The sequence below is a fragment of the Dendrobates tinctorius genome, unplaced genomic scaffold, assembly GCF_039654945.1.
Source record: "Dendrobates tinctorius isolate UK_male_01 unplaced genomic scaffold, ASM3965494v1 ptg000157l, whole genome shotgun sequence".
Lineage (NCBI taxonomy): Eukaryota > Metazoa > Chordata > Amphibia > Anura > Dendrobatidae > Dendrobates > Dendrobates tinctorius.
In genome coordinates this window covers 6,842,372-6,914,460 of record NW_027361824.1, presented here as the reverse complement: position 1 = coordinate 6,914,460, position 72,089 = coordinate 6,842,372, and the positions used below count along the sequence as shown (strand labels likewise).

At 50.4% G+C, this 72,089-nt stretch overlaps 1 protein-coding gene across 1 annotated transcript; it reads left to right on the top strand.

The window, feature by feature from the left end:
- The first annotated feature begins 23,571 nt into the window (after positions 1 to 23,571).
- Positions 23,572 to 24,564, top strand: LOC141051441 (olfactory receptor 6N1-like). Its single transcript, XM_073548371.1, has one exon. It carries the CDS (start codon positions 23,572 to 23,574, stop codon positions 24,562 to 24,564), a length of 993 nt encoding a protein of 330 aa, XP_073404472.1.
- The last annotated feature ends 47,525 nt before the right edge of the window (positions 24,565 to 72,089 follow it).

Sequence of the window (72,089 nt, the reverse complement as noted above, 5' to 3'; positions counted from 1 at the left end):
ATTGAAGTCGATGCGTTAGCTGCCATCCATCCGACAACGGCTTCAATTTGTTCGTCCCGCAGCATTGGGGTATGGCGAGGTCCTACAAAGCTGCGCATAAAGGACTGTTGCCTGCTAAAACTGGGGGATGCTGAGTCACTGGTTCCCGCAGCAGGCACAGAATCCCCACATCCTCTCCCTGCTGAAACTCCACGCCCACGTGCCTTACTCCCTGCCTTCTTCATCTTGGTAGACTGATAAAGATAGGCAGAAAAGTACAAAGGGCTTAGTATGCTTATTCCTGAACAGCTGCTAACAGGTATAAGAAACACTAATTTTATTAAGTGTGTGGACTACACTTTAATATGAGCTAATGCGGCCTACACAGCTGTCAAGTGGAGTGTTTGGTGAACTTTATTTACGTGGTTTTTTTTTTTAAAAAAAAACAAAAAGGATTTGACCAAAGATGTGAAATCGATAGTATCACAAACTTTTTGGAGCTATTACAATGCAGGAAGGTAACCTACAATGCAATAGATGAGGCTCCAAAAAATAGGCTAATACTAATCTGGCTGCGGCTGCAGGGCACAAGCCAGAAATAAGGCTCCTCTATCTACTCCTGTATCGTGTTTGCAACCATCCAATGTAGATGGATACGGATGGAAGCACACTAATAGGAGAAAACATCAGGAAAAATGAGCTGCAATAAAACAAAAAAAGGACTATGTATGAAGCAGTGACGCACATTGAGCCGACTACAAACAGAGGTGGCTGCAGAACACGCTACAACGTGAGCTGCACTCACACACAGAGAGCTCACAGACAGCCGTGAACAGTGCAGAGAACTGGGCACTAGCACTGAAAGGCTGCAGAAAGGCTCCGCTGTCTACTCCTATATGTTTGCAACCAATGTAGATGGATACGGATGGATGCACACTAATAGGAGAATTAATGAAAAATGAGCAGCAATAAAACAAAAATAAATATGTATGAGGCAGTGACGCACGCTGAACGGTCTACAACCAGAGGTGGCTGCAGGACACACTACAGCGTGAGCTGCACTCACACAGACCTTGCAGACAGCTGTGAACAGTGCAGAGAACTGGGCACTAGCACTGAAAGGCTGCAGAAAGGCTCCGCTGTCTACTCCTATATGTTTGCAACCAATGTAGATGGATACGGATGGATGCACACTAATAGGAGAATTAATGAAAAATGAGCAGCAATAAAACAAAAATAAATATGTATGAGGCAGTGACGCACACTGAACGGTCTACAACCAGAGGTGGCTGCAGGACACACTACAGTGTGAGCTGCACTCACACAGACCTTGCAGACAGCTGTGAACAGCGCTGCAAGGCAAAAGAAAGCTACAGTGATTGATAATGTAGCCTGGGTAAAGCACAATATTATATAGCAAATCGCTATCTCTAACTGTCCCTCAGAGTCTTGAACAGCAGCCTGTCCCTAACTGAATTCACAGCAGAGTGAACCCTAAATGGCGGCGGCGGCTTTTATAGTGCATCATGACATAATTTCAGCAGCCAATCACAGACATGCCATTACTTAACATGCCTACATGCCTAACAGGATGTGCCCACACTTCTGAGGATTCCTCATTGGCTGAATCAAATCAAACTGGCTCATAGCATTATGGGAACATCCGATTCCGGTATTCGATATGCAAAAAGTATCGGAACTCAGTATCGGAATTCCGATACCGTGAATATCGGCCGATACCCAATATTTGCGGTATCGGAATGCTCAACACTAGTTGTGGCTCACGGCTGTCTGCCACCTAGGTGCATTAGCTCCAGGTCTAGCAAACAGGTATGAAGAGTGCATCTCAAAATGGTGAATTTTGTGAGTAGTCCTGCACAGATGTGCAGATCTGGATGCACATATACTTGTCTTAGGGGTTTAGAGATGTTTTAGGTTTGGTGCGCTGGAGGATGGTACTGCCTGTTAGAGGAGGTGCACAAAGCTGGATGTGACAGTGTGTTGGGAGTGCTTGATGGGAGAATAATGAATGGGGACATTGTGGGAACCCCTGGATTTCAGTGTACTGCTTTGGAGTGATTCTGTGGAAAAGCTTTGGTTATCATTATACTAGTAATGGGGGCTTTGGTTGACACTACTTTGAAGGGGCACAGGAGCAGGATGTTGCTCCTGACCCCCTCTCAGAGCTGAATGTGGCTCGTGACCCTCTCTCAGAGCTGAATGTGGCTCTCAAGGTCAGAAAGGTTGGGGACCACTGCTCTAACTGAAGGAGCCTCTGCATGATGTTGAAGAAATATATAGAAAGTATTTTGCCTACTATCAATTGTTGAAATCCTGTTTGAAGTGTAACAGACAGGGAAGGACAATGTCTGAGAGTGGACCCTCTGGGTCGCAGATCTGGAGCCCCTTGGTCGAGCACGCCAGGTGATGACCGACCCCTATATAGGGATCGTTAGGGGCAACACCGCAGAGGACAGAACCACGACAGCCGGTACCAGGAGGGACGGCTCGGGGACACGGAGCGACAGCGCGGCCAAGAATACTGGACAGAGCAGGGTTATAGGATGAGGAGGCGGCGGGCAGCCGCTACTAGTGGGGACACAGGAGGAGGCACAGGAGCCGAGGGAGTGCACACTAGGAGGACACAGATGGAAGTACAGAGACGGTTACATACGAAACCCAGGGAGCGGAGAGAGGGAGAGACAAGGAGGAGGCGAGACAGGACTGAGACCAGCAGAGGGACGGAAAGAGAACCTAAACTAGATCCCTAACATGACAGAGGGGGCCAGAACAGAGTGTAAGGCAACACACTATCCTCAGGCGTCCTCTCTACGGAGAGAACGCCTGAAATATCATGGAATCCGGAAGTGGGCGGTACGCACCGCCCTCAGCGCCGCCCACCGCTGACAGAAGAGAGAGCGCTGGCGCGCGCCCGCGACCTACGGAGAGGGCGCAGGGACGTCGGAGGACGAAGTGCAGGGTAAGAGATCGCGCTGCGGCGGGAGCGCCGGCGGGGGCGGCAACAGCCGGGGTCACCGGAACGGCGGCGCGGCCGGGCACGGCCGCGAGCGCCACAGTACCCCCCCTTTACATCCCCCCTTTCTGAGATTGGCCAGAAATTTTTTCAATATTAGGGGGCGTTGATGTTTTCTCGAGGCTCCCAGGACCTCTCCTCAGGGCCAAACCCTTTCCAATAAATAAGAAAGGGGGATCTCCCCCTGACCTTTTTCATGGCTAAAATGTCCCTTATTTCAAAGATGTCATCCGAACCAACAGGCGAAGGAGGGGCAATGGAGGCTGGTTGGAACCGATTCAGAACTACTGGTTTCAGGAGCGAGATATGAAAGGCGTTGGGGACCCGGAGTGAGGCCGGCAATTTCAGTATATAAGCCACCTCATTGAAGCGTTTTAGCACCTCGAAGGGGCCGATGTAACGAGGACTCAACTTATAGGAAGGAACTTTCAAGCGGATGTGCTTGGTCGAGAGCCAGACCTTGTCGCCAGGATGGTACGGAGGAAGGTCCCTTTCTCTCTTGTCCGCATGTTTCTTGATTCGAGCACTGGCATTCACGAGGGACTCTCTGGTCTCCCTCCAAATCTTAGAAAATTCTATGGCGAGAGCATCTGCTGCCGGAACTCCTGATGACGTGGTAAAGGGCAGTGGAACCCCCAGATTGCGACCAGAGACCACAAAGAACGGAGATTTGGTGGTCGACTCACTGGGGTGGTTGTTATGGGCGAATTCTGCCCAAGGTAGAAGTGAGACCCAGTTGTCCTGATGAGCTTTGGAAAAGTACGCAGATAGGTTGTCAGGCCCTGATTTATCCGTTCCACTTGCCCGTTGGTCTGTGGATGATAAGCGGAGGAGAAATCGGTGGATGTACCCATAAGTCGGCAGAGAGCCCTCCAAAAGCGAGACGTAAACTGAACCCCACGATCAGACACAATCCGTAGGGGGAGACCATGTAACCTGAAGATCTGGTGGATGAAGATCTCGGCCAACTTCGGGGCTGACGGCAATCCGGCCAGAGGGACAAAATGAGCCATCTTGGAGAAGCGGTCTGCTACGACTAAGATGGTGGTGCAACCGGCTGAGCGAGGCAAGTCAGTCACGAAATCCATAGCAATTTGTTGCCATGGGGCCTCCAGAACAGGCAACGGATGGAGAAGGCCAGAGGGAAGGGTCCTTGGGACCTTGTTCCGAGCACAGGTTGTGCAAGAAGCAACGTAATCCACCACGTCTTGGCGGAGGGTGGCCCACCAGTAATAACGGGCGAGGAGCGAGAGGGTCTTCTTGGTCCCGACGTGCCCAGCAACCTTGGAGGAGTGCCCCCAGCGTAACACCTCCAGACGCTTATTCCAAGGCACGAAGGTCTTGCCTGGTGGAGGAGCAGAAAAGTTCACAGGGGCCACCGTGATCATCGTGGTAGGCTCGATAATATATGATGGACCCTCGTCCTCCTCAGGCGACTGTAAGGACCTGGAGAGTGCATCCGCCTTGACGTTCTTATCGCCGGGCCGGAAGTGCAGCTTGAAATCAAACTGAGAAAAATACAAGGCCCAACTGGCCTGTCTGGAGTTGAGCCTCTGCGCGGACTGCAGATAGGCCAAATTTTTGTGGTCCGTGAAGATAGTAAAGGGATGCACCACCCCCTCGAGCAAGTACCGCCATTCTTCTAGAGCCATCTTAATGGCCAGCAATTCCCGGTCTCCAATGGAGTAGTTGCACTCTGCAGGTGAGAAGGATCTGGAAAAGAACCCGCAGGGCACCAGTTGACCTGAGGAGGCTTGCTGAGAGAGAACCGCCCCAGCTCCGGTGGAAGAGGCGTCAAAGAACAAAAAGGCCTACTGACCACCGGCCGATGTAAGACTGGCGCTGAGGCAAAGGAGCGTTTTAGCGCCAGAAAGGCGTCTTCAGCCTCAGGAGACCAGCTGTTTGGCTTAGTTCCTTTACGGGTCAGGGCCGTGAGGGGTTTGGTCACCGTGGAAAAATGCGGCACGAACTGTCGGTAATAATTCGCGAATCCAAGGAAACGCTGGATGGCCTTTATACCGACAGGACGGGGCCACTTGAGTACCGCAGAGAGTTTCTCGGGATCCATCTTTAGACCAGAGTCTGTGATAATATACCCCAAGAAGGGTAGCGAGGTCTGTTCGAAGAGACACTTTTCAATTTTGGCGTAGAGGTGATTCTCCCGGAGTCGGTGCAGGACCATGCGTACGCTTCTCCTATGAGAGGATAGATCAGGCGAAAAGATAAGAATATCATCTAGGTACACTACTACGCACGAATACAGGAGATCCCGAAGCACTTCATTACCGAACTCCTGGAACACGGCTGGAGCATTGCAGAGACCAAACGGCATGACCAAATACTCATAATGGCCGTCACGGGTATTGAAGGCTGTCTTCCACTCATCCCCTGCGCGGATCCGGATCAAATTGTAGGCTCCCCGTAGATCCAGTTTCGTGAAGATCCGAGCCCCTCTCAGCCGGTCGAACAATTCCGGAATCAGCGGGAGCGGGTATCGATTCTTAACCGTGATGTTGTTCAGGCCCCGGTAGTCGATACATGGTCTGAGGGATCCGTCCTTCTTCCGAACGAAGAAAAAGCCTGCGCCTGCTGGGGACGCGGATTTCTGAATAAACCCCTTGGCCAAGTTCTCCTGTATGTACTCAGTCATGGCTGTGGTCTCAGCTGGGGATAAGGGGTACGTTCTCCCTCTGGGCGGCGTGGCTCCGGGAATCAGGTTGATGGGGCAGTCATAGGCCCGATGCGGGGGCAGGGAATCGGCTTCTTTTTTACTAAAAACGTCGGCGTACGCGTAGTACGGTGCGGGAAGACCCGGAAGATTGGCTGGCTTAGGCAGGAAACGAGGATGATGGATGGGCCGCAAACACCGTGCGTGGCAGGAATGACCCCAGCGTAGGATCTCCCCTGAGCGCCAGTCGATGACTGGCTCGTGCAGCCGGAGCCAGGGTAATCCTAAGAGGACAGCGTGGGACAAATTAGGCAGGACATAGAAGGCAATTCTTTCAACATGAAGTGCTCCAATTTGTAGGTCTACTTCGGCCGTAACCATGGTGACGAGCTCGGGAAGAGGTTTTCCATCGACGGAGGTGATAACACGCGGATCTTTTAAGATGACCACCGGAATCCGGAGTTTATCCACCTCATCTTGCCGGATAAAATTACCCGCCGCACCCGAGTACACATACGCCTCCACAGATCTGCACTCCCGACCTGAAATAATTAAGGCTGAAAGGGTAAGGGGCAGAGAGGAATTATGATCACCTAGGGAGACCCCTCTTACCTGACCTAGGTGGAGGCGTTTCCCAGTCTCTCCGGACAGGTGCGCACAAAGTGATTGGCTCCACCACAGTACAGGCAGAGCCCGTTCGTCATCCTCTCCCTGCGACGCTGCTCAGTCAACCTAATCCGATCTACCTGCATAGGCTCGGGACTGGTACTAGTAGAGGGAGCTGAGGGGCGCGGAATGGGCGCTTGATATAGCCTGAAGGGTCTGCTCTCCCTAACCGATTCTCGAGCGCGCTCCAGGAACCGCAGGTCTATGCGCGTGGCCATAGATATGAGATCCTCCAGGGTGGTTGGGGTATCCCGACCGGCAAGTTCATCCTTAATTTTACTTGATAGGCCTCTCCAGAAAGCCCCCACAAGTGCTTCATTATTCCATCCAAGTTCAGACGACAGAGTCCGAAAGCGGATGGTGTACTGTCCCACCGTAAGAGACCCCTGGCGGAGGTTAAAGAGGGCCTCTGTAGTAGACGCTAAACTTTGCGAAACGTCTCCAGAAAGTTTTGGATACTAGACACGACAGGATCGTCCCTCTCCCATAGGGGATTCACCCAGGCCAGGGCTTCTCCCTCAAGATGGGAAACGATGAACGCCACCTTGGCGCGATCAGTGGGGTATAGTTGGGGCAATAGCTCAAAGTGCAGTCTGCACTGATTTAAAAATCCCCGACATAGTTTATGATCTCCGCCATACCGGGGAGGCTTTCCCAGTCGGGGGGGCGGAGACGAGGCTGCGTCCCTGGGTGGGGTAGCAGCGGCCGCGGCAGACTGCAAGGCAAGCAGTCGGTCGTCAACGGACGCCATAAAACCCAAAATGTGGGACTGGGCATCGCGCTGCTGCGCGAGCTCCTGCTGAAGGCTGACTAGGAAGGGGGCGTGCCCTGGGTCTGAGGTTTGCAGAGCAGACAACCGAGTGTCCATAGACTTCATGAAGGACATTATCCGGGTCTGATTTTCACGCAGGAACAGCAGTTCCTTCTGCGTAGCGGCCGCGGCACCGGCGGGGTCCATGGCCTGAGGATACTGTAAAGGACAGGGAAGGACAATGTCTGAGAGTGGACCCTCTGGGTCGCGGATCTGGAGCCCCTGAGTCGAGCACGCCAGGTGATGACTGACCCCTATACAGGGATCGTTAGGGGCAACACCGCAGAGGACAGAACCGCGACAACCGGTACCAGGAGGGATGGCTCGGGGACACGGAGCGACAGCGCGGCCAAGAATACTGGACAGAGCAGGGTTATAGGATGAGGAGGCGGCGGGCAGCCGCTACTAGTGGGGACACAGGAGGAGGCACAGGATCCGAGGGAGTGCACACTAGGAGGACACAGATGGAAGTACAGAGACGGTTACATACGAAACCCAGGGAGCGGAGAGAGGGAGAGACAAGAAGGAGGTGAGACAGGACTGAGACCAGCAGAGGGACGGAAAGAGGACCTAAACTAGATCCCTAACACGACAGAGGGGGCCAGAACAGAGTGTAAGGCAGCACACTATCCTCAGGCGTCCTCTCTACGGAGAGAACGCCTGAAATATCATGGAACCCGGAAGTGGGCGGTACGCACCGCCCTCAGTGCCGCCCACCGCTGACCGAAGAGAGAGCGCTGGCGCGCGCCCGCGGCCTAAGGAGAGGGCGCAGGGACGTCGGAGGACGAAGCGCAGGGTAAGAGATCGCGCTGCGGCGGGAGCGCCGGCGGGGGGCAGCAACAGCCGGGGCCACCGGAGCTGCGGCGCGGCCGGGTTCGGCCGCGAGCGCCACATGAAGATTTCCAATAAGGAAGTTTCAATCTTTTTAAAATGGATTTCGGTTTCACTGATTCTTCACGTATTTACAAGGTCCCAGTGTAGGAGGAGGAGTACCCGCTGTTTAACCGGGCCGAAACCAAGGGGACTATCACCAAGGTTCCTAGGGGAACTGTTTCCAGGGGACATAATTAGGAGAATTAGGAGGAGCACCAGAGAGAGTTCTAGAAGGGATAGGGGCGGAGCCAGTATATAAGGGGCTGAGGACACCAGCAGGAGGCAGATGACGGAGCAGGAGAGAAGGAGAAGGGAAGCTAATGGGCATCAGAGAGACGGAGCGAGAGCCAGATCCAAGAGAGGAGAGCAGCGTCTGTAGAGACTGAAGGGGGACTCACCGCAGACAGAAGGGAGACAGCACTGAGCCGTCCAGCAGAGAGACACCGTCCGGCCGCTGCTGCCCGCAGCCGTCGCCGCTTCACTCCAGCCCGCGTTTGCGGCCTGTCCACTGCCGCCCGCGGCCGACGCCGCCCGACTCCAACCCACGGCTGCAGCCTATCTGCTGCCCCCTGTGGCTGCCACCACCTGATTCCAGTCCGTGGTCACGGCCTGCCCGCTCCCGCCCGTGGCCATCACCCCTTCACTCAAGCCCGCGGCTGCGGCCTGTCTGCTTCAGCCCGTGGCCCCCGCGGCGCGGCTCCGGCCCACGGTCGCGGCCTGTTCGACACCATCTGCGGCAGCCACTGCCCGTTCCCAACTTGTGGCTGTGGCCCACACCGTCCGCTCCCCGGGCAATGCCGTACCACCTCCGACAGGAGGCGCAATGCAGAGGAACTCTTCAGGGGCCTCCTGTACCCCCACTTCGCCTGGGCGTGGGTACGCCCGAAGTCTCCACAGGATCCTCATCGACTGGGCCCAGCGGCTGATACGCCGAAGCATCATCGACTATCACTCTGCCAGAGGTCAGAGAGTATAAGTGACACATTGTAGTTTATACCAAGGATCCGTAGTCGGCCATATCGCGGCCCTATAGTGACCGGTCTTTGCAGGGTTAGTCGTGTTCGTGTTACCAGTGTATTCTTGTCTTGATCCCTGCGAGGATAACTATTGTTAGCTTGTTTGGTTGCTCGAGATAGCCCCTATAGGCATCTAACTATAAAAGTTACTTCTTAAGTTCATCCCGTCTCCCGTCTCGTCACTGCATCCCGCATACCTGCGATTACTACACCTGTACCATCAAACCACTTTTGGCATAAAAGGGAAAGCAGTAAACCTCCATATCACACACACGGGTACCATAGCAGGGTGTTTAATGACCGTAATTCCACGAAGTAAACCTGACCACGGAAGGTCCCTAGCACAGTTGCTAGTGGATTTGATCTATGTCAGTTCATTCACATGACGTAAAGGAGTCTTGCTGACTCAGACTGATGCATCCTTGTAGTGATCTTAAAGTTAACCCACTAGATCATTTTTCTGGAGGCCACAAAGACTATTGCTTTCTGAGAGAATTTTCAGGGGTACTTAAGGTTGATATGGCTAGAAATGAGTGAATAGATTCTAAGTAAATCGAATTAGTTCCAAATTTCACACTGCAATTTGGATTTACAAGAATCCAAATTTTTGAAATTCAGTTCTCTCAAATAAATGAAAATGACGAGACGCTGGCATTTTGCTGAATTACATTTAGGGCTAGGAAAGGATTTAAAAATATACTCACCTTGCCTTAGTCCTCACCTGTCCCTCAGCTCAGCTCCCCGGCCAATTTCTTACGCAGCTAGCTCTCTCTGCTTCGGTCTTCCATATTTACAATGCTTTTCATCCTATCTGATGTTCACGATGCCTCACACAATGTCATGACGTTGGAGACAATGTAATCCATGACGTCACATGAAGCCTAGTGAGTACCAGTCGCTAAAGAGCATTATGAATATGGAAGATGAAACCAAAGAGCTCTAGCAGCACAGAGGATCAGGTGCAGAGCCAAGAGAAGGCTGGGGCGCCTAATCATATTTTTTTAAAATCCACTTTTTAGAATTCTACTAGTGATGAAATAAATATTTTAACAGTGCCCCAACAGAGACCCAGGCTTGCTACTGCCAGTCCAGATAATCCAGTTAACAATTTCACCCACAGAGCATAGGGCACAGAACCCCTCTATAATCTTATAAAAAATTCAGCAGGTGACCCGGTGGAACACAAAGTGAAGGAATTGGAGTAACTCCCCCCCATCCAATCTCATACTACCCACAGGTGTGGTTGCAGACTACACACGATTATCGGAGAACCAGGGTTCTATTATGAAGAGGCAGTCTGATAAACATGAACCACATCCGAGGAAGGCAGCAGTCAAGCAAGTGACCAGTTGTATAGAAAAATTTTCAGGCCCTTATGGGCAGTTTGAGAATATAGTTTGTGCTTTATTACCACATATATACACAGATAACAAAAGAACCGACGTTTCGGCCTTTATGCTTTATTTAGATAACTGTGAACAAGGCCGAAAAGTCGGTTCTTATATTAGAGTCAAGGGTATGTATGTTGTAGTAAAGCACAAGCTATATTCTCAAATTGCCCATAAGTGCCTGACCGTTTTTCTATACAACTGGTGGTTTCCTTTTCCAGACGGGACCCATTTAGGATTCCAATTCCCTTCTCTGAGAGTCAGGCAAATGAATCACTTCTCAAATGAGTGAGCAGTTGATTTAGAGGGAAGAAATATCCATCCATGACAATTTAGAGGCTCTGTAATTGGAATGAGCAGTTAAATTCTTTAAAGGGAACCTGTCACCAGGTTTGACCAGCGCTGCTGGTGGTGTCCTGACGGAAGAGCACATGCGGCTGTCCCCTGAAAATGTAGACCGCCTAACTTTCATCAATATGAATAAGTCATGGATCTCCAATGACTTTTGCTCCCCAGTTGCAGACTGTACAGGCTAGGTGATGGTGTAGCTTTCAGTGTGCTGCATTGATCTCGCATTATTGCAGTCTGTGACGCCTTTTTCGTGGCTTCTGTGCCTGCTGTTGCTACTGCTGCTATTATTCACAAGTGCCTTGATGGTGAAACAATCAGAAGGTGTGTCCAACGCTGAAACTTTTACAATTTGCCTTTTTTTAAAAGCGCCTAATATTCCTCCTATCCCTCTATGCTTACCAAATTTTTGGTAAATGGAGACTCTTTTTCGGGACTCCTTGTTGTGGGTTGCTTGTAGTTGCAGGCGTCTCAAAGCACCATTATACTATTACTACTCTATGGAAATTGATGCCACTTTTCCTGGTGTCTGCCCCTAATTTGAGCTGTTTTAGGAGCTCTTTGACCTCCTTGAAGATGTTGGGTTGTTCGCTGATCTGTAACCAAACATTGAAAGGTTCGCTCATCTCTATTCCTCAGCTGGAAGTTTTGGCAGCTTTTTGGCTGCTCTAAGGTGCTGTCTATGAGTTTGTCTTTGCCTCCCTTTGAATGCAATGTGGTTCAGTTATGTTTGTTGAACTGTTCAGAGAACATTGGGAAGTTCACCGATCCTAGCAGAACCGAATCTTAAAAGGTTCGCTCATCTCTAGCCTTAACTACTATCTAAAGGGTATGGCCACTTCCAGGGTGTATGCACACAATGTCATTTAAATGTTTGCAACTTTCATGAGATTTTAGGGCAGAAGATGCTTCATGACAAGTTTGCATCTTTTGTGCTAAAGCTACATTTTTTGCCTCTTTTTAGTTATCTTTTTCAACTTTTTTTGGCCACTGATTTTTTTTGTCATACATAAAAATTAAAGCCCATAAAGACATCTCCATATTTGAGAAGAGCTTGCACTTCAACCTCCTTTAGAAATAGGACCTCACATTAAACATATGGGGAAAGAAGAGAGAAGATAATTAAAACAAGGGAAATGAGGAAATTAGAAAAATTTTAATTAAATTACTGTATATACTCGAGTATAAGCCGAGATTTTCAGCCCATTTTTTAAGGCTGAAATTGCCCCTCTCGGCTAATACTCGAGTCATATACCAGGGGGTTGGCGGGGGAGCGCGGGTGTCAGATAATACTCACCCCCTCCTGGCACAGTCTCTTCAGCCCCTGCTTCTCCCATGGTCTCCGGCACCGCAGCTCTTCCTTCCTTCAGCGGTCATGTGGTACCGCTCATTAAAGTCATGAATATGCGCATATTCATGACTTTAATGAGCGGTGCCATGTGACCACTGAACACTGGAAGAGCTGTGGTGCCGGAGACCATGGGATAAGCAGGGGCTGCAGAGATGCACCAGGAGGGGCTGAGCATGATGGGGAGGACGGGGGGAGCCATGCTATATTCACCTGTCCCCATTCCACCGCCACACGCAGCTCTGTCCTCCGCGTCCTCTGGCTGTGACGTTCAGGTCAGAGGGCGCGATGACGTAGTTAGTGGGTGCCCTCTGCCTGAACAGTTACTTACAGAGGACCCGGAATACAGAGCGGCGCATGGTGGTGGAACGGGGACAGGTGAATATCGCAGGTGCTGGGGCCTTGAGCCAGTGGCAACACCGGCACCTGGCCCCCAGTGACGACAGGTGAGTACGTCATTATTTTTTTATTCTCATCAGCAGCTTAAGGAGCCTATTCTATGGAGCATCTTATGGGGCCATATCCTTTATGGAGCATCTTTTGGGGCCATAACCTTTATGGAGCAGCATATGGGGCATATTCTATGGAGCATCTTATGGGGCCATAACCTTTATGAAGCAGCATATGGGGCATATTATTCTATGGAGCATCTTATGGGGCCATTATTAATCTTTGTGCAGCAATATATGGGGCATATTTTGTATGGAGAATCTTATGGAGCCATCCTTAACATTTGTGCAGCATTATATAGGGCGTATTTTGTATGGAGCATCTTATGGGGCTATCATGAACTGCATTGAGCATTATATGGGGCTCCTGATTCAATATGGATATTGAAAAATATTTAACCTACTGATATCTCAATTAATTTTACTTTTATTGGTATCTATTTTTATTTTTTAAATTTACCAGTAGCTGCTGCATTTTCCACCATAGTCTTATCCTCGAGTCAATAAGTTTTCCCAGTTTTTTGTTTCAAAATTAGGGGCCTTGGCTTATACTCGGGTCGACTTAGGCCGGTTTCACATTAGCGCATTTTCAGCGCGCGCACGGCCGGGGGTAGCTCCGCCCCCGAGCCGGCTCTCTGCCCGGCGTGCCCGCCCCTTGCTTGTAGCGCCGCCTACTAGCGGACAGCGGTGCCTGCGATCGGCGCACCCTATCTTTAGCATAGGGTGCGCAGATCGTGCGCAGGCCGTGCGCTAGTTGCGCTTTGACCTGCGCTGCGCACTTTTGACGGTGCGCCGTGCGCGCCAAAATCCGAAAAGTTTGATTTTGGCGCGCACGGCGCACCGTCAAAAGTGCGCAGCACAGGTCAAAGCGCAACTAGCGCACGGCCTGCGCACGATCTGCGCACCCTATGCTAAAGATAGGGTGCGCCGATCGCAGGCGCCGCTGTCCGCTAGTAGGCGGCGCTACAAGCAAGGGGCGGGCACGCCGGGCAGAGAGCCGGCTCGGGGGCGGAGCTACCCCCGGCCGTGCGCGCGCTGAAAATGCGCTAATGTGAAACCAGCCTTATACTCGAGTATATACGGTATATAAATGTTATAAATTATACAAACTAAACTAGTGAGCGGCTTCCAAGAGGAATGGTCAGGTTACTTAACTTAACCTCTTTGTGTCTGAACATGCAGCTGCGGCAACAGAAACTAAATCTCCGAGCACTTCCAAATATTCGGAGATCACCCAAGCATGCTCGGGGAAACCCGAGCAACGAGTATACTCGCTCATCACTAGTACCGATCTTCTCTCACAGTGCACCTCTTTGGTCAGTTCCTGGGACATAGTGTCAATTCGGTTTGCAAGAGACACCAGGTCATCTAGGGAGGTGGGTATCTCCCGGCCAGCCAGTTCATCCTTGATTCATCCGGAGAGGCCTTCCCAGAAGGTTGCCACCAGAACCTCATTGTTCCAAGCAAGTTCCAAAGACAAGATACGAAAACAGACTGCATACTGGCCCACGGAGGGATTACCTTGGTGTAAGAAGATGCAGCAGAAGACCTTACGAAAGGCTTCCAAGAAGGACTGTAAGTTTCACTGTAATGGATCCCCTCTTTCCTACAGAGGATTGAGTCATGCTAGGGCCTCACATGATAGATGTGACATGATGAAGGCCACTTTGGCTCAGTCCGAGGTGAACTAATGAGCCAGGAGTTCGAAGTACAGCATGCACTGGTTAACGAACCCCTAACACAGGGTGGGATTTCCGCTAAAGCGTGTAGGAGCCGACAGATGATGTCAACCACCTGGTGCATAACTGGCTGCCTGGTGGGTCATCAGGGTGGTAACTGCCGCCTGAGAGGGTGTGGAAGCAGCCTGTACTGCCAGTGTATCAAGATGGGTATTCACAGTCCGTAGATAGAATAGGATCTTGTCCTGCTGATTCTTCTGGCGGGAGACCTCCTTATATAGGTCCGAGATGGAAGACGCCTGGGAGCAAGTGGACTCCATGGCCTGTGCAAACTATAATGGGCTGGGAGGTGGAAACCCTGCAGCAAAGCCCAAGGAAGATCTGGAGGGGCATGATGAGGCGCCTCACCCAATCTGACCTTGGACACGCAGCAGCTAACAACACTGAGATATGAAGAGAGACAAGAGAGGTGGTCCAGGTGCTACTCCATGACTGACCTTGGGTGTGTAAGGCTAGTTTCACACTAGCATTTATTCTACGCAGCGCACGGCGCCGCTAAGCCCCGCCCCTTGCCGGCTTCCTGCCCGCCCCATCCGGTCATCGCTGCCTACTATCGCACATGGACGCATGCGATCTGCGCACCCTATCTTTAGCTTCTAAACAGGTTAAGGGTCTGCTCGGTCTAAAATCTCTCTCCCCCTGCAACCGTAGGTGCGGCCCCAGCAGTTCTCAGGCTCCCCCGTCCAAGCCGGTTGATAAATTGTTTGTTCCGGTTCAGTTCTCCAGGAGTTCCATGATTCGGCTCTGATTGGAGATCCTGGGATTTCGGCTACTTGGGGGGCCATCACGAGGGTTTTTTGGTGGTCCTCGCTTACATCTGATATAAAGAAGTTTGTGTTTGCCTGTGAAGTTTGTGCCCGCGCTTAAAGCTCTCTTAACCCTCCGTCAGGCGCAATAGATCTGACAGGCACACAGTAATTAGTTTCACTTCTCTCTCCTTGCCCACTTATCAGAAAACCCCACCCCTCCTAGTTATCTCCTGACTCTACAGGCTCTGTGAAACCTGATATCACAGTGACTCAGCAGACCTTCTAGTGAGCAGATATCAACACTTTGGCTTCTCAGGCACATTGCGCCTGATTTCAACACAAATTGAAAGGTTAGTATTTTCTTTTTTTATTCATCACGATTGTGTATTTAGCTTGTTTTATGAAGGATTAATGCTAAGTTAGTGCACATAAGTACTGTTTTCTTAGACAAAAGGAGGGTGGCTTCTAAGGCACATTGCGCCCTAACACATACTCTTTCTCTCTTGCTTCAGATTTTCTGCTGCAATGGCCAGAAAACAGTATGATTCATCTAAACCCCTTCATTTAGAAGAAATGAAGATTTTTTTGTTAGAAGATGATGAGGAAGAACCAGCAGTAACTGAGGATTTAGAGGAATCTAGTGACATTTCATCTGAAGATGAGGTAGCAGAATGTAACACTGATTCTGGAACAGAGCAGGATGGTGATGACACTGATACAGAGGAAACAGACACAGATCTAGCTTATTATTTGGGCAAAGATAAAAATACAAAGTGGAACAAAAAGGCACCCAAGAACAAACAGCGCAGAGAATCCCACAATATTATTACACACCTTCCTGGAGTTATTGGAAGTGCTAGAAAAGCTAAAACTGCAGTGGAATGTTGGAGTAATCTAATTACAGATAGCATGTTGGAAACTATTGTTCGGTTCACTAACCAGTATATTGACACAATCAAAGAGCAATTCTCCAGAGAGAGGGACATCAAAAACACTGATGTGATTGAACTCAAGGCATTTATTGGCTTGTTATACCTAGCTGGTGCTTTCAGAGCAAATAGGCAAAGTTTGGAGGAGCTGTGGGGGACAGACGGTGATGGCATCGAAAAATTCAGCCTTGTGATGAATCTGAAACGATTCAAAGTCCTGATCCGTTGCCTCCGTTTCGATGATCGAAGTACCCGGACAGAACGAAAAGGTTATGACCGGCTTGCACCAATTCGGGACATATTTCAACAATTTATTATGAATTGTCAAAAAAGCTATTGCCCGGGGCAAAACCTCACTATTGATGAGATGCTTCCAGGTTTCCGTGGAAGATGTGGTTTTCGGCAATATATACCATCAAAGCCAAACAAATATGGAATTAAAATTTTTGCCATGGTTGATGCAAGTATGATGTACACTATGAACATGGAAGTTTATTGTGGAAGACAGCCACCAGGTCCTTTCAATGTGAGCAACAAGCCTAGTGATGTGGTAAAGAGAATTGCTGAGCCAATGTTTGGATCTGGTCGAAATATCACTGCTGACAACTGGTTTACTGACTTTGATCTGATTGATTTTTTAAAAACGAAAAAGCTGTCATATGTGGGAACTGTTAGAAAAAACAAAAGGCAGTTGCCGCCAGATTTTCTATATACAAAAGGCAAACAACAGTATAGCACTATGTTTGGGTTCAGTAATGGAAAGATTTTAGTTTCTTACATCCCACGCGAGAGGAAAAATGTGATTTTGGTCTCTTCATTACATAATGATTACACCATTGATCCAGAGTCTGGGGAGCTAAGGAAACCAGAAATCATAACTTTTTATAATTTGACCAAAAGCGGCGTTGACACTGCTGACCAAATGTGTGGCAATTTCAATGTAAGTCGAAATACCAAACGCTGGCCGATGGTAATCTTCTTTACAATGCTGAATGTGGGTGGCATCAACTCACAAGTAATTTACCTCGGTAATGAACTTAAACAAATGCGCAGAAGAATGTACCTAAAACAATTGGCTAATGAACTGGTGAGTGGAGAGCTAAGCCTAAGAAGTACAAAGACGGTTGGAATGCCCCTTGCCCTGCAACACGGTTGAAGAGATATCGTCCCAAGGACGTTCCAGAACAAACACCGACTCTACCACCTTCTAAAAGACGCAGTTGTACTACCTGCTCATTTGTATCTGGTTTCAGAAGGCTTTCTAAATATGACTGCAAAATATGTAAAGAATCAATCTGCCTTTCCCATGCAACTTTCGTCTGCCAGCCTTGCTTTTCTAAGTGTACCTGTGCTGCTTCTGCTGCAATTGAAACCACTGAAGATGAGTAGAAAATAATTAAGTAATATCTAAGTGCAATATCCTTTAAGTTTTTTTCCATAATTTTATATTTAAGCAATAGTTAAGTAAAGATAACTGGAGCCTATTTGGCGGTACTACCGAAAAGTGGTACTTTTAGTTTTAATAAGTTTATGGTTAATAAATGTTTTTTTTTGCATCTGATTTAGTGTAATCTCTTTTAATACATTCCTATGAAGGTCACTGACTACTTCTATAGTCCTGAAATTGAAATATGTAGCTACTATAGGTGGTTTTCTGACCTGTGCTTGTCAGGCACATTGCGCATGAACTGAGGAGAATCTATATTGCGCCTGACGGAGGGTTAACCAGCCGGCCGGGGAATTGGTGCCTTTGCCAGTTCCTGATAGACCATGGACACATTTGTCCATGGATTTCATCACCAATCTTCCTCCTTCCAAGGGTAATACTATCATTTTGGTGGTGGTGGACAGGTTTTCTAAGCAGGCACACTTTGTACCCTTGGGGGAGTTGCCCTCTGCGGAGACCTTATCCAGGTTGTTTGTTCAGCATGTGGTCTAATTGAAGGTTTGCCCTTGAGTGTGGTGTCTGACCGTGGAGTGCAGTTTGTGTCCAGGTTTTGGAGGGCATTTTGTAAAAGGTTGGGTATTGCATTGTCCTTTTCATCTGCGTACCATCCTGAGACCAATGGTCAGACCGAACAATCTTTAGAGCAAATTTTACGCTGTCTTCCACTTCCAATAAGAGTGACTGGTCCAATGCCTTGCCGTTAGCAGAGTTTGCGTTCAATAACCGTGTTAACCACTCCACAGGTACCTCCCCTTTTTTTTGTAATTACAGGTTTAATCCGCACTTTGGGGAGTTTTCTCGTTTGAACTCTGGTTGTTCCGGGGCTGATGTAGCTGTACAGCAGTTGGGGAATTTGTGGCAGGAGGTCCAGAAGAATATCAGGGAAGCTTAGAAGAAATTTAAGGTCTTTGCGGACAGGAGATGGACTGTGGGACCTACCCTTCGGGTTGGGGATAAAGTGTGTCTGTCTACTAGGAACATTAAGCTTAAAGTTCCTTCGGCAAAATCGGGGCCTAAGTGTGATCGGTCCTTATGAAATCACGGAAGTGGTTAACCCAGTGGCGTTTCGTTTGTGCCTCCCTGTAACTTTTAAGATCCCCAATGTCTTCCATAGGGCCCTGCTGAAAACATTGGGGGCTGTGCAAGAAGGGTCATTGGTTCCATCGCCTCTTGTATTGGTGGACGGTCAAGAAGAGTACGAGGTGGAGCACATCGTGGATACCCGGTGGGTCCGTCGTTCCCTCCAGTATCTCATGCACTGGAAGGGGTATGGTCCGGAGGACCGATCCTGGGTTCCTGCTTGATCGTTTCACACCGTTCGGCTGGTGCGGTCCTTTCATGCCCGATTTCCCAGGTTATTCATCTGTAATCGCTGTTCCTCTGTGCATGTGAGCTTTTCTGTGTGTGACCTGGTTTTGTCCCCTGACTCCTGCCATGTTATCTGTTCGGTACTTATCTGTATTTCCTGGTTCTCTGACCCCTGGGCTCGTCTCGATTTACTTTTTTGTCTGCTCCCTGGCACCTCGCTCCCGTCTGGCTTCTGACCCTCGGCTTCCCATTGACTACGTTATTGTTCTGTGCCCTGTGCTCCACGTCATCGGTTTATTCCCCGTCCTCATGCGCGGTGACTCCGCTCCCTGGCGCTCACACGACCACTTAGCCTCAGGTAGTCAAAGGTCCTGTGCGCACTGTGTGCTTTAGACCTTTCACCCCCTGCTCCCGGTCCTGTGCCCCCCTGCTTGCGCCAACTAGGCTTCCCACAGTGACACTTGCCATTGTCATTACAACAGGAAATTAAAGGAGTGTTCCAAAACTAAATTTTATTTTCATCCTAAATCTCTGTTTAATGTCATCCTAATCCATTTTCTAACCTACTTTAATTAAAATTTCCCTTATCCTTTCTTAATTACACTATCAATACTTGTTTTATTCTAACGGCTTTATTTTTTTTCTACTATCTCCTCTTTGACACTTAGTTTGAGATTTTCAGTCCATGCTGGGATACTCAAAGAAGGTTACCAGTGACCTAAGTTTCAGGGGCTGGTCTAGTGATAAATAAACATATGGTTGTTAATTCTGATGGATGCTCAGTAGATTCCTATCACCGTGTACTGTTTTTCTTAGTGCACAGTGACCATATGCAACTGAGTGCACGGTCAGTGCAAATTGTAAGGAGAGATCAATTGAATAGAGACCAACACTGCCCCCTGCAAGTGATGACACATGTGGGGGAGGGACTGGTCTCTGCTTGCTCATTTTCTCCTTACAGTGTGCAATGACAGTGCGCTCTGTTGCCAGCTCATCACCCGTGATCAGAGCCGACGAGAGAGCGCATTGTCACTGTGCAGTGAGAAGAACAGTGCACAGTGACAGGAATATACTGAACATCCATCAGAACTGACAACCATATGTATATTTTTTTTCTCATATTTCTCTAGTTTTCAGTCCAAATGTAAAGTTCTTTCTAAAACAATTAAGCAGGCATTGTGTATGACCACATAGAACATGCATCACTCGTATGATCCTTTCCATTAGGGACAATTTTGGTCACTTATGTTTGCTATAAGCTAATTTGAAGACAATACATAAAACCTTAATTAACCCCTGAGGGAGCTGAATAATTTTTATTAGCACAAACAACTACATGTTGGAAGCCATTAGAGAAGACTCAGATGTTACAAATGAACAACATACAAACTAATGATTCCTGGGAGGTTTATAACCACAATTAGTACCTCTCCAGCTCATTATGAGGGGCGAATAAATAGACAAGAAAGAAGCCAGGAGGGCTCCTGTCCATAGGTCAAATGAAAAAGGTCCAAACACCAGCAATCAAAATACTCCAGATGTAATAAAGGAAGAATCCAGTAGTCTCTCCTAATCCTTTATTGCTTGAGACCATTTCTTGCTATGGTAATGACTGTATACAAGGTAAGTGCCACATAAATATATAAAAAAAAAAAAAACTGTCTTCAGCCCATCTTCAGACTAAAAAAGGACAGCTGGCCCATGTGGAATCCCATTTTTTATTCCTTGCACACACATAGAGTTCAATAGGCAAGTTTTGTGCGCAATTTTTGTCAAAATCACATTTGTTCTGTGAAAAAAAAAACCCACTCATCTGAACAGCGCAACTGAATAATTTTGCACCAAGTGCTATCAGTTTTATCCATGGATAGCACTCAGACAGAAAATATGATCCTGTGGACAAAGCCTCCAGCCTCATTCAGATATTTGTATTAGACAGATGGAGATGTGTCTGATATTGATTCGAGTGTTGGATCAAAATTGGCAATGCAAGTCCATGTGCTGTTGGTTTTTCACACCTCATCTTCTGTGTCTCACATCGTTCCTTCATTCCCTACATGAAATCACTCACTGGCTCAGGTCACCTGCATCTCAGAAACATGTAATGATTCCACCAACAATTCTCCGTGCTGAGCTGACTTTGCAGTGACTGACAGCTCAGTTGTGCAGTCTGGTGCAGGGACATACTGAGCTGTACAATCTGAAGGTGTTGCGCTCTCGTCAGGTGCTCACGGTACCCTTGATTGCTCAACTATTTAATTGAGCTGGCAGTCCCAGGTAGCTGTCAGCCATAACTTCAGCTAAGTGTGGTTGGTTTACTCTGTGCCTTGTATTTTGTTTATGATGTTTCGCTGCCTGACATTGGACCTTGTTCTGACCATCCGTCTGGTTAACCCCTTTGCTCTGATCCACTATCTGCCAGGCATTTTGACCTCTGACCATTACTTGACTATGACTTTGTCTCTTCCCTACGTTTATGACATACCCTCCTGACAATTGAACTCAGACTATTCGACTATCCCGACTCATGGGTTGTCTGTGAGAATAGGCTCAGAGTCACAAAACATCTCTAGAATTTGACCTTTTCTTACCTTTGACTCTGTGAAAACTCTTACTGTTGCTCTTATTCATTTTCATCTGGACTATTGCAGCTCTCTATTGAACAGTCTCCTACTTACTGAACACTCCCCTCTCCAATCCATCCTGAATGCAGCAGCCAGGATCATATTATTGTCCAACCACTACACCGATACCTCCACCCTGTGACAGTCAATGAAGTTGTTACCCATCCGCTATAGAGTCCAATGTAAACTTATTACTTTCTGTTACACCCAGTCCCGGTTCTGGCCCTGCACCCGGTTCTGGCACTACCCACAGTTCTGGTCCCTCACCTGCTCCGGCTCTCCACGCTGCCCCTGTACCTCGGCGAGGTCCCTGTCTGGATCCTTGTGCTCTGTCTGTCCCTCAGTGTCCTGCTGTTGCTTCTCTCTCCCCCACTTCCTGGCACGCTACCAACAGGCCTTCAGGGAGAATGCTTAGGACGTGCGCGCTTCCCTCTGGTCTCTTAAAGGGATAGCGTGCATTTTTTTGAAAATAGAAATTAACCAATGGCAGCACACTGATTACTATTTCTGGCCTCTCTTCCATAGGGAGAGTGCCGAAGCAACGAGTATCTACTCTTGCTACATCCGGTTCAGTCCCTGTTCTGTCTGCGCTGCGTTAGCAATCCTTTTGCACTTGCTCATACTGTTTGTCTACGCAGAGTATCTGTGACCAGTGTTCAACTATCTCAGATGACATCAGTATCCATAGATTCAAGTGCCATCCCATTCCGCCACTCACCATCTGAACCCGAGGACTACGTCAAGGTTACTGGAGCAAGCTTCCTATCATCTTACCGGAACCTGACCTTCCTTACCAGTGCCAGCTTCACCACTCATACCCGGTGTCCGCTGGTCAGCTCCATCAGATCTGTTATAACTGTTACCCGTTTGTTCCACTGGGACAGCTGCCACGTGTCCGGGGTCTAACTGGAGGTAGCACCTGTGTCCCCCAGGTATTCCACTCTGGTCCTGTTTGAGGGATCTTACTACAGGTACCCGGGGCTCACTAGTTACGCCCCCTTCGGAGCCTGAGGTTCCATGCTAAAAATAAAAAACGAACGTGAACTTCACCATCTATGCCTCCACTTCCATTCTTTATACTCTCTTAACCGCAAAGTACTCCACGGTTCAACACCACCATGCATCTCCTCCCTTTTCTCTGTCCATAAACCTTCCTGTGCTCTCCCTTTCACTAATGACCTAAAACTAACATCCTTAATTATAAGAATCTCCTACTTTTGTTTCCAAGACTTCTCGCGAGCTGCACCAATTCCCTAGAATGCACTACCCAAGACAATTCGAATAATTCCCAGTAATCACGGTTTCATGAGTGGCCTAAAAACACATTTCTTTAGACTGGCCTATCAACATCTCACTTATCCAACTGTTCTCGTTTTGCCCTTACAAAATTTTAGCACAAATTTGATCCCTCGTAGCATCTGTTCACACATCCTCCATGCACTTAATATCCCTCAGACTGGTTACTGGTTCATGCAGCATTATGTGAATCCCTTATTTATTACAATGATGCCAGGACCATACAGTACTAGCATTTTTTATCTTTTCCCTTTCTTGCCTCCCCTATTTCCTCATAGATTGTAGCCTGCAAGCAGCAGAACCCTCACTCCTCGTGATATCTATTGAACTACAGTATGTGTTACTCTGTAGTGTCTTTATTCTCTGTATAAGTCCCGTCAGAATTTTAAAGTTCTGCGGAATATATTGGCACTATGAAAATAAAAATTATTATTATAATGCAAATTGCCTCTTCTGAGAGGAAGAGGACTAGAACTCTATAGCGCCACTTGTTGGAAGCAGCGATCCTATAAGTCGCTATTGACCCTTGCAATATGACGTAGGATAAAATGTCACTCTCCACAAGGAGAAAACTTACCTCTTATATGCCAGTCTTAGCCTCTCTCCTAGCCAAATCAGATCTCATGCTTTGCACTGACGAGGGGCAATACAACCAAAACACTGTGTCTGCAAATTGAGATTCTGATTTGGCTTTCACCCTAAGTCATATTGCAAGGCTCACTAGAGGTCTATAATGTTTCTTATATACATCCACATCCAAAAAAAAAAACCCCACAGTCCCAGGTCCGCGAAAAGAACAAAACATGGTATGGCTTTCAGAGATAATAATATAATATAAATCCCAACCCCACCTTTCCCTCTCCTATTATATATTTCAAACTTACCATTAAAAATGTTCCATGTTGATTATTCTGAACCAGGTGGATGACGATAGCCTTCAGTCAGCAGTTTCTCGAAATCTGACCAATAGTCGGGTAAGTGAATTCGTCATCTTTGGCTTCCCGAGTCTTCAGAAGTATCCCACTCTGCTTTTCTGTCTGTTTCTCTTTATATACCTGTTCACCATCATTGGAAATGGAAGCATCTTCCTCTTGGTCATACGTGACCGGCGGCTGCATACTCCAATGTATTTCTTCGTCAGTAACTTGTCTTTCCTTGATATGAGCTACACATCGGTAACCGTCCCGAAGATGTTGGCCAAGTTCGCCATGCACCTTGACACCATCTCTTTTCCGGCCTGCTTTGCTCAAATGTATATTTTCTTGTCTTTAACAGCAACAGAATGTCTACTACTGACTGTAATGGCGTATGATCGATATGTCGCCATTTGTTCTCCTCTACATTACCTGACCATTATGACGAGAGGAAGGTGTCTACTGTTGACAGCCATAGCATGGTCCGGTGGTTTCCTCATTCTAATCATAGTCTTAACTTTAGCCCTGAAATTACCATTTTGTGGTCCTAATGTCATCCATCACTATTACTGTGACCATCCACCATTGTTGCAGTTGGCCTGTACCGACACTTCCTTCAATGTAGCTGTTGGCTCCACCATTGGGGCTTTGGTTCTTCTGATAACCTTCACACTAGTGGTCGTTTCTTACATTAAAATAATAATCTCCATTCTAAAGATTAATTCCAAGGACGGACGCAAGAAGACGTTTTCTACGTGCGCCTCACACTTTGCGGTGGTCAATATTTATTTCTTGCCACTTATCTTCATGTATATTCGTCCGAAGGCTTCTTACTCTTCAGATGTGGACTCCTTGGTGGCCTTGCTGTACACAGTGTTAACGCCTATGATGAATCCGGTTATATACAGCTTCAGGAGCAAAGACATCAAAGAGGCTTTTCGTAAGAAAATAGGTTTTCGGAGTAAAAGAACAGATTAATCCAGCTCACCGCACTGCCTTGCTGGTAGGATCCAAATCCTGCGCACGGATTTGACTAGGCAGTCAATCAATAGTAGAAAAAAGGGAAGAAAGTTCCAGCGCTAGGAATGGAAAATTAAAAATCCATTTTATTGTGCCAATGCATATTAAAATTCCAGCAGGTACAGCATATCAGTCGGATGACTGCAGAACAACGCGTTTCGACGCCTCAGGTCTTAATCATGTTCAGACCTGAGGCGTCGAAACGCGTTGTTCTGCAGTCATCCGACTGATATGCTGTACCTGCTGGAATTTTAATATGCATTGGCACAATAAAATGGATTTTTAATTTTCCATTCCTAGCGCTGGAACTTTCTTCCCTTTTTTCTAAAATAGGTTTTCAAACCAAACAGTAGCACAAATATATTGAATGTGAATTTATGTAATGTGTAAAATTTACAATTTTTAAGTCTATTTTTTGTAATTTTTTTATAAATCTACTTTGAAATATTATGTTTTCCTGCTAAATTTCAGGTTTTGTGTTTTGCATCCCTTTTCCAATAGTTTTTTTCTTAACTTTTTTTCATGTTAGGGCTTGTTTTTTTTGTTGGACAAGGTTTATTTTTCAAATACATCATACTTTTTTCTTATTTAGTGTACATGAAACTTGAATAAAAAACTCCAAGTGTGGTAAAATGTAAAGTTTTAGCAATAATGATGGTCCCAAATGTGCACAATTTTATTATTATTATTATTATTATTATTATTATTATTATACTTGGATAAAAAAAAAGTTCAGGATTTTTTTTTCTTTTAAATTTGTTTTATAAATCTGCTTTCAAAATTTTATAGATGTGTCAATTTCTATTTTTTTTTTACTGTTTACTTTACTTTTCACTCGGGCAACTTTGGTTTTTTGAATTTTAATATTTTTATTTATATTTTTAAACACTTTATTTTTTATTTTTTTGTCTTTTTAGGGGTGCTGAACCTGCAATCATTTTATTGCTTGGTCTATGTCCTACTTTATTGCTGATGTGGTCAAAACAACTTTCACCTTTGAGCCCCATATTTGTATAGTGGGGGTGGAAACAGTGGGAGCCGATGCATGCTTGCCCTAGTTGTTGCACTATTTGTATGCTGTTGTCAGTGATTGACAGCAGCATTTACAGAGACTTTATCTGCAGGATTTCATGCTCCAAACTCGTTATATGGAAGTCTTACAAAGTCAAGTCCAGCAATACCTTCACATAACCAGTCCATTACTGAGAAATCAGTGTTTCAATTGATATGCAAATGAGGCTAAAGAGCTATGGTAGATCTGAAGCCTCTTTTAAGGCCCCGTCACACTTAAAGATGCACCAGCGATCCTGACAACGATAGGACCTTGTCAGGATCGCTGGTGCATCGCCACATGATCGCTGGTGGACCTGTCAAACAGGCAGATCTCACCAGCGATCAGGACCAGCAAGGTCAGGACTAAGCGGCGCGCAGCACTTAGTTACCCGATATTTACCTTAGATACCAGCTCCCAGCATCTGCTTACAGCGCTGGGAGCTCGCTGATCGTTGGGCTCCCGCTGCCACATGCAGCGATGCACGCTGGCCAGCGGGAGACCAACGATCAAAAAATGGCTCTGGACGATCAAGCACGATCAGCGGGGGGGGCGGTCGCTGATGCCTGTCACACACAGCGGGATCGCTGCTGAGATCGCAGTGTCGTCACAAAATCAGCGATCTCGCTAGCGATCTTGCTGTGTGTGACAAGGCCTTTACTCCAACTCTGTTCACCATCCAGCACTGCCTTCTCCTGCTTGATTGATCATGCCTAAGCCTGAAGTCACACACCATAGAGGCTCCTATGGGTGGAGAATAGAGCCGGAGTGTCAGAAGCTTCAGATCTACCATAGCTCTTTAGTCTCATTTGAATATCACTTGAAACGCTGGTTACTCATTAATGGAGTAACGGACTGGTCATGTAAAGGTATTTCTGGACTTATATTTGAAAGGGCTGTATGCGCATATAAAAACTTTTGTGTGAGAAATCCGTCTGACAATTTCCCTTTAAATGGCTAAACAGCAGCGATCGGAGCAAGCTCCAGTCACTGGTGCTACAAGCAGATGCTGATTGGCTGACACAACTCCTGAACCCACTACAAACATGTGGACATGATGAAGGACATACTATTACATTCTATGTTGGGAAAGGGCTAAAACTAATGATGAGTGGATCAGTCAAAATTGGAATTTACCTGTTCCTCAGGAAATTGGCTTTGAGGAGAAGTTGTTCTCTACAAATGTAATGTCTCTTGTTATGCTCTGGGGTCTCTTCTGAACACAATAAATATAATCTGTAAACAATTTATAACAATCGTTATACTCGCCTTATTGCTTACGGCTTCTCACCGCCACCCGTCTGAACCCTTACCGCATCTTCTTATCCCCTGCCGCTTGTGTTCAGTACTTCAATTCCCTTGCATTGTACCATACCTCCAGGTGTCATTGTAACTGGGGGGTTCTCTGCAGGCACAGAGTAATTCACCGGCCTCATGACCTCACTACGTACAATGTGACCTTCTATGGGCGTATGCAGAAGACTCCCATGTGCCATGACACCAGGAAGTATGGAACAGTGCAAAGAGGATCAAAGAGTCCATAACAAGTGACCGAGAACCAGAAGATTCGGTGAAGACCGGACTGGTGGCTTGGAGTAGCGAAGGGGTTGAAGAGGTGAGTATAACATATTATTATTATTATTATTATTTATTGTTATAGCGCCATTTATTCCATGGCGCTTTACATGTGAGGAGCGGTATACATAAAAACAAGTACAATAATCTTAAACAATACAAGTCATAACTGGTACAGGAGGAGAGAGGACATATGTATTTTTTTATCCTTTTGATGGCCCGTCGCGGTTCAAAAAAATGCGGTCAGCCACCATGATTTTGCTGAATCAACACAGAAGCTTATTAAAAAAACCTCTCGTTTTGGGGAATGCAGAGTTATGTCAAATTCGTATAGAACTCAATTCCACTCGGATTTATTCACTCATCTAAAGTTAAAAATGTTTTCCAGGATTATATTTTTGGGGGGCTTAGGCATACACATATAGAAAATATTAACACATTGATCCCCACCCCCACATTACAGCACACATCATTGCTGTAGCCAATCACTTGGCTTAATGGCGCATACGGTCTACATATATAATAGAAGAGGCAGCTCTAAGGACCATATGGTGAACAGAAGAGGATGTTAGGGCTGGCGGAATGCACCAAATAATAAAGAGATGGTAATAAGGTGCGTTCGCAGCCCGGGGTCCATCGTGCAGAGATGTTAACTGCTGCCCGGAAATGGCGGACACTAAATGGCGGTATCGCACTGGACACACGTGGGTTAAACGCCACCTCGTATGTAGTAGCAACGGTCTCTGTTGCTTCACAGAGCCATGGTACCGCATAACACAAATGCTGTACCCTGTTAACTGTCATAGGGCACAGCTGAGTCAGCGCTAGCATATGGTCACAAGACTCTGCCCCAAGGACACAGGGTAAGAGCCTCTCTAGACCCACTAGGTGCACAGTGTCACAACTGCGGACGCCACTAATAGACACCGGCTACAGTGCAGTGCAGCCCAAGTGCACAGTGGCGTACAAGCAAAGCCACTACTTGACGCTGAAGCTCGGCCCTGACTCTGCCTCCTGCCTGCACTATCAGCCAAGACAATACCTGGCAAGGCTGATCAACACATGCGTACCAATGGTAGGGGTTTCATAATGAGTCAGTCACCAGAGATATTCATACGTGCATACAACATTCACTCCACATGGTCACAACCGTGCGATCCTTTCATAACCGCAGCCTTCCGGGACCTTCCTGATGGCCCAATCTGAGGACCAGGACCTCCAAGGCGTAGAGAGCCAGTTCATACCAAATGTCCAGCTTGGATACCCAATAATTAAAAGGCACAGAGAAATCCCGGAGGACGTTTGTACGATCTGCAAGGTACTCCCTCACAATCTTCCCAAACATTGCACTTCTTGTGATACCACCCCTTGCCTCTGTGGCGGCACGATGTGAGGGTCTGAGAAAACTGTCCCAGAACTTTGCCATTGTTCCGCTGCCTGAGCTGGATTGTACTTCTGTCTCTCTCGTTTGGACTACTTGGCTGTATAACAAACTCTGACGTCTGCTGCCAGTGCTCTCACATGGGAAATTTTTCAGTAATTCCGCTACAAGGGCCCTCTGGTACATCATCATTTTTGTACACCTCTCTGCCTCTGGAAGAAGAGATTAAAAGTTATCCTTGTAGCGTGGGTCTAGAAGTGTCACCAACCAGTAATGAGTGTCCCCCAAAATATTTATAATGCGAGGGTCACGGGAAACGCAGAGCAGCATAAAGTCAGCCATGCGTGCCAGACTACTAATAGGCAAGACTTCCGTGTCCTCACCAACAGGACGACTGACCATGGTGTCCTCCGCCTCCTCATCCTCCTCCTCCCTGTCCTCAGGCCATCCCCGCTGAACAGACGGTATGACAGCTGTGCTTGTAGTACCGTCTATAGCGCATGAAAGTAGCTCCTGTTCTTCCTCCTCCTCATTGTCTACCAATCCACGTTGCAATGACATGAGGCTGGGCTGAGTGTAATCACCCTGTATGGTTCCTTGCTCCATGTCCTCGTGCTCTGCCTGCAATGCATCATCTTTAATTGTGAGCAGAGTGGTTTTCAGAATGCTGAGAAGTGGCCTTTTTGATGCTGGAAGTCAACAACTGCCCTCTTCTGCTCACAAATCCTTTCCAACATATGCAGTGTAGAGATCCAATGCGTGGGGATATCACACACCGATCGGTGAGCCGGAAGAAGCAAACACTGCTGAAGTCCGGCAAGTGCAGCTGAAGCTGTAGCTGACTTTCTAAAATGGGCAGACAGACGGCGTAATTTCACTAGCAGATCCGGCAGCTCCAGGTAGCTTTTGAGAAAACGTTGAACCACGAGGTTAAGCACATGAGCCTGGCAAGGTATGTGTGTGAGCTCACCTTGCCTCAGAGTCGCCACCAGGTTCCTGCCATTGTCACACACGACCATGCCTGGCTGTAGGTTCAGCGGTGTCAGCCACACATCTGACTGCTCTTTCAGTACTGTCCTCAACTCTTCTGCATTGTGCAGTTTTTCACCTATGCAGATTAGCTTCAGCACAGCCTGTTGCCGCTTGGCTGAGGCAGTGCTGCAATGCTTCCAGCTTCTGACTGATGTGTTCATCTCAGAGATGGAGGCTGAAGAAGAGGAGGAGGAGGTGCAGGAGCTGTAGACTGTGGGGGCAACCCTGATTGACATAGGGCCCGCAATCCTCAGCGTGGGGAGGATGTGTTCCATCCCAAGGTCCGACAGGGTCCCAGCTTCCACTATATTAACCCAGTGTGCCGTCAGTGAAATGGGTAGCCTTTTCTTTTTGGCCTAAAATACCGCTTTATTTAAGCAAAACTAACAGCCAGACAAAAAAGAGCAAAAAGCCGTAAACTGGCCAAAATTTCACCACGCACAGATATGATATATGCAATGCTCTATATACACACATACAGTGCCTGCAGGCCTTGCACTGATGTGTATGCAGCAACATGCTCTCCCCTGCCTGCCTAACACTGGAACCTATATACTTCAGAATTAGTCCTTACAAGGACTATTGGTTTAGCTGGATGTGAGTATTTAGGATGGTAGACCCCACACTAACTGAGAAATGCCTAATTCTGACCATATCAAGGCAGCTGCTCTCCATACACTCAATCGGGAGCTGAATGCGCCGATCAGGGCGATGTCTGGTCCCTTATGCCCCTGATGATGCTGTGCGGCCAGCCAATCACTGCACGACCACAAGAAAGATGGCTGCGGCGTTTCATGGCCTAGCAGATAATCCCTGCACCATGATTGGGTCTCTAAAGTCCGCCTAAAATGCTGGGTGGAGACCCGAGTTCCCGCCGAGTAATCCCGGAAATACTCTGTGCTTGCCGAGTACACCGAGCACAGTGATACTCGGGCGGGTACCGAGTAGTGGTGAGCACGTTCACTCATCACTAATAGGGATGTCTCACACTGCATGTAGGATTTCACCTCCGTGACAGGAAAGTTTGTAAAGTAAGTACAGAAGATACTGGTCTCCTCCATATCAGGATGAGTAGATGTGAAAACCTCCACTTTATTCTACAGCATGGTTGATGAAATAACAGTCCTTGATGCTACTATGTTACACTAATAGCTTGTTTAGGGATAATTCAAATACATTCTATCTCTATATATAAAAGCATCTTTCATTTCACCACAGCTGTTCAAAAGAAGCTCAGCTCTGATTGGTTGCTATGATTAACAGTTTTCCGTGCAAACAATCACTAAGCATCTCTCATTTCACCAGAGCTGGTTAAAAGTAGCTGAGCTGTGATTGGTTGCTATGAGCAACAGTTTTCTCACTGCATGACAACACCTCAGCAGACACTGACATGGTGGGAGAAATCTAACATCCCCGGGAACATAAGCTCCAGCCATTGTCTGACACCCAAAAAGGAGCACAGAGCACATGACAGAAATGAATCCCCCCCTCCCGTAGATCATTGGTATGCAAGTTAGGGTAAATCCACTCAGCGTTTTGGTTCTGACCCAAGGCCTCTCTTAAAGGGATCTCCAGTATGGAAGTCAGGGAAATTGCCTTCAAATGCTCCGGTACTGACCCCAGGCTCTCTAAAAGGGATCTCCTGTGCAGAAGTTAGGGCAAATCCACTCAGCGCACTGATTCTGATGCCAGGCCTCTTTTAAAGGGATCCCCGGTATGGAAGTTAGGACCGTTCCACTTAGTGCTCTGGTTCTGACCCCAGGCTGACAGGATGATGTGGGATATTAGAGGTAGTAGTCCGGTGGCTCTGGCTGACGGGATGATGTGGGATATTAGAGGTAGTAGTCCGGTGGCTCTGGCTGACGGGATGATGTGGGATATTAGGGGTAGTAGTCCGGTGGCTCTGGCTGACGGGATGATGTGGGATATTAGGGGTAGTAGTCCGGTGGCTCTGGCTGACGGGATGATGTGGGATATTAGGGGTAGTAGTCCGGTGGCTCTAGCTGACGGGATGATGTGGGATATTAGTGGTAGTAGTCCGGTGGCTCTGGCTGACGGGATGAAGTGGGATATTAGGGGTAGTAGTCCGGTGGCTCTGGCTGACGGGATGATGTGGGATATTAGTGGTAGTAGTCCGGTGGCTCTGGCTGACGGGTTGATGTGGGATATTAGGGGTAGTAGTCCGGTAGCTCTGGCTGACGGGATGATGTGGGATATTAGTGGTAGTAGTCCGGTGGCTCTGGCTGACGGGTTGATGTGGGATATTAGGGGTAGTAGTCCGGTAGCACTGGCTGACGGGATGATGTTAGATATTAGTGGTAGTAGTCCGGTGGCTCTGGCTGACGGGATGATGTGGGATATTAGTGGTAGTAGTCCGGTGGCTCTGGCTGACGGGATGATGTGGGATATAAGTGGTAGCAGTCCGGTGGCTCTGGCTGACGGGATGATGTGGGATATTAGTGGTAGTAGTCCGGTGGCTCTGGCTGACGGGATGATGTGAGATATTAGTGGTAGTAGTCCGGTGGCTCTGGCTGACGGGATGATGTGGGATATTAGTGGTAGTAGTCCGGTGGCTCTGGCTGACGGGATGATGTGGGATATTAGTGGTAGTAGTCCGGTGGCTCTGGCTGACGGGATGAGGTGGGATATTAGGGGTAGTAGTCCGGTGGCTCTGGCTGACGGGATGATGTGGGATATTAGTGGTAGTAGTCCGGTAGCTCTGGCTGACGGGATGATGTGAGATATTAGTGGTAGTAGTCCGGTGGCTCTGGCTGACGGGATGATGTGGGATATTAGTGGTAGTAGTCCGGTGGCTCTGGCTGACGGGATGATGTGGGATATTAGTGGTAGTAGTCCGGTGGCTTTGGCTGACGGGATGAGGTGGGATATTAGGGGTAGTAGTCCGGTGGCTCTGGCTGACGGGATGATGTGGGATATTAGTGGTAGTAGTCCGGTAGCTCTGGCTGACGGGATGATGTGGGATATTAGTGGTAGTAGTCCGGTAGCTCTGGCTGACGGGATGATGTGGGATATTAGTGGTAGTAGTCTGGTGGCTCTGGCTGACGGGATGATGTGAGATATTAGTGGTAGTAGTCCGGTGGCTCTTGCTGACGGGATGATGTGGGATATTAGCGGTAGTAGTCCGGTGGCTCTGGCTGACGGGATGATGTGGGATATTAGGGGTAGTAGTCCGGTAGCTCTGGCTGACGGGATGATGTGAGATATTAGTGGTAGTAGTCCGGTGGCTCTTGCTGACGGGATGATGTGGGATATTAGCGGTAGTAGTCCGGTGGCTCTGGCTGACGGGATGATGTGGGATATTAGTGGTAGTAGTCCAGTGGCTCTGGCTGACGGGATGATGTGGGATATTAGTGGTAGTAGTCCGGTGGCTCTGGCTGACGGGATGATGTGGGATATTAGGGGTAGTAGTCCGGTGGCTCTGGCTGACGGGATGATGTGGGATATTAGGGGTAGTAGTCCGGTGGCTCTAGCTGACGGGATGATGTGGGATATTAGTGGTAGTAGTCCGGTGGCTCTGGCTGACGGGATGAAGTGGGATATTAGGGGTAGTAGTCTGGTGGCTCTGGCTGACGGGATGATGTGGGATATTAGTGGTAGTAGTCCGGTGGCTCTGGCTGACGGGTTGATGTGGGATATTAGGGGTAGTAGTCCGGTAGCTCTGGCTGACGGGATGATGTGGGATATTAGTGGTAGTAGTCCGGTGGCTCTGGCTGACGGGTTGATGTGGGATATTAGGGGTAGTAGTCCGGTAGCTCTGGCTGACGGGATGATGTTAGATATTAGTGGTAGTAGTCCGGTGGCTCTGGCTGACGGGATGATGTGGGATATTAGTGGTAGTAGTCCGGTGGCTCTGGCTGACGGGATGATGTGGGATATTAGTGGTAGCAGTACGGTGGCTCTGGCTGACGGGATGATGTGGGATATTAGTGGTAGTAGTCCGGTGGCTCTGGCTGACGGGATGATGTGAGATATTAGTGGTAGTAGTCCGGTGGCTCTGGCTGACGGGATGATGTGGGATATTAGTGGTAGTAGTCCGGTGGCTCTGGCTGACGGGATGATGTGGGATATTAGTGGTAGTAGTCCGGTGGCTCTGGCTGACGGGATGAGGTGGGATATTAGGGGTAGTAGTCCGGTGGCTCTGGCTGACGGGATGATGTGGGATATTAGTGGTAGTAGTCCGGTAGCTCTGGCTGACGGGATGATGTGAGATATTAGTGGTAGTAGTCCGGTGGCTCTGGCTGACGGGATGATGTGGGATATTAGTGGTAGTAGTCCGGTGGCTCTGGCTGACGGGATGATGTGGGATATTAGTGGTAGTAGTCCGGTGGCTTTGGCTGACGGGATGAGGTGGGATATTAGGGGTAGTAGTCCGGTGGCTCTGGCTGACGGGATGATGTGGGATATTAGTGGTAGTAGTCCGGTAGCTCTGGCTGACGGGATGATGTGGGATATTAGTGGTAGTAGTCTGGTGGCTCTGGCTGACGGGATGATGTGGGATATTAGGGGTAGTAGTCCGGTAGCTCTGGCTGACGGGATGATGTGAGATATTAGTGGTAGTAGTCCGGTGGCTCTTGCTGACGGGATGATGTGGGATATTAGCGGTAGTAGTCCGGTGGCTCTGGCTGACGGGATGATGTGGGATATTAGTGGTAGTAGTCCAGTGGCTCTGGCTGACGGGATGATGTGGGATATTAGTGGTAGTAGTCCGGTGGCTCTGGCTGACGGGATGATGTGGGATATTAGGGGTAGTAGTCCGGTGGCTCTGGCTGACAGGATGATGTGGGATATTAGGGGTAGTCGTCCGGTGGCTCTGGCTGACGGGATGATGTGGGATATTAGGGGTAGTAGTCCGGTAGATCTGGCTGACGGGATGATGTGAGATATTAGTGGTAGTAGTCCGGTGGCTCTGGCTGATGGGATGATGTGGGATATTAGGGGTAGTAGTCCGGTGGCTCTGGCTGACGGGATGATGTGGGATATTAGGGGTAGTAGTCCGGTGGCTCTGGCTGACGGGATGATGTGGGATATTAGGGGTAGTAGTCCGGTGGCGCTGGCTGACGGGATGATGTGGGATATTAGGGGTAGTAGTCCGGTGGCTCTGGCTGACGGGATGATGTGGGATATTAGGGGTAGTAGTCCGGTGGCTCTGGCTGATGGGAATGATGTGGGATATTAGGGGTAGTAGTCCGGTGGCTGTGGCTGACGGGATGATGTGGGATATTAGGGGTAGTAGTCCGGTGGCTCTGGCTGATGGGAATGATGTGGGATATTAGGAGTAGTTGTCCGGTGGCTCTGGCTGACGGGATGATGTGGAATATTAGGGGTAGTTGTCCGGTGGCTCTGGCTGATGGGATGATGTGAGATATTAGGGGTAGTAGTCCGGTGACTCTGGCTGATGGGATGTTGTGGGATATTAGGGGCAGTAGTCCGGTGACTCTGGCTGATGGGATGATGTGGGATATTAGGGGTAGTAGTCCGGTGGCTCTGGCTGATGGATGATGTGGGATATTAGGGGTAGTAGTCCGGTGGCTCTGGCTGACGGGATGATGTGGGATATTAGGGGTAGTAGTCCGGTTGCTCTGGCTGACGGGATGATGTGGGATATTAGGGGTAGTTGTCCGGTGGCTCTGGCTGATGGGATGATGTGGGATATTAAGGGTAGTAGTCCGGTGGCTCTGACGGGATGATGTGGGATATTAGGGGTAGTAGTCCGGTGGCTCTGACGGGATGATGTGGGATATTAAGGGTAGTAGTCCGGTGGCTCTGACGGAATGATGTGGGATATTAGTGGTAGTAGTCCGGTGGCTCTGACGGGATGATGTGGGATATTAGTGGTAGTAGTCCGGTGGCTCTGACGGGATGATGTGGGATATTAGTGGTAGTAGTCCGGTGGCTCTGACGGGATGATGTGGGATATTAGTGGTAGTAGTCCGGTGGCTCTGACGGGATGATGTGGGATATTAGGGGTAGTAGTCCGGTGGCTCTGACGGGATGATGTGGGATATTAGTGGTAGTAGTCCGGTGGCTCTGACGGGATGATGTGGGATATTAGGGGTAGTAGTCCGGTGGCTCTGACGGGATGATGTGGGATATTAGGGGTAGTAGTCCGGTGGCTCTGACGGGATGATGTGGGATATTAGTGGTAGTAGTCCGGTGGCTCTGGCTGACGGGATGATGTGGGATATCAGGGGTAGTAGTCCGGTAGCTCTTGCTGACGGGATGATGTGGGATATTAGGGGTAGTAGTCCGGTGACTCTGGCTGATGGGATGATGTGGGATATTAGGGGTAGTAGTCCGGTGGCTCTGGCTGGTGGGATGATGTGGGATATTAGGGGTAGTAGTCCGGTGGCTCTGGCTGATGGGATGATGTGGGATATTAGGGGTAGTAGTCCGGTGGCTCTGGCTGACGGGATGATGTGGGATATTAGGGGTAGTAGTCCGGTAGCTCTTGCTGACGGGATGATGTGGGATATTAGGGGTAGTAGTCCGGTGACTCTGGCTGATGGGATGATGTGGGATATTAGGGGTAGTAGTCCGGTGGCTCTGGCTGGTGGGATGATGTGGGATATTAGGGGTAGTAGTCCGGTGGCTCTGGCTGGTGGGATGATGTGGGATATTAGGGGTAGTAGTCTGGTGGCTCTGGCTGACGGGATGATGTGGGATATTAGGGGTAGTATTCCAGTGGCTCAGGCTGATGGGATTTTGTGGGATATTAGGGGTAGTAGTCCGGTGGCTCTGGCTGACGGGATGATGTGGGATATTAGTGGTAGTTGTCCGGTGGCTCTGGCTGACGGGATGATGTGGGATGTTAGGGGTAGTAGTCCGGTGACTCTGGCTGATGGGATGATGTGGGATATTAGGGGTAGTAGTCCGGTGGCTCTGGCTGACGGGATGATGTGGGATATTAGGGGTAGTAGTCCGGTGGCTCTGGCTGACGGGATGATGTGGGATATTAGTGGTAGTAGTCCGGTGGCTCTGGCTGGTGGAATGATGTGGGATATTAGGGGTAGTAGTCCGGTAGCTCTGGCTGACGGGATGATGTGAGATATTAGTGGTAGTAGTCCGGTGGCTCTGGCTGACGGGATGATGTGGGATATTAGTGGTAGTAGTCCGGTGGCTCTGGCTGACGTGATGATGTGGGATATTAGTGGTAGTAGTCCGGTGGCTCTGGCTGACGGGATGATGTGGGATATTAGGGGTAGTAGTCCGGTGGCTCTGACGGGATGATGTGGTATATTAGTGGTAGTAGTCCGGTGGCTCTGGCTGACGGGATGATGTGGGATATTAGGGGTAGTAGTCCGGTGGCTCTGGCTGACGGGATGATGTGGGATATTAGTGGTAGTAGTCCGGTGGCGCTGGCTGACGGGATGATGTGGGATATTAGGGGTAGTAGTCCGGTAGCTCTGGCTGACGGGATGATGTGGGATATTAGGGGTAGTAGTCCGGTGGCTCTGACGGGATGATGTGGGATATTAGTGGTAGTAGTCCGGTGGCTCTGGCTGACGGGATGATGTGGGATATTAGGGGTAGTAGTCCGGTGGCTCTGGCTGACGGGATGATGTGGGATATTAGTGGTAGTAGTCCGGTGGCTCTGGCTGACGGGATGATGTGGGATATTAGGGGTAGTAGTCCGGTGGCTCTGGCTGACGGGATGATGTGGGATATTAGTGGTAGTAGTCCGGTGGCTCTGGCTGACGGGATGATGTGGGATATTAGGGGTAGTAGTCCGGTAGCTCTGGCTGACGGGATGATGTGGGATATTAGGGGTAGTAGTCCGGTGACTCTGGCTGATGGGATGATGTGGGATATTAGGGGTAGTAGTCCGGTGGCTCTGGCTGGTGGGATGATTTCGGATATTAGGGGTAGTAGTCCGTTGGCTCTGGCGGGTGGGATGATGTGGGATATTAGGGGTAGTAGTCTGGTGGCTCTGGCTGGTGGGATGATGTGGGATATTAGGGGTAGTAGTCCGGTGGCTCTGGCTGGTGGGATGATGTGGGATATTAGGGGTAGTAGTCCGGTGGCTCTGGCTGATGGGATGATGTGGGATATTAGGGGTAGTAGTCCGGTGACTCTGGCTGACGGGATGATGTGGGATATTAGGGGTAGTAGTCCGGTGGCTCTGGCTGACGGGATGATGTGGGATATTAGGGGTAGTATTCCGGTGGCTCAGGCTGATGGGATGATGTGGGATATTAGGGGTAGTAGTCTGGTGGCTCTGGCTGACGGGATGATGTGGGATATTAGGGGTAGTATTCCGGTGGCTCAGGCTGATGGGATTTTGTGGGATATTAGGGGTAGTAGTCCGGTGGCTCTGGCTGATGGGATGATGTGGGATATTAGGGGTAGTAGTCTGGTGGCTCTGGCTGACGGGATGATGTGGGATATTAGGGGTAGTATTCCGGTGGCTCAGGCTGATGGGATGATGTGGGATATTAGGGGTAGTAGTCCGGTGGCTCTGGCTGACGGGATGATGTGGGATAATAGGGGTAGTAGTCCGGTGATTCTGGCTGATAGGATGATGTGGGATATTAGGGGTAGTAGTCCGGTTGCTCTGGCTGACGGGATGATGTGGGATATTAGTGGTAGTTGTCCGGTGGCTCTGGCTGATGGGATGATGTGGGATATTAGGGGTAGTATTCCGGTGGCTCAGGCTGATGGGATTTTGTGGGATATTAGGGGTAGTAGTCCGGTGGCTCTGGCTGATGGGATGATGTGGGATATTAGGGGTAGTAGTCTGGTGGCTCTGGCTGACGGGATGATGTGGGATATTAGGGGTAGTATTCCGGTGGCTCAGGCTGATGGGATGATGTGGGATATTAGGGGTAGTAGTCCGGTGGCTCTGGCTGACGGGATGATGTGGGATAATAGGGGTAGTAGTCCGGTGATTCTGGCTGATAGGATGATGTGGGATATTAGGGGTAGTAGTCCGGTTGCTCTGGCTGACGGGATGATGTGGGATATTAGTGGTAGTTGTCCGGTGGCTCTGGCTGACGGGATGATGTGGGATATTAGGGGTAGTAGTCCGGTGGCTCTGGCTGACGGGATGATGTGGGATATTAGTGGTAGTTGTCCGGTGGCTCTGGCTGAAGGGATGATGTGGGATATTAGGGGTAGTAGTCCGGTGACTCTGGCTGATGGGATGATGTGGGATATTAGGGGTAGTAGTCCGGTGGCTCTGGCTGACGGGATGATGTGGGATATTAGGGGTAGTAGTCCGGTGGCTCTGGCTGACGGGATGATGTGGGATATTAGGGGTAGTAGTCCGGTAGCTCTGGCTGACGGGATGATGTGGGATATTAGTGGTAGTAGTCCGGTGGCTCTGGCTGGTGGAATGATGTGGGATATTAGGGGTAGTAGTCCGGTAGCTCTGGCTGACGGGATGATGTGAGATATTAGTGGTAGTAGTCCGGTGGCTCTGGCTGACGGGATGATGTGGGATATTAGTGGTAGTAGTCCGGTGGCTCTGGCTGACGGGATGAGGTGGGATATTAGTGGTAGTAGTCCGGTGGCTCTGGCTGGTGGAATGATGTGGGATATTAGGGGTAGTAGTCCGGTGACTCTGGCTGACGGGATGATGTGGGATATTAGGGGTAGTAGTCCGGTAGCTCTGGCTGACGGGATGATGTGAGATATTAGTGGTAGTAGTCCGGTGGCTCTGGCTGACGGGATGAGGTGGGATATTAGTGGTAGTAGTCCGGTAGCTCTGGCTGATGGGATGATGTGGGATATTAGGGGTAGTAGTCCGGTAGCTCTGGCTGACGGTATGATGTGGGATATTAGTGGTAGTAGTCCGGTGGCTCTGGCTGACGGGATGATGTGGGATATTAGGGGTAGTAGTCCGGTGACTCTGGCTGACAGGATGATGTGGGATATTAGGGGTAGTAGTCCCGTGGCTCTGGCTGACGGGATGATGTGAGATATTAGGGGTAGTAGTCCCGTGGCTCTGGCTGACGGGATGATGTGAGATATTAGGGGTAGTAGTCCGGTGGCTCTGGCTGATGGGATGATGTGGGATATTAGGGGTAGTAGTCCCGTGGCTCTGGCTGACGGGATGATGTGAGATATTAGGGGTAGTAGTCCCGTGGCTCTGGCTGACGGGATGATGTGAGATATTAGGGGTAGTAGTCCGGTGGCTCTGGCTGACGGGATGATGTGGGATATTAGGGGTAGTAGTCCGGTGGCTCTGGCTGATGGGATGATGTGGGATATTAGGGGTAGTCGTCCGGTGGCTCTGGCTGATGGGATGATGTGGGATATTAGGGGTAGTAGTCCGGTAGCTCTGGCTGACGGGATGATGTGAGATATTAGTGGTAGTAGTCCGGTGGCTCTGGCTGACGGGATGATGTGGGATATTAGGGGTAGTAGTCCGGTGGCTCTGGCTGACGGGATGATGTGGGATATTAGTGGTAGTAGTCCGGTGGAACTGGCTGACGGGATGATGTGGGATATTAGGGGTAGTAGTCCGGTGGCTCTGGCTGACGGAATGATGTGGGATATTAGGGGTAGTAGTTCGGTGGCTCTGGCTGACGGGATGATGTGGGATATTAGTGGTAGTAGTCCGGTATCTCTGGCTGACGGGATGATGTGAGATATTAGTGGTAGTAGTCCGGTGGCTCTGGCTGACGGGATGATGTGGGATATTAGGGGTAGTAGTCCGGTGGCTCTGGCTGACGGGATGATGTGGGATATTAGTGGTAGTAGTCCGGTGGCTCTGGCTGACGGGATGATGTGGGATATTAGGGGTAGTAGTCCGGTGGCTCTGGCTGACGGGATGATGTGGGATATTAGTGGTAGTAGTCCGGTGGCTCTGGCTGACGGGATGATGTGGGATATTAGGGGTAGTAGTCCGGTGGCTCTGGCTGACGGGATGATGTGGGATATTAGGGGCAGTTGTCCAGTGGAACTGGCTGACGGGATGATGTGGGATATTAGGGGTAGTAGTCCGGTGGCTCTGGCTGACGGGATGATGTGGGATATTAGGGGTAGTTGTCCGGTGGCTCTGGCTGACGGGATGATGTGGGATATTAGGGGTAGTAGTCCGGTGGCTCTGGCTGATGGGATGATGTGGGATATTAGGAGTAGTAGTCCGGTAGCTCTGGCTGATGGGATGATGTGGGATATTAGGGGGAGTAGTCCGGTGGCGCTGGCTGATGGGATGATGTGGAATATTAGGGGTAGTAGTCCGGTGGCTCTGGCTGACGGGATGATGTGGGATATTAGGGGTAGTTGTCCGGTGGCTCTGGCTGACGGGATGATGTGGGATATTAGGGGTAGTTGTCCGGTGGCTCCGGCTGACGGGATGATGTAGGATATTAGGGGTAGTAGTCCGGTGGCTCTGGCTGACAGGATGATGTGGGATTTTAGGGGTAGTAGTCTGATGGCTCTGGCTGACGGGATGATGTGGGATATTAGTGGTAGTAGTCCGGTGGCTCTGGCTGACGGGATGATGTGGGATTTTAGGGGTAGTAGTCTGATGGCTCTGGCTGACGGGATGATGTGGGATATTAGGGGTAGTAGTCTGGTGGCTCTGGCTGATGGGATGATGTGGGATATTAGGGGTAGTAGTCCGGTGGCTCTGGCTGACGGGATGATGTGGGATATTAGGGGTAGTAGTCCAGTGGCTCTGGCTGACGGGATGATGTGCGATATTAGTGGTAGTAGTCCGGTAGTTCTGGCTGACGGGATGATGTGGGATATTAGGGGTAGTAGTCTGATGGCTCTGGCTGATGGGATGATGTGAGATATTAGGGGTAGTAGTCCGGTGGCTCTGGCTGACGGGATGATGTGGGATATTAGGGGTAGTAGTCCGGTGGCTCTGGCTGACGGGATGATGTGGGATATTAGGGGTAGTAGTCCGGTGGCTCTGGCTGACTGGATGATGTGGGATATTAGGGGTAGTAGTCCGGTGGCTCTGGCTGACGGGATGATGTGGGATATTAGTGGTAGTAGTCCGTTAGTTCTGGCTGACGGGATGATGTGGGATATTAGTAGTAGTAATCCGGTGGCTCTGGCTGATAGGATGATGTGGGATATTAGGGGTAGTAGTCCGGTGGCTCTGGCTGACGGGATGATGTGGGATATTAGGGGTAGTAGTCCGGTGGCTCTGGCTGACGGGATGATGTGGGATATTAGTGGTAGTAGTCCGTTAGTTCTGGCTGACGGGATGATGTGGGATATTAGTAGTAGTAATCCGGTGGCTCTGGCTGATAGGATGATGTGGGATATAAGGGGTAGTAGTCTGGTGGCTCTGGCTGACGGGATGATGTGGGATATTAGTGGTAGTAGTCTGGTGGCTCTGGCTGACGGGATGATGTGGGATATTAGTGGTAGTAGTCTAGTGGCTCTGGCTGACGGGATGATGTGGGATATTAGGGGTAGTAGTCCGGTGGCTCTGGCTGACGGGATGATGTGGGATATTAGGAGTAGTAGTCCGGTGGCTCTGGCTGACGGGATGATGTGGGATATTAGGGGTAGTAGTACGGTGGCTCTGGCTGACGGGATGATGTGGGATATTAGTGGAAGTAGTCCGGTGGCTCTGGCTGACGGGATGATGTGGGATATTAGTGGTAGTAGTCCGGTGGCTCTGGCTGATGGGATGATGTGGGATATTAGGGGTAGTAGTCCGGTGGCTCTGGCTGACGGGATGATGTGGGATATTAGTGGTAGTAGTCCGGTAGCTCTGGCTGATGGGATGATGTGGGATATTAGGGGTAGTAGTCCGGTGGTTCTGGCTGACGGGATGATGTGGGATATTAGGGGCAGTAGTCCGGTGGCTCTGGCTGACGGGATGATGTGGGATATTAGAGGTAGTAGTCCGGTAGCTCTGGCTGATGGGATGATGTGGGATATTAGGGGTAGTAGTCCGGTGGCTCTGGCTGACGGGATGATGTGGGATATTAGGGGTAGTAGTCCGGTGGTTCTGGCTGATGGGATGATGTGGGATATTAGGGGTAGTAGTCCGGTGGTTCTGGCTGATGGGATGATGTGGGATATTAGGGGTAGTAGTCCGGTGGCTCTGGCTGACGCGATGATGTGGGATATTAGGGGTAGTAGTCCGGTGGCTCAGGCTGACGGGACGATGTGGGATATTAGGGGTAGTAGTGCGGTGGCTCTGGCTGACGGGATGATGTGAGATATTAGGGGTAGTAGTCCGGTGGCTCTGGCTGATGGGATGATGTGGGATATTAGGGGTAGTCGTCCGGTGGCTCTGGCTGACGGGATGATGTGAGATATTAGGGGTAGTAGTCCCGTTGTTCTGGCTGACGGGATGATGTGAGATATTAGGGGTAGTAGTCCGGTGGCTCTGGCTGATGGGATGATGTGGGATATTAGGGGTAGTCGTCCGGTGGCTCTGGCTGATGGGATGATGTGGGATATTAGGGGTAGTAGTCCGGTAGCTCTGGCTGACGGGATGATGTGAGATATTAGTGGTAGTAGTCCGGTGGCTCTGGCTGACGGGATGATGTGGGATATTAGGGGTAGTAGTCCGGTGGCTCTGGCTGATGGGATGATGTGGGATATTAGGGGTAGTAGTCCGGTGGCTCTGGCTGACGGGATGATGTGGGATATTAGTGGTAGTAGTCCGGTAGCTCTGGCTGATGGGATGATATGGGATATTAGGGGTAGTAGTCCGGTGGTTCTGGCTGACGGGATGATGTGGGATATTAGGGGCAGTAGTCCGGTGGCTCTGGCTGACGGGATGATGTGATATATTAGAGGTAGTAGTCCGGTAGCTCTGGCTGATGGGATGATGTGGGATATTAGGGGTAGTAGTCCGGTGGCTCTGGCTGACGGGATGATGTGGGATATTAGGGGTAGTAGTCCGGTGGCTCAGGCTGACGGGACGATGTGGGATATTAGGGGTAGTAGTGCGGTGGCTCTGGCTGACGGGATGATGTGAGATATTAGGGGTAGTAGTCCGGTGGTTCTGGCTGATGGGATGATGTGGGATATTAGGGGTAGTAGTCCGGTGGCTCTGGCTGACGGGATGATGTGGGATATTAGGGGTAGTAGTCCGGTGGCTCAGGCTGACGGGACGATGTGGGATATTAGGGGTAGTAGTGCGGTGGCTCTGGCTGACGGGATGATGTGAGATATTACGGGTAGTAGTCCGGTGGCTCTGGCTGATGGGATGATGTGGGATATTAGGGGTAGTCGTCCGGTGGCTCTGGCTGACGGGATGATGTGGGATATTAGGGGTAGTAGTCCCGTGGCTCTGGCTGACGGGATGATGTGAGATATTAGGGGTAGTAGTCCCGTGGCTCTGGCTGACGGGATGATGTGAGATATTAGGGGTAGTAGTCCGGTGGCTCTGGCTGATGGGATGATGTGGGATATTAGGGGTAGTCGTCCGGTGGCTCTGGCTGACGGGATGATGTGGGATATTAGTGGTAGTAGTCCGGTAGCTCTGGCTGATGGGATGATGTGGGATATTAGGGGTAGTAGTCCGGTGGCTCTGGCTGACGGGATGATGTGGGATATTAGGGGTAGTAGTCCCGTGGCTCTGGCTGACGGGATGATGTGAGATATTAGGGGTAGTAGTCCCGTGGCTCTGGCTGACGGGATGATGTGGGATATTAGGGGTAGTAGTCCGGTGGCTCTGGCTGATGGGATGATGTGGGATATTAGGGGTAGTCGTCCGGTGGCTCTGGCTGATGGGATGATGTGGGATATTAGGGGTAGTAGTCCGGTAGCTCTGGCTGACGGGATGATGTGAGATATTAGTGGTAGTAGTCCGGTGGCTCTGGCTGACGGGATGATGTGGGATATTAGGGGTAGTAGTCCGGTGGCTCTGGCTCACGGGATGATGTGGGATATTAGGGGTAGTAGTCCGGTGGCTCTGGCTGATGGGATGATGTGGGATATTAGGGGTAGTAGTCCGGTGGCTCTGGCTGACGGGATGATGTGGGATATTAGGGGTAGTAGTCCGGTGGTTCTGGCTGACGGGATGATGTGGGATATTAGGGGCAGTAGTCCGGTGGCTCTGGCTGACGGGATGATGTGGGATATTAGAGGTAGTAGTCCGGTGGCTCTGGCTGACGGGATGATGTGGGATATTAGGGGTAGTAGTCCAGTGGCTCTGGCTGACGGGATGATGTGCGATATTAGTGGTAGTAGTCCGGTAGTTCTGGCTGACGGGATGATGTGGGATATTAGGGGTAGTAGTCCGGTGGCTCTGGCTGACGGGATGATGTGGGATATTAGGGGTAGTAGTCTGATGGCTCTGGCTGATGGTATGATGTGGGATATTAGGGGTAGTAGTCCGGTGGCTCTGGCTGACGGGATGATGTGGGATATTAGTGGTAGTAGTCCGGTGGCTCTGGCTGACGGGATGATGTGGGATATTAGTGGTAGTAGTCCGGTGGCTCTGGCTGATAGGATGATGTGGGATATTAGGGGTAGTAGTCCGGTAGCTCTGGCTGACGGGATGATGTGGGATATTAGGGGTAGTAGTCCGGTGGCTCTGGCTGACGGGATGATGTGGGATATTAGTGGTAGTAGTCCGGTAGCTCTGGCTGACGGGATGATGTGGGATATTAGGGGTAGTAGTCCGGTGGCTCTGGCTGACGGGATGATGTGGGATATTAGTGGTAGTAGTCCGTTAGTTCTGGCTGACGGGATGATGTGGGATATTAGGGGTAGTAGTCCGGTGGCTCTGGCTGATGGGATGATGTGGGATATTAGGGGTAGTAGTCCGGTGGCTCTGGCTGACGGGATGATGTGGGATATTAGTGGTAGTAGTCCGGTGGCTCTGGCTGACGGGATGATGTGGGATATTAGTGGTAGTAGTCCGGTGGCTCTGGCTGATAGGATGATGTGGGATATTAGGGGTAGTAGTCCGGTGGCTCTGGCTGACGGGATGATGTGGGATATTAGGGGTAGTAGTCCGGTGGCTCTGGCTGATGGGATGATGTGGGATATTAGGGGTAGTAGTCCGGTGGCTCTGGCTGACGGGATGATGTGGGATATTAGTGGTAGTAGTCCGTTAGTTCTGGCTGACGGGATGATGTGGGATATTAGTGGTAGTAGTCCGGTGGCTCTGGCTGATAGGATGATGTGGGATATTAGGGGTAGTAGTCCTGTGGCTCTGGCTGACGGGATGATGTGGGATATTAGGGGTAGTAGTCGGGTGGCTCTGGCTGATGGGATGATGTGGGATATTAGGGGTAGTAGTCCGGTGGCTCTGGCTGACGGGATGATGTGGGATATTAGTGGTAGTAGTCTAGTGGCTCTGGCTGACGGGATGATGTGGGATATTAGGGGTAGTAGTACGGTGGCTCTGGCTGACGGGATGATGTGGGATATTAGTGGAAGTAGTCCGGTGGCTCTGGCTGACGGGATGATGTGGGATATTAGTGGTAGTAGTCCGGTGGCTCTGGCTGATGGGATGATGTGGGATATTAGGGGTAGTAGTCCGGTGGCTCTGGCTGACAGGATGATGTGGGATATTAGGGGTAGTAGTCCGGTGGCTCTGGCTGACGGGATGATGTGGGATATTAGTGGTAGTAGTCCGGTAGCTCTGGCTGATGGGATGATGTGGGATATTAGGGGTAGTAGTCCGGTGGTTCTGGCTGACGGGATGATGTGGGATATTAGGGGCAGTAGTCCGGTGGCTCTGGCTGACGGGATGATGTGGGATATTAGAGGTAGTAGTCCGGTAGCTCTGGCTGATGGGATGATGTGGGATATTAGGGGTAGTAGTCCGGTGGCTCTGGCTGACGGGATGATGTGGGATATTAGGGGTAGTAGTCCGGTGGCTCTGGCTGATGGGATGATGTGGGATATTAGGGGTAGTAGTCCGGTAGCTCTGGCTGATGGGATGATGTGGGATATTAGGGGTAGTAGTCCGGTGGTTCTGGCTGACGGGATGATGTGGGATATTAGGGGCAGTAGTCCGGTGGCTCTGGCTGACGGGATGATGTGGGATATTAGAGGTAGTAGTCCGGTAGCTCTGGCTGATGGGAAGATGTGGGATATTAGGGGTAGTAGTCCGGTGGCTCTGGCTGACGGGATGATGTGGGATATTAGGGGTAGTAGTCCGGTGGCTCTGGCTGATGGGATGATGTGGGATATTAGGGGCAGTAGTCCGGTGGCTCTGGCTGACGGGATGATGTGGAATATTAGGGGCAGTAGTCCGGTGGCTCTGGCTGACGGGATGATGTGGGATATTAGAGGTAGTAGTCCGGTAGCTCTGGCTGATGGGATGATGTGGGATATTAGGGGTAGTAGTCCGGTGGCTCTGGCTGACGGGATGATGTGGGATATTAGAGGTAGTAGTCCGGTGGTTCTGGCTGACGGGATGATGTGGGATATTAGAGGTAGTAGTCCGGTAGCTCTGGCTGATGGGATGATGTGGGATATTAGGGGTAGTAGTCCGGTGGTTCTGGCTGACGGGATGATGTGGGATATTAGGGGTAGTAGTCCGGTGGCTCTGGCTGACGGGATGATGTGGGATATTAGAGGTAGTAGTCCGGTAGCTCTGGCTGATGGGATGATGTGGGATATTAGGGGTAGTAGTCCGGTGGTTCTGGCTGACGGGATGATGTGGGATATTAGAGGTAGTAGTCCGGTAGCTCTGGCTGATGGGATGATGTGGGATATTAGGGGTAGTAGTCCGGTGGTTCTGGCTGACGGGATGATGTGGGATATTAGGGGTAGTAGTCCGGTAGCTCTGGCTGATGGGATGATGTGGGATATTAGTGGTAGTAGTCCGGTGGCTCTGGCTGACGGGATGATGTGGGATATTAGGAGTAGTAGTCCGGTGGCTCTGGCTGACGGGATGATGTGGGATATTAGGGGTAGTAGTCTGGTTGCTCTGGCTGACGGGATTATGTGGGATATTAGGGGTAGTAGTCCGGTGGCTCTGGCTGATGGATGATGTGGGATATTAGGGGTAGTAGTCCGGTGGCTCTGGCTGACGGGATGATGTGGGATATTAGGGGTAGTAGTCCGGTGGCTCTGGCTGATGGATGATGTGGGAAATTAGGGGTAGTAGTCAGGTGGCTCTGGCTGACGGGATGATGTGGGATATTAAGGGTAGTAGTCCAGTGGCTCTGGCTGACGGGATGATGTGTGATATTAGGGGTAGTAGTCCGGTGGCTCTGGCTGACAGGATGATGTGTGATATTAGGGGTAGTAGTCCGGTGGCTCTGGCTGATGGATGATGTGGGAAATTAGGGGTAGTAGTCAGGTGGCTCTGGCTGACGGGATGATGTGGGATATTAAGGGTAGTAGTCCGGTGGCTCTGACGGGATGATGTGGGATATTATAGGTAGTAGTCCGGTAGCTCTGGCTGACGGGATGATGTGGGATATTAGGGGTAGTAGTCCGGTGACTCTGGCTGATGGGATGATGTGGGATATTAGGGGTAGTAGTCTGGTGGCTCTGGCTGGTGGGATGATGTGGGTTATTAGGGGTAGTAGTCCGGTGGCTCTGGCTGATGGGATGATGTGGGTTATTAGGGGTAGTAGTCCGGTGGCTCTGACGGGATGATGTGGGATATTAGGGGTAGTAGTCCGGTAGCTCTGGCTGATGGGATGATGTGGGATATTAGGGGTTAGTAGTCCGGTGACTCTGGCTGATGGGATGATGTGGGATATTAGGGGTAGTAGTCTGGTGGCTCTGGCTGGTGGGATGATGTGGGTTATTAGGGGTAGTAGTCCGGTAGCTCTGGCTGATGGGATGATGTGGGATATTAGGGGTAGTAGTCCGGTGGCTCTGGCTGATGGGATGATGTGGGATATTAGGGGTAGTAGTCTGGTGGCTCTGGCTGGTGGGATGATGTGGGTTATTAGGGGTAGTAGTCCGGTAGCTCTGGCTGATGGGATGATGTGGGATATTAGGGGTAGTAGTCCGGTGACTCTGGCTGATGGGATGATGTGGGATATTAGGGGTAGTAGTCTGGTGGCTCTGGCTGGTGGGATGATGTGGGTTATTAGGGGTAGTAGTCCGGTGGCTCTGGCTGATGGGATGATGTGGGATATTAAGGGTAGTAGTCCGGTGGCTCTGACGGGATGATGTGGGATATTAGGGGTAGTAGTCCGGTAGCTCTGGCTGATGGGATGATGTGGGATATTAGGGGTAGTAGTCTGGTGGCTCTGGCTGGTGGGATGATGTGGGTTATTAGGGGTAGTAGTCCGGTAGCTCTGGCTGATGGGATGATGTGGGATATTAGGGGTAGTAGTCCAGTGGCTCTGGCTGACGGGATGATGTGGGATATTAGGGGTAGTAGTCTGGTGGCTCTGGCTGGTGGGATGATGTGGGATATTAGGAGTAGTAGTCCGGTGGTTCTGGCTGACGGGATGATGTGGGATATTAGGGGTAGTAGTCCGGTGGTTCTGGCTGACGGGATGATGTGGGATATTAGGGGTAGTAGTCCGGTGGCTCTGGCTGACGGGATGATGTGGGATATTAGGGGTAGTAGTCTGGTGGCTCTGGCTGGTGGGATGATGTGGGATATTAGGAGTAGTAGTCCGGTGGTTCTGGCTGACGGGATGATGTGGGATATTAGGGGTAGTAGTCCGGTGGTTCTGGCTGACGGGATGATGTGGGATATTAGGGGTAGTAGTCCGGTGGTTCTGGCTGACGGGATGATGTGGGATATTAGGGGTAGTAGTCCGGTGGTTCTGGCTGACGGGATGATGTGGGATATTAGGGGTAGTAGTCCGGTGGCTCTGGCTGACGGGATGATGTGGGATATTAGGAGTAGTAGTCCGGTGGTTCTGGCTGACGGGATGATGTGGGATATTAGGGGTAGTAGTCCGGTGACTCTGGCTGACGGGATGATGTGGGATATTAGGGGTAGTAGTCCGGTGGCTCTGGTTGACGGGATGATGTGGGATATTAGGGGTAGTAGTCCGGTGGCTCTGGCTGACGGGATGATGTGGGATATTAGTGGTAGTAGTCCGGTAGCTCTGGCTGATGGGATGATGTGGGATATTAGGGGTAGTAGTCCGGTGGTTCTGGCTGACGGGATGATGTGGGATATTAGGGGCAGTAGTCCGGTGGCTCTGGCTGACGGGATGATGTGGGATATTAGAGGTAGTAGTCCGGTAGCTCTGGCTGATGGGATGATGTGGGATATTAGGGGTAGTAGTCCGGTGGCTCTGCCTGACGGGATGATGTGGGATATTAGGGGTAGTAGTCCGGTGGCTCTGGCTGATGGGATGATGTGGGATATTAGGGGTAGTAGTCCGGTAGCTCTGGCTGATGGGATGATGTGGGATATTAGGGGTAGTAGTCCGGTGGTTCTGGCTGACGGGATGATGTGGGATATTAGGGGTAGTAGTCCGGTGGCTCTGGCTGATGGGATGATGTGGGATATTAGGGGCAGTAGTCCGGTGGCTCTGGCTGACGGGATGATGTGGAATATTAGGGGCAGTAGTCCGGTGGCTCTGGCTGACGGGATGATGTGGGATATTAGAGGTAGTAGTCCGGTAGCTCTGGCTGATGGGATGATGTGGGATATTAGGGGTAGTAGTCCGGTGGCTCTGGCTGACGGGATGATGTGGGATATTAGAGGTAGTAGTCCGGTGGTTCTGGCTGACGGGATGATGTGGGATATTAGAGGTAGTAGTCCGGTAGCTCTGGCTGATGGGATGATGTGGGATATTAGGGGTAGTAGTCCGGTGGCTCTGGCTGACGGGATGATGTGGGATATTAGGGGTAGTAGTCCGGTGACTCTGGCTGATGGGATGATGTGGGATATTAGGGGTAGTAGTCCGGTGGTTCTGGCTGACGGGATGATGTGGGATATTAGGGGTAGTAGTCCGGTGGCTCTGGCTGACGGGATGATGTGGGATATTAGAGGTAGTAGTCCGGTAGCTCTGGCTGATGGGATGATGTGGGATATTAGGGGTAGTAGTCCGGTGGTTCTGGCTGACGGGATGATGTGGGATATTAGGGGTAGTAGTCCGGTAGCTCTGGCTGATGGGATGATGTGGGATATTAGTGGTAGTAGTCCGGTGGCTCTGGCTGACGGGATGATGTGGGATATTAGGAGTAGTAGTCCGGTGGCTCTGGCTGACGGGATGATGTGGGATATTAGGGGTAGTAGTCTGGTTGCTCTGGCTGACGGGATTATGTGGGATATTAGGGGTAGTAGTCCGGTGGCTCTGGCTGATGGATGATGTGGGATATTAGGGGTAGTAGTCCGGTGGCTCTGGCTGACGGGATGATGTGGGATATTAGGGGTAGTAGTCCGGTGGCTCTGGCTGATGGATGATGTGGGAAATTAGGGGTAGTAGTCAGGTGGCTCTGGCTGACGGGATGATGTGGGATATTAAGGGTAGTAGTCCGGTGGCTCTGGCTGACGGGATGATGTGTGATATTAGGGGTAGTAGTCCGGTGGCTCTGGCTGATGGATGATGTGGGAAATTAGGGGTAGTAGTCCGGTGGCTCTGGCTGACGGGATGATGTGTGATATTAGGGGTAGTAGTCAGGTGGCTCTGGCTGACGGGATGATGTGGGATATTAAGGGTAGTAGTCCGGTGGCTCTGGCTGATGGGATGATGTGGGATATTAGGGGTAGTAGTCCGGTGACTCTGGCTGATGGGATGATGTGGGATATTAGGGGTAGTAGTCTGGTGGCTCTGGCTGGTGGGATGATGTGGGTTATTAGGGGTAGTAGTCCGGTAGCTCTGGCTGATGGGATGATGTGGGATATTAGGGGTAGTAGTCCGGTGGCTCTGGCTGATGGGATGATGTGGGATATTAAGGGTAGTAGTCCGGTGGCTCTGACGGGATGATGTGGGATATTAGGGGTAGTAGTCCGGTAGCTCTGGCTGATGGGATGATGTGGGATATTAGGGGTTAGTAGTCCGGTGGCTCTGGCTGATGGGATGATGTGGGATATTAAGGGTAGTAGTCCGGTGGCTCTGACGGGATGATGTGGGATATTAGGGGTAGTAGTCCGGTAGCTCTGGCTGATGGGATGATGTGGGATATTAGAGGTAGTAGTCCGGTGACTCTGGCTGATGGGATGATGTGGGATATTAGGGGTTAGTAGTCCGGTGACTCTGGCTGATGGGATGATGTGGGATATTAGGGGTAGTAGTCTGGTGGCTCTGGCTGGTGGGATGATGTGGGTTATTAGGGGTAGTAGTCCGGTAGCTCTGGCTGATGGGATGATGTGGGATATTAGGGGTAGTAGTCCGGTGGCTCTGGCTGATGGGATGATGTGGGATATTAGGGGTAGTAGTCTGGTGGCTCTGGCTGGTGGGATGATGTGGGTTATTAGGGGTAGTAGTCCGGTAGCTCTGGCTGATGGGATGATGTGGGATATTAGGGGTAGTAGTCCGGTGACTCTGGCTGATGGGATGATGTGGGATATTAGGGGTAGTAGTCTGGTGGCTCTGGCTGGTGGGATGATGTGGGTTATTAGGGGTAGTAGTCCGGTGGCTCTGGCTGATGGGATGATGTGGGATATTAAGGGTAGTAGTCCGGTGGCTCTGACGGGATGATGTGGGATATTAGGGGTAGTAGTCCGGTAGCTCTGGCTGATGGGATGATGTGGAATATTAGGGGTAGTAGTCCAGTGGCTCTGGCTGACGGGATGATGTGGGATATTAGGGGTAGTAGTCCGGTGGCTCTTCCTGACGGGATGATGTGGGATATTAGGGGTAGTAGTCCGGTGGCTCTGGCTGATGGGATGATGTGGGATATTAGGGGGAGTAGTCCGGTGGCTCTGGCTGATGGGATGATGTGGGATATTAGGGGTAGTAGTCCGGTGACTCTGGCTGATGGGATGATGTGGGATATTAGGGGTAGTAGTCCGGTGGCTCTGGCTGACGGGATGATGTGGGATATTAGGGGTAGTAGTCCGGTGACTCTGGCTGATGGGATGATGTGGGATATTAGGGGTAGTAGTCCGGTGACTCTGGCTGATGGGATGATGTGGGATATTAGGGGTAGTAGTCCGGTGGCTCTGGGTGATGGGATGATGTGGGATATTAGGGGTAGTAGTCCGGTGGCTCTGGCTGACGGGATGATGTGGGATATTAGTGGTAGTAGTCCGGTAGCTCTGGCTGATGGGATGATGTGGGATATTAGGGGTAGTAGTCCAGTGGCTCTGGCTGACGGGATGATGTGGGATATTAGGGGTAGTAGTCCGGTGGCTCTGGCTGATGGGATGATGTGGGATATTAGGGGTAGTAGTCCGGTAGCTCTGGCTGATGGGATGATGTGGGATATTAGTGGTAGTAGTCCGGTGACTCTGGCTGATGGGATGATGTGGGATATTAGGGGTAGTAGTCCGGTAGCTCTGGCTGATGGGATGATGTGGGATATTAGGGGTAGTAGTCCAGTGGCTCTGGCTGACGGGATGATGTGGGATATTAGGGGTAGTAGTCCGGTGGCTCTTCCTGACGGGATGATGTGGGATATTAGGGGTAGTAGTCCGGTGGCTCTGGCTGATGGGATGATGTGGGATATTAGGGGGAGTAGTCCGGTGGCTCTGGCTGATGGGATGATGTGGGATATTAGGGGTAGTAGTCCGGTGACTCTGGCTGATGGGATGATGTGGGATATTAGGGGTAGTAGTCCGGTGGCTCTGGCTGACGGGATGATGTGGGATATTAGGGGTAGTAGTCCGGTGACTCTGGCTGATGGGATGATGTGGGATATTAGGGGTAGTAGTCCGGTGACTCTGGCTGATGGGATGATGTGGGATATTAGGGGTAGTAGTCCGGTGGCTCTGGGTGATGGGATGATGTGGGATATTAGGGGTAGTAGTCCGGTGGCTCTGGCTGACGGGATGATGTGGGATATTAGTGGTAGTTGTCCGGTGGCTCTGGCTGACGGGATGATGTGGGATATTAGGGGTAGTAGTCCGGTGACTCTGGCTGATGGGATGATGTGGGATATTAGGGGTAGTAGTCCGGTGGCTCTGGCTGACGGGATGATGTGGGATATTAGTGGTAGTTGTCCGGTGGCTCTGGCTGACGGGATGATGTGGGATATTAGGGGTAGTAGTCCGGTGACTCTGGCTGACGGGATGATGTGGGATATTAGGAGTAGTAGTCCGGTGGTTCTGGCTGACGGGATGATGTGGGATATTAGGGGTAGTAGTCCGGTGGCTCTGGCTGACGGGATGATGTGGGATATTAGGGGTAGTAGTCTGGTGGCTCTGGCTGGTGGGATGATGTGGGATATTAGGAGTAGTAGTCCGGTGGTTCTGGCTGACGGGATGATGTGGGATATTAGGGGTAGTAGTCCGGTGGTTCTGGCTGACGGGATGATGTGGGATATTAGGGGTAGTAGTCCGGTGGTTCTGGCTGACGGGATGATGTGGGATATTAGGGGTAGTAGTCCGGTGGTTCTGGCTGACGGGATGATGTGGGATATTAGGGGTAGTAGTCCGGTGGCTCTGGCTGACGGGATGATGTGGGATATTAGGAGTAGTAGTCCGGTGGTTCTGGCTGACGGGATGATGTGGGATATTAGGGGTAGTAGTCCGGTGACTCTGGCTGACGGGATGATGTGGGATATTAGGGGTAGTAGTCCGGTGGCTCTGGTTGACGGGATGATGTGGGATATTAGGGGTAGTAGTCTGGTGGCTCTGGCTGACGGGATGATGTGGGATATTAGGGGTAGTAGTCCGGTGGCTCTGGCTGACGGGATGATGTGGGATATTAGGGGTAGTAGTCCGGTGGCTCTGGCTGACGGGATGATGTGGGATATTAGGGGTAGTAGTCCGGTTGCTCTGGCTGACGGGATGATGTGGGATATTAGGGGTAGTAGTCCGGTGGCTCTGGCTGATGGGATGATGTGGGATATTAAGGGTAGTAGTCCGGTGGCTCTGGCTGACGGGATGATGTGGGATATTAGTGGTAGTAGTCCGGTGACTCTGGCTGACGGGATGATGTGGGATATTAGGGGTAGTAGTCCGGTGGCTCTGGCTGACGGGATGATGTGGGATATTAGGGGTAGTAGTCCGGTGGCTCTGGCTGATGGGATGATGTGGGATATTAGGGGTAGTAGTCCGGTAGCTCTGGCTGATGGGATGATGTGGGATATTAGGGGTAGTAGTCCGGTGACTCTGGCTGACGGGATGATGTGGGATATTAGTGGTAGTAGTCCGGTGACTCTGGCTGACGGGATGATGTGGGATATTAGTGGTAGTAGTCCGGTGGCTCTGGCTGATGGGATGATGTGGGATATTAGGGGTAGTAGTCCGGTAGCTCTGGCTGATGGGATGATGTGGGATATTAGGGGTAGTAGTCCGGTGACTCTGGCTGATGGGATGATGTGGGATATTAGGGGTAGTAGTCCGGTGACTCTGGCTGACGGGATGATGTGGGATATTAGTGGTAGTAGTCCGGTGACTCTGGCTGACGGGATGATGTGGGATATTAGGGGTAGTAGTCCGGAGGCTCTGGCTGACAGGATGATGTGGGTTATTAGGGGTAGTAGTCCGGTGGCTCTGGCTGATGGGATGATGTGGGATATTAGGGGTAGTAGTCCGGTGACTCTGGCTGATGGGATGATGTGGGATATTAGGGGTAGTAGTCTGGTGGCTCTGGCTGACGGGATGATGTGGGATATTAGGGGTAGTAGTCCGGTGACTCTGGCTGATGGGATGATGTGGGATATTAGGGGTAGTAGTCCGGTGGCTCTGGCTGACGGAATGATGTGGGATATTAGGGGTAGTAGTCCGGTGACTCTGGCTGATGGGATGATGTGGGATATTAGGGGTAGTAGTCCGGTGGCTCTGGCTGACGGGATGATGTGGGATATTAGTGGTAGTAGTCCGGTGGCTCTGGCTGACGGGATGATGTGGGTTATTAGGGGTAGTAGTCCGGTGGCTCTGGCTGATGGGATGATGTGGGATATTAGGGGTAGTAGTCCGGTAGCTCTGGCTGACAGGATGATGTGGGTTATTAGGGGTAGTAGTCCGGTGGCTCTGGCTGATGGGATGATGTGGGATATTAGGGGTAGTAGTCCGGTGACTCTGGCTGATGGGATGATGTGGGATATTAGGGGTAGTAGTCTGGTGGCTCTGGCTGACGGGATGATGTGGGATATTAGGGGTAGTAGTCCGGTGACTCTGGCTGATGGGATGATGTGGGATATTAGGGGTAGTAGTCCGGTGGCTCTGGCTGACGGGATGATGTGGGATATTAGGGGTAGTAGTCCGGTGACTCTGGCTGATGGGATGATGTGGGATATTAGGGGTAGTAGTCCGGTGACTCTGGCTGACGGGATGATGTGGGATATTAGGGGTAGTAGTCCGGTAGCTCTGGCTGACAGGATGATGTGGGTTATTAGGGGTAGTAGTCCGGTGGCTCTGGCTGATGGGATGATGTGGGATATTAGGGGTAGTAGTCCGGTGACTCTGGCTGATGGGATGATGTGGGATATTAGGGGTAGTAGTCTGGTGGCTCTGGCTGACGGGATGATGTGGGATATTAGGGGTAGTAGTCCGGTGACTCTGGCTGATGGGATGATGTGGGATATTAGGGGTAGTAGTCCGGTGGCTCTGGCTGACGGGATGATGTGGGATATTAGGGGTAGTAGTCCGGTGACTCTGGCTGATGGGATGATGTGGGATATTAGGGGTAGTAGTCCGGTGACTCTGGCTGACGGGATGATGTGGGATATTAGGGGTAGTAGTCCGGTGACTCTGGCTGATTGGATGATGTGGGATATTAGGGGTAGTAGTCCGGTGGCTCTGGCTGATGGGATGATGTGGGATATTAGGGGTAGTAGTCCGGTGGCTCTGGCTGATGGGATGATGTGGGATATTAGGGGTAGTAGTCCGGTGACTCTGGCTGACGGGATGATGTGGGATATTAGGGGTAGTAGTCTGGTGGCTCTGGCTGACGGGATGATGTGGGATATTAGGAGTAGTAGTCCGGTGGCTCTGGCTGACGGGATGATGTGGGATATTAGGGGTAGTAGTCCGGTGACTCTGGCTGACGGGATGATGTGGGATATTAGTGGTAGTAGTCCGGTGGCTCTGGCTGATGGGATGATGTGGAATATTAGGGGTAGTAGTCCGGTGACTCTGGCTGACGGGATGATGTGGGATATTAGGGGTAGTAGTCCGGTGGCTCTGGCTGATGGGATGATGTGGGATATTAGGAGTAGTAGTCCGGTAGCTCTGGCTGATGGGATGATGTGGGATATTAGGGGGAGTAGTCCGGTGGCGCTGGCTGATGGGATGATGTGGAATATTAGGGGTAGTAGTCCGGCGGCTCTGGCTGACGAGATGATGTGGGATATTAGGGGTAGTTGTCCGGTGGCTCTGGCTGATGGGATGATGTTGGATATTAGTGGTAGTAGTCCGGTGGCCCTGGCTGACGGGATGATGTGGGATATTAGTGGTAGTAGTCCGGTGGCTCTGGCTGACGGGATGATGTGGGATATTAGGGGTAGTTGTCCGGTGGCTCTGGCTGACGGGATGATGTGGGATATTAGGGGTAGTTGTCCGGTGGCTCTGGCTGACGGGATGATGTGGGATATTAGGGGTAGTTGTCCGGTGGCTCCGGCTGACGGGATGATGTAGGATATTAGGGGTAGTAGTCCGGTGGCTCTGGCTGACAGGATGATGTGGGATTTTAGGGGTATTAGTCTGATGGCTCTGGCTGACGGGATGATGTGGGATATTAGTGGTAGTAGTCCGGTGGCTCTGGCTGACGGGATGATGTGGGATATTAGGGGTAGTAGTCCGGTGGCTCTGGCTGACGGGATGATGTGGGATATTAGTGGTAGTAGTCCGGTGGCTCTGGCTGACGGGATGATGTGGGATATTAGGGGTAGTAGTCCGGTGGCTCTGGCTGACGGGATGATGTGCGATATTAGTGGTAGTAGTCCGGTAGTTCTGGCTGACGGGATGATGTGGGATATTAGGGGTAGTAGTCCGGTGGCTCTGGCTTACGGGATGATGTGGGATATTAGGGGTAGTAGTCTGATGGCTCTGGCTGATTGTATGATGTGGGATATTAGGGGTAGTAGTCCGGTGGCTCTGGCTGACGGGATGATGTGGGATATTAGTGGTAGTAGTCCGGTAGCTCTGGCTGACGGGATGATGTGGGATATTAGGGGTAGTAGTCCGGTGGCTCTGGCTGACGGGATGATGTGGGATATTAGTGGTAGTAGTCCGTTAGTTCTGGCTGACGGGATGATGTGGCATATTAGTGGTAGTAGTCCGGTGGCTCTGGCTGATAGGATGATGTGGGATATTAGGGGTAGTAGTCCGGTGGCTCTGGCTGACGGGATGATGTGGGATATTAGGGGTAGTAGTCCGGTGGCTCTGGCTGATGGGATGATGTGGGATATTAGGGGTAGTAGTCCGGTGGCTCTGGCTGACGGGATGATGTGGGATATTAGTGGTAGTAGTCTAGTGGCTCTGGCTGACGGGATGATGTGGGATATTAGTGGTAGTAGTCTAGTGGCTCTGGCTGACGGGATGATGTGGGATATTAGTGGTAGTAGTCTAGTGGCTCTGGCTGACGGGATGATGTGGGATATTAGGGGTAGTAGTACGGTGGCTCTGGCTGACGGGATGATGTGGGATATTAGTGGTAGTAGTCTAGTGGCTCTGGCTGACGGGATGATGTGGGATATTAGGGGTAGTAGTCCGGTGGCTCTGGCTGACGGGATGATGTGGGATATTAGTGGTAGTAGTCTAGTGGCTCTGGCTGACGGGATGATGTGGGATATTAGTGGTAGTAGTCTAGTGGCTCTGGCTGACGGGATGATGTGGGATATTAGGGGTAGTAATCCGGTGGCTCTGGCTGACGGGATGATGTGGGATATTAGTGGAAGTAGTCCGTTGGCTCTGGCTGACGGGATGATGTGGGATATTAGTGGTAGTAGTCCGGTGGCTCTGGCTGATGGGATGATGTGGGATATTAGGGGTAGTAGTCCGGTGGCTCTGGCTGACGGGATGATGTGGGATATTAGTGGTAGTAGTCCGGTAGCTCTGGCTGATGGGATGATGTGGGATATTAGGGGTAGTAGTCCGGTGGTTCTGGCTGACGGGATGATGTGGGATATTAGGGGTAGTAGTCCGGTGGCTCTGGCTGACGGGATGATGTGGGATATTAGAGGTAGTAGTCCGGTAGCTCTGGCTGATGGGATGATGTGGGATATTAGGGGTAGTAGTCCGGTGGCTCTGGCTGACGGGATGATGTGGGATATTAGGGGTAGTAGTCCGGTGGCTCTGGCTGATGGGATGATGTGGGATATTAGGGGTAGTAGTCCGGTAGCTCTGGCTGATGGGATGATGTGGGATATTAGGGGTAGTAGTCCGGTGGTTCTGGCTGACGGGATGATGTGGGATATTAGGGGCAGTAGTCCGGTGGCTCTGGCTGACGGGATGATGTGGGATATTAGAGGTAGTAGTCCGGTAGCTCTGGCTGATGGGATGATGTGGGATATTAGGGGTAGTAGTCCGGTGGCTCTGGCTGACGGGATGATGTGGGATATTAGGGGTAGTAGTCCGGTGACTCTGGCTGATGGGATGATGTGGGATATTAGGGGTAGTAGTCCGGTGACTCTGGCTGACGGGATGATGTGGGATATTAGGGGTAGTAGTCCGGTGGCTCTGGCTGACGGGATGATGTGGGATATTAGGGGCAGTAGTCCGGTGGCTCTGGCTGATGGGATGATGTGGGATATTAGGGGCAGTAGTCCGGTGGCTCTAGCTGACGGGATGATGTGGGATATTAGGGGCAGTAGTCCGGTGGCTCTGGCTGACGGGATGATGTGGGATATTAGAGGTAGTAGTCCGGTAGCTCTGGCTGATGGGATGATGTGGGATATTAGGGGTAGTAGTCCGGTGGCTCTGGCTGACGGGATGATGTGGGATATTAGAGGTAGTAGTCCGGTGGTTCTGGCTGACGGGATGATGTGGGATATTAGGGGCAGTAGTCCGGTGGCTCTGGCTGACGGGATGATGTGGGATATTAGAGGTAGTAGTCCGGTAGCTCTGGCTGATGGGATGATGTGGGATATTAGGGGTAGTAGTCCGGTGGCTCTGGCTGACGGGATGATGTGGGATATTAGGGGTAGTAGTCCGGTGACTCTGGCTGATGGGATGATGTGGGATATTAGGGGTAGTAGTCCGGTGGCTCTGGCTGACGGGATGATGTGGGATATTAGAGGTAGTAGTCCGGTAGCTCTGGCTGATGGGATGATGTGGGATATTAGGGGTAGTAGTCCGGTGGTTCTGGCTGACGGGATGATGTGGGATATTAGAGGTAGTAGTCCGGTAGCTCTGGCTGATGGGATGATGTGGGATATTAGGGGTAGTAGTCCGGTGGTTCTGGCTGACGGGATGATGTGGGATATTAGGGGTAGTAGTCCGGTAGCTCTGGCTGATGGGATGATGTGGGATATTAGGGGTAGTAGTCCGGTGGCTCTGGCTGACGGGATGATGTGAGATATTAGTGGTAGTAGTCCGGTGGCTCTGGCTGACGGGATGATGTGGGATATTAGGAGTAGTAGTCCGGTTGCTCTGGCTGACGGGATTATGTGGGATATTAGGGGTAGTAGTCCGGTGGCTCTGGCTGACGGGATGATGTGGGATATTAGGGGTAGTAGTCCGGTGGCTCTGGCTGATGGATGATGTGGGATATTAGGGGTAGTAGTCCGGTGGCTCTGGCTGACGGGATGATGTGGGATATTAGGGGTAGTAGTCCGGTGACTCTGGCTGATGGGATGATGTGGGATATTAGGGGTAGTAGTCTGGTGGCTCTGGCTGGTGGGATGATGTGGGATATTAAGGGTAGTAGTCCGGTGGCTCTGACGGGATGATGTGGGATATTAGGGGTAGTAGTCCGGTGGCTCTGGCTGATGGGATGATGTGGGATATTAAGGGTAGTAGTCCGGTGGCTCTGACGGGATGATGTGGGATATTAGGGGCAGTAGTCCGGTGGCTCTGGCTGACGGGATGATGTGGGATATTAGGGGCAGTAGTCCGGTGGCTCTGGCTGACGGGATGATGTGGGATATTAGAGGTAGTAGTCCGGTAGCTCTGGCTGATGGGATGATGTGGGATATTAGGGGTAGTAGTCCGGTGGCTCTGGCTGACGGGATGATGTGGGATATTAGAGGTAGTAGTCCGGTGGTTCTGGCTGACGGGATGATGTGGGATATTAGGGGCAGTAGTCCGGTAGCTCTGGCTGACGGGATGATGTGGGATATTAGTGGTAGTAGTCCGGTGGCTCTGGCTGACGGGATGATGTGGGATATTAGAGGTAGTAGTCCGGTAGCTCTGGCTGATGGGATGATGTGGGATATTAGGGGTAGTAGTCCGGTGGCTCTGGCTGACGGGATGATGTGGGATATTAGGGGTAGTAGTCCGGTGACTCTGGCTGATGGGATGATGTGGGATATTAGGGGTAGTAGTCCGGTGGCTCTGGCTGACGGGATGATGTGGGATATTAGAGGTAGTAGTCCGGTAGCTCTGGCTGATGGGATGATGTGGGATATTAGGGGTAGTAGTCCGGTGGTTCTGGCTGACGGGATGATGTGGGATATTAGAGGTAGTAGTCCGGTAGCTCTGGCTGATGGGATGATGTGGGATATTAGGGGTAGTAGTCCGGTGGTTCTGGCTGACGGGATGATGTGGGATATTAGGGGTAGTAGTCCGGTAGCTCTGGCTGATGGGATGATGTGGGATATTAGGGGTAGTAGTCCGGTGGCTCTGGCTGACGGGATGATGTGAGATATTAGTGGTAGTAGTCCGGTGGCTCTGGCTGACGGGATGATGTGGGATATTAGGAGTAGTAGTCCGGTTGCTCTGGCTGACGGGATTATGTGGGATATTAGGGGTAGTAGTCCGGTGGCTCTGGCTGACGGGATGATGTGGGATATTAGGGGTAGTAGTCCGGTGGCTCTGGCTGATGGATGATGTGGGATATTAGGGGTAGTAGTCCGGTGGCTCTGGCTGACGGGATGATGTGGGATATTAGGGGTAGTAGTCCGGTGACTCTGGCTGATGGGATGATGTGGGATATTAGGGGTAGTAGTCTGGTGGCTCTGGCTGGTGGGATGATGTGGGTTATTAAGGGTAGTAGTCCGGTGGCTCTGACGGGATGATGTGGGATATTATAGGTAGTAGTCCGGTAGCTCTGGCTGACGGGATGATGTGGGATATTAGGGGTAGTAGTCCGGTGGCTCTGACGGGATGATGTGGGATATTATAGGTCGTAGTCCGGTAGCTCTGGCTGACGGGATGATGTGGGATATTAGGGGTAGTAGTCCGGTGACTCTGGCTGATGGGATGATGTGGGATATTAGGGGTAGTAGTCCGGTGACTCTGGCTGGTGGGATGATGTGGGTTATTAGGGGTAGTAGTCCGGTGACTCTGGCTGATGGGATGATGTGGGATATTAGGGGTAGTAGTCTGGTGGCTCTGGCTGGTGGGATGATGTGGGTTATTAGGGGTAGTAGTCCGGTAGCTCTGGCTGATGGGATGATGTGGGATATTAGGGGTAGTAGTCCGGTGGCTCTGGCTGATGGGATGATGTGGGATATTAGGGGTAGTAGTCTGGTGGCTCTGGCTGGTGGGATGATGTGGGTTATTAGGGGTAGTAGTCCGGTAGCTCTGGCTGATGGGATGATGTGGGATATTAGGGGTAGTAGTCCGGTGACTCTGGCTGATGGGATGATGTGGGATATTAGGGGTAGTAGTCTGGTGGCTCTGGCTGGTGGGATGATGTGGGTTATTAGGGGTAGTAGTCCGGTGGCTCTGGCTGATGGGATGATGTGGGATATTAAGGGTAGTAGTCCGGTGGCTCTGGCTGACGGGATGATGTGGGATATTAGGGGTAGTAGTCCGGTGGCTCTGGCTGACGGGATGATGTGGGATATTAGGGGTAGTAGTCCGGTGACTCTGGCTGATGGGATGATGTGGGATATTAGGGGTAGTAGTCCGGTGACTCTGGCTGATGGGATGATGTGGGATATTAGGGGTAGTAGTCCGGTGACTCTGGCTGATGGGATGATGTGGGATATTAGGGGTAGTAGTCTGGTGGCTCTGGCTGGTGGGATGATGTGGGTTATTAGGGGTAGTAGTCCGGTAGCTCTGGCTGATGGGATGATGTGGGATATTAGGGGTAGTAGTCCAGTGGCTCTGGCTGACGGGATGATGTGGGATATTAGGGGTAGTAGTCCGGTGGCTCTGGCTGACGGGATGATGTGGGATATTAGGGGTAGTAGTCCGGTGACTCTGGCTGATGGGATGATGTGGGATATTAGGGGTAGTAGTCCGGTGACTCTGGCTGATGGGATGATGTGGGATATTAGGGGTAGTAGTCCGGTGGCTCTGGGTGATGGGATGATGTGGGATATTAGGGGTAGTAGTCCGGTGGCTCTGGCTGACGGGATGTGGGATATTAGTGGTAGTTGTCCGGTGGCTCTGGCTGACGGGATGATGTGGGATATTAGGGGTAGTAGTCCGGTGACTCTGGCTGATGGGATGATGTGGGATATTAGGGGTTGTAGTCCGGTGGCTCTGGCTGACGGGATGATGTGGGATATTAGGGGTAGTAGTCTGGTGGCTCTGGCTGACGGGATGATGTGGGATATTAGTGGTAGTTGTCCGGTGGCTCTGGCTGACGGGATGATGTGGGATATTAGGGGTTGTAGTCCGGTGACTCTGGCTGACGGGATGATGTGGGATATTAGGGGTAGTAGTCCGGTGGCTCTGGCTGACGGGATGATGTGGGATATTAGGGGTAGTAGTCCGGTGGCTCTGGCTGACGGGATGATGTGGGATATTAGGGGTTGTAGTCCGGTGACTCTGGCTGACGGGATGATGTGGGATATTAGGGGTTGTAGTCCGGTGACTCTGGCTGACGGGATGATGTGGGATATTAGGGGTAGTAGTCCGGTGGCTCTGGCTGACGGGATGATGTGGGATATTAGTGGTAGTTGTCCGGTGGCTCTGGCTGATGGGATGATGTGGGATATTAGGGGTTGTAGTCCGGTGGCTCTGGCTGACGGGATGATGTGGGATATTAGGGGTAGTAGTCCGGTGGCTCTGGCTGACGGGATGATGTGGGATATTAGTGGTAGTTGTCCGGTGGCTCTGGCTGACGGGATGATGTGGGATATTAGGGGTAGTAGTCCGGTGACTCTGGCTGACGGGATGATGTGGGATATTAGGAGTAGTAGTCCGGTGGTTCTGGCTGACGGGATGATGTGGGATATTAGGGGTTGTAGTCCGGTGACTCTGGCTGACGGGATGATGTGGGATATTAGGGGTTGTAGTCCGGTGACTCTGGCTGACGGGATGATGTGGGATATTAGGGGTAGTAGTCCGGTGGCTCTGGCTGACGGGATGATGTGGGATATTAGTGGTAGTTGTCCGGTGGCTCTGGCTGATGGGATGATGTGGGATATTAGGGGTTGTAGTCCGGTGGCTCTGGCTGACGGGATGATGTGGGATATTAGGGGTAGTAGTCCGGTGGCTCTGGCTGACGGGATGATGTGGGATATTAGTGGTAGTTGTCCGGTGGCTCTGGCTGACGGGATGATGTGGGATATTAGGGGTAGTAGTCCGGTGACTCTGGCTGACGGGATGATGTGGGATATTAGGAGTAGTAGTCCGGTGGCTCTGGCTGACGGGATGATGTGGGATATTAGGGGTAGTAGTCCGGTGGCTCTGGCTGACGGGATGATGTGGGATATTAGGGGTAGTAGTCTGGTGGCTCTGGCTGGTGGGATGATGTGGGATATTAGGGGTAGTAGTCCGGTGACTCTGGCTGACGGGATGATGTGGGATATTAGGGGTAGTAGTCCGGTGGCTCTGGCTGACGGGATGATGTGGGATATTAGGGGTAGTAGTCCGGTGGCTCTGGCTGACGGGATGATGTGGGATATTAGGGGTAGTAGTCCGGTGGCTCTGGCTGACGGGATGATGTGGGATATTAGGGGTAGTAGTCCGGTGGCTCTGGCTGACGGGATGATGTGGGATATTAGGGGTAGTAGTCCGGTTGCTCTGGCTGACGGGATGATGTGGGATATTAGGGGTAGTAGTCCGGTGGCTCTGGCTGATGGGATGATGTGGGATATTAAGGGTAGTAGTCCGGTGGCTCTGGCTGACGGGATGATGTGGGATATTAGTGGTAGTAGTCCGGTGACTCTGGCTGACGGGATGATGTGGGATATTAGGGGTAGTAGTCCGGTGGCTCTGGCAGACGGGATGATGTGGGATATTAGTGGTAGTAGTCCGGTGGCTCTGGCTGACGGGATGATGTGGGATATTAGGGGTAGTAGTCCGGTGGCTCTGGCTGATGGGATGATGTGGGATATTAGGGGTAGTAGTCCGGTAGCTCTGGCTGACAGGATGATGTGGGTTATTAGGGGTAGTAGTCCGGTGGCTCTGGCTGATGGGATGATGTGGGATATTAGGGGTAGTAGTCCGGTAGCTCTGGCTGACAGGATGATGTGGGTTATTAGGGGTAGTAGTCCGGTGGCTCTGGCTGATGGGATGATGTGGGATATTAGGGGTAGTAGTCCGGTGACTCTGGCTGATGGGATGATGTGGAATATTAGGGGTAGTAGTCTGGTGGCTCTGGCTGACGGGATGATGTGGGATATTAGGGGTAGTAGTCCGGTGACTCTGGCTGATGGGATGATGTGGGATATTAGGGGTAGTAGTCCGGTGGCTCTGGCTGACGGGATGATGTGGGATATTAGGGGTATTAGTCCGGTGACTCTGGCTGATGGGATGATGTGGGATATTAGGGGTAGTAGTCCGGTGGCTCTGGCTGACGGGATGATGTGGGATATTAGTGGTAGTAGTCCGGTGGCTCTGGCTGACGGGATGATGTGGGTTATTAGGGGTAGTAGTCCGGTGGCTCTGGCTGACAGGATGATGTGGGTTATTAGGGGTAGTAGTCCGGTGGCTCTGGCTGATGGGATGATGTGGGATATTAGGGGTAGTAGTCCGGTGACTCTGGCTGATGGGATGATGTGGGATATTAGGGGTAGTAGTCTGGTGGCTCTGGTTGACGGGATGATGTGGGATATTAGGGGTAGTAGTCCGGTGACTCTGGCTGATGGGATGATGTGGGATATTAGGGGTAGTAGTCCGGTGGCTCTGGCTGACGGGATGATGTGGGATATTAGGGGTAGTAGTCCGGTGACTCTGGCTGATGGGATGATGTGGGATATTAGGGGTAGTAGTCCGGTGACTCTGGCTGACGGGATGATGTGGGATATTAGTGGTAGTAGTCCGGTGGCTCTGGCTGATGGGATGATGTGGGATATTAGGGGTAGTAGTCCGGTGGCTCTGGCTGATTGGATGATGTGGGATATTAGGGGTAGTAGTCCGGTGGCTCTGGCTGATGGGATGATGTGGGATATTAGGGGTAGTAGTCCGGTGGCTCTGGCTGATGGGATGATGTGGGATATTAGGGGTAGTAGTCTGGTGACTCTGGCTGACGGGATGATGTGGGATATTAGGGGTAGTAGTCTGGTGGCTCTGGCTGACGGGATGATGTGGGATATTAGGAGTAGTAGTCCGGTGGCTCTGGCTGACGGGATGATGTGGGATATTAGGGGTAGTAGTCCGGTGACTCTGGCTGACGGGATGATGTGGGATATTAGTGGTAGTAGTCCGGTGGCTCTGGCTGACGGGATGATGTGGAATATTAGGGGTAGTAGTCCGGTGACTCTGGCTGACGGGATGATGTGGGATATTAGGGGTAGTAGTCCGGTGGCTCTGGCTGACGGGATGATGTGGGATATTAGGGGTAGTAGTCCGGTGACTCTGGCTGACGGGATGATGTGGGATATTAGTGGTAGTTGTCCGGTGGCTCTGGCTGATGGGATGATGTGGGATATTAGGGGTTGTAGTCCGGTGGCTCTGGCTGACGGGATGATGTGGGATATTAGGGGTTGTAGTCCGGTGACTCTGGCTGACGGGATGATTTGGGATATTAGGGGTAGTAGTCTGGTGGCTCTGGCTGGTGGGATGATGTGGGATATTAGGGGTAGTAGTCCGGTGACTCTGGCTGATGGGATGATGTGGGATATTAGGGTAGTAGTCCGGTGACTCTGGCTGATGGGATGATGTGGGATATTAGGGGTTGTAGTCCGGTGGCTCTGGCTGACGGGATGATGTGGGATATTAGGGGTTGTAGTCCGGTGACTCTGGCTGACGGGATGATTTGGGATATTAGGGGTAGTAGTCTGGTGGCTCTGGCTGGTGGGATGATGTGGGATATTAGGGGTAGTAGTCCGGTGACTCTGGCTGATGGGATGATGTGGGATATTAGGGGTATTAGTCCGGTAGCTCTGGCTGACGGGATGATGTGGGATATTAGGGGTAGTAGTCCGGTGACTCTGGCTGATGGGATGATGTGGGATATTAGGGGTATTAGTCCGGTAGCTCTGGCTGACGGGATGATGTGGGATATTAGGGGTAGTAGTCCGGTGGCTCTGGCTGACGGGATGATGTGGGATATTAGGGGTTGTAGTCCGGTGACTCTGGCTGACGGGATGATTTGGGATATTAGGGGTAGTAGTCTGGTGACTCTGGCTGGTGGGATGATGTGGGATATTAGGGGTAGTAGTCCGGTGACTCTGGCTGATGGGATGATGTGGGATATTAGGGGTATTAGTCCGGTAGCTCTGGCTGACGGGATGATGTGGGATATTAGGGGTAGTAGTCCGGTGGCTCTGGCTGATGGGATGATGTGGGATATTAGGGGTATTAGTCCGGTAGCTCTGGCTGACGGGATGATGTGGGATATTAGTGGTAGTTGTCCGGTGGCTCTGGCTGACGGGATGATGTGGGATATTAGGGGTTGTAGTCCGGTGACTCTGGCTGACGGGATGATTTGGGATATTAGGGGTAGTAGTCTGGTGACTCTGGCTGGTGGGATGATGTGGGATATTAGGGGTAGTAGTCCGGTGACTCTGGCTGATGGGATGATGTGGGATATTAGGGGTATTAGTCCGGTAGCTCTGGCTGACGGGATGATGTGGGATATTAGGGGTAGTAGTCCGATGGCTCTGGCTGATGGGATGATGTGGGATATTAGGGGTAGTAGTCCGGTGGCTCTGGCTGACGGGATGATGTGGGATATTAGTGGTAGTAGTCCGGTAGCTCTGGCTGACGGGATGATGTGGGATATTAGGGGTTGTAGCCGGTGGCTCTGGCTGACGGGATGATGTGGGATATTAGGGGTAGTAGTCCGGTGGCTCTGGCTGACGGGATGATGTGGGATATTAGTGGTAGTAGTCCGGTGGCTCTGGCTGACGGGATGATGTGGGATATTAGTGGTAGTAGTCCGGTGGCTCTGGCTGATGGGATGATGTGGGATATTAGGGGTAGTAGTCCGGTGGCTCTGGCTGACGGGATGATGTGGGATATTAGGGGTAGTAGTCCGGTGGCTCTGGCTGATGGGATGATGTGGGATATTAGGGGTAGTAGTCCGGTGGCTCTGGCTGACGGGATGATGTGGGATATTAGGGGTAGTAGTCCGATGGCTCTGGCTGACGGGATGATGTGGGATATTAGTGGTAGTAGTCCGGTAGCTCTGGCTGACGGGATGATGTGGGATATTAGTGGTAGTAGTCTGGTGGCTCTGGCTGACGGGATGATGTGGGATATTAGGGGTAGTAGTCCGGTGGCTCTGGCTGACGGGATGATGTGGGATATTAGGGGTAGTAGTCCGGTGGCTCTGGCTGATGGGATGATGTGGGATATTATAGTGAATGTGGATATGCAGGGCTATACACTCAGCTTTATCTATCTATCTATCTATCTATATACTGTATATACATATATATATATATATACGAGGGGCGATCCAAAAGTAATGCTGATCAATAATAAACACAATGAATATAGTAAAAAAAAAAAATATTTTTCTACATAGTCTCCTAACAAGTCTATACATTTAGTCCATCTCTTTTCTAAACTTAGAATTCCCTTCGAAAAAAATTCTTGATCTTGACTCTCAAAAAACTCCCCAACAGCGGTTATCATGTTGCTATTTTCGTCAAATTTCTTGCCCCGGAGGTGTTCCTTGAGCCGAGGAAAGAGAAAGAAGTCACTGGGGGCTAGATCTGGTGAATAGGGGGGGTGTTCCACCAGTTCAAAGCCCGCTTCTTGAATGGTAGAGATGGCAACTGCAGCTTTGTGAGCCGGTGCGTTATCTTGGTGAAACAGCACTTCAGCCCGCAGTTTGCCGCGCCTTTTTTCCTTGATAGCCTCCCGCAATCTTTTTATTTGTTCTGTGTAGTAGGAGCCCGTAATAGTGGCTCCCTTCTCCAAATAGTCCACCATAATAATTCCTTCAGCGTCCCAAAAAACGGACGCCATAACCTTCCCTGCTGAGCTTGACACTTTGAATTTCTTCGGCGTCGGTTTGTCGGCTCGTTTTCATGTCATCGATTGTTGTTTAGTTTCGGGATCAAAGTGGTGGTTCCAGGTCTCATCCATGGTCAAAAAACGTGACAAAAAATTCTCCTTGTCTGCTTGGAGCTTTTTGAGATTTGCTATTGAAATGTCAGCTCGTTTCTTCTTTTGCTCGTCGGTTAACATTTTTGGCACCCAACGCGCGGAGACCTTTCTCATATACAATTCTTTTGCAAGGATTCTTTGAATACTGCCATATGAGATCCCTGTGACCTCAGCTCCATGCCTGATAGTCACTCTTCGATCTGCCAACACAACTTCTTCAACTTTTTTCACGTTTTCTTCATTGAGGGACGTGGATGGGCGTCCTTCGCGATGTTCATCTTCCGTCGATGTTCTTCCCAGCTTAAATTCCTTGGCCCAGCGTGCAACTGTGGAATATGGAGGAGAAGAGTCCCCCAATGTTTCCACCAAGTCGCTGTGTATGTCTTTGGTAGACATTTTTTTCAAGCAGAGGTATTTGATGACAGCTCTGAGCTCGTTTTTTTCCATTTTGATGTTCACTCCTTGGCAGTTCATATTCAAATGAATGAAGCTCCCGGGAATCGTGGCCTATTTAAGTGATTCTTTTTTCCTGGACTAGTGGGTACCTAAGAGAGAAGAAAACTTTTTAATTTAATTTCTGTGTGCAATAAAAATAACCGATTATCATTACTTTTGGATCGCCCCTCGTGTATATATATATATATATATATATATATACATATATAGATAGATAGATGTAATCATTAAGATTTGTTATAACTAACCGTAGTTAGTTACTATGCCCGGGCAGCGCCGGGCTCTTCAGCTAGTTCTCTAATAATGTCGCTCTTATCTGCAATTTTGCTTTAGTGGAGGAGGGGCTTTGGGAATTCATGAGGAGGAATGTTTTGTTTTGTCGCTCTCTTTGGGGTGGTTCTGAGTAATTTGAAGATCATGGGAGGCAGGTACAAACGTATGGCTGATAGAAAACGCTTTCCAGATCCGGACCTGAATGAGAATGACTTTGTGTTGTTGTCTACCAGGAATATCAAATTGAGGGTTACTTCTTGGAAGTTGGGTCCTAGATTTATTGGCCTTATAAAATAATTGCCATCATTAACCCAGCAGCGTTTCGTCTTGATCTACCCCAGGACCTTAAGATCCACAATGTCTTTCACAGGTTTCTGCTCAAGAAATATGCAGAACCTCTTGAGACCTCACCCTATCGCCGCCTCCAATAATGGTTGGTGGTAATCTAGAGTTTCAGATTTCGAGGATTGTAAATTCTCGCCTCCAACGTCGTTCCCTACAATACTTAGTACACTGGAAGGGTTATTGCCCAGAGGAAAAGATGTGGATTTCAGCATCAGAGGAGAATGCCCCCAGGTTGGTTCATTCATTCCACCCCTCTTATACTGACAAATCTGGTCCTGAGTGGCCAGAGGTCACTCGTAGAAGGGGGGGTACCGTCACAGGTGTGTCAGATGTAACAGAAAGTTGCTCTGCATATGGCTGCAGAATGTCTCTGCATTTGGCATTGCAGACGCCTTCTTAGTCCTTCTGACTTTTGGACCAAGGGGCAACCTCCCTCCAGCTCTAATTGACACACCTGGACCTGGCTGTTTATAGACTCTCAGTCTGCTTCAGAGAGCCGCCGGTGGTATTCACATTTTCCCTTGTGAAGGCTTGGAGCTATGGCAGTCGACTTACTTCCTCTCTGGAGGACGTTTTGGTTTTACCTCTCTGGAGTCTGCATAAGGTAATTTCCCCCTGCCCCCTTGTTTGTCTCCCTTTTCTTTAGTGTGCAGTAGAGTCCAACCAGTGCTCATCCCCCTTCCCTAGCTCTAGGGATATACAGGACTTAGGTTTCCTGCTCAGCTATTGGTGTGGAACCAATATAGGGATAGTAGGGTGGGCAGGGTGCTATTAGATCTGCCTAGGGGTCAACACGCCCCTCTTCCTAGCATTTGGGCTTCCTTCCCCTCATCCTTTTGTTTTGCACTTAGTTTTCCCACACTGTGCGTGACACTCTCTTATTAAACTCTTCCCTCTCTAGTCCGTCCTGATTTCAGAAGCCAGGGTCATATACTTCACCAACCGCTTCACCGATTCCTCTCCCCTGTGCCAGTCATTGCACTGGTCACCCATCCACTACAGAGTCCAATTATATAAAATTATAATTCTCACCCACAAAGCTATCCACAGTTCGGCACCCCCCTACATCTTCTATGCATCTCTGCTAATCACCGTACCCCTGCCCTTCAGTCCACTAATGACCTAGGGCTAACATCTTCAATAATCTGATCCTCCCACTCTGATTTCCAAGACTTCTCATGAGCTGCGCCACTTCTCTGGAATGCACTACCCAGGACAATTCGATTAATTCCCAATACCTCCAGTTTTAAGCATGGCCTAAAAACTCATTACTTTAGAATAGGCCTATTGCCTCATCTAACTTATGTAACTTTTCTTGATTTGCCAGGAGGAGGTTGTGAGATTCTCAGACACTTGACAAGTATAATTTTTTTTTCAGATAAAAGTAATTTTTTAATAATAAATAAACAGGTATTGTGTATGGCTGCATAAAAATCATTATATGACTGTGGAATATGTTTACTATTAGTTAATTTGAAGAGAATTAACTATTATTTGATTAATCCCTGAGGGGGTCTCCTAATTGCTATTGCAACAAACAACAAGACAAACACGGTGGAAGCCTTTACAGGAGACTCAGAGGCTACAAAATATCAACATAGGGAGTAATGATTCCAGAGAGGTTTGTAACCACAATTAATATCCCTCCAGCTTATTACAAGGGGCGTATAAATAGAGGTGTAAGAAACCGGGAGGACTCCTGTCCATAGGGTAAAAGAAACAATCCAAAGAGTGGCAATCAAAATTCTCCAGACTCAGTATAGAAAGAATCCTAGAATCACTCGGAATCCTCATAATTGCTTAATACCTTTCCCTGCTATGGGAATCAATGTATACAAGGTAAGTGTCACCAACCAGACTCCTGAGCCAAGTCATCCAAACCACCCCCCCCCCCCCCCCGTGTGGACCAGTCCATCTAA

What these genes read in the sequence shown, in the direction of transcription:
- LOC141051441 (XM_073548371.1), top strand. Translation starts at nt 23,572, where the DNA reads ATGTTGATTATTCTGAACCAGGTGGATGACGATAGCCTTCAGTCAGCA.